The sequence below is a fragment of the Borostomias antarcticus genome (assembly GCF_949987555.1).
Source record: "Borostomias antarcticus genome assembly, chromosome: 33".
NCBI lineage: Eukaryota > Metazoa > Chordata > Actinopteri > Stomiiformes > Stomiidae > Borostomias > Borostomias antarcticus.
In genome coordinates this window covers 3,615,029-3,683,884 of record NC_140266.1, presented here as the reverse complement: position 1 = coordinate 3,683,884, position 68,856 = coordinate 3,615,029, and the positions used below count along the sequence as shown (strand labels likewise).

The 68,856-nt window shown below is 45.7% G+C and overlaps 10 protein-coding genes across 12 annotated transcripts in view; 5 read left to right on the top strand and 5 right to left on the bottom strand.

Annotated features, from left to right (window-relative positions):
* gnat1 (guanine nucleotide binding protein (G protein), alpha transducing activity polypeptide 1) overlaps positions 1–3,383 on the top strand; it is a gene marked incomplete at both ends in the record, with an annotated part of 4,256 nt that extends 873 nt beyond the window's left edge. The window contains 7 exons of the mRNA XM_084460589.1: positions 907–949; positions 1,076–1,217; positions 1,454–1,611; positions 1,996–2,124; positions 2,240–2,369; positions 2,631–2,784; positions 3,193–3,383. Coding sequence (XP_084316715.1) covers positions 907–949; positions 1,076–1,217; positions 1,454–1,611; positions 1,996–2,124; positions 2,240–2,369; positions 2,631–2,784; positions 3,193–3,383 — 947 coding nt within the window. The remainder of the gene's footprint in view (positions 1–906; positions 950–1,075; positions 1,218–1,453; positions 1,612–1,995; positions 2,125–2,239; positions 2,370–2,630; positions 2,785–3,192) is intronic.
* Positions 3,384–4,633: 1,250 nt separating this feature from the next.
* Positions 4,634–14,737, bottom strand: edem1 (ER degradation enhancer, mannosidase alpha-like 1). Of its 2 annotated transcripts, none has more exons than XM_084460573.1 (12): positions 14,158–14,737; positions 13,381–13,453; positions 12,960–13,063; positions 12,429–12,600; positions 11,874–12,057; positions 11,607–11,781; positions 10,316–10,436; positions 10,016–10,186; positions 9,225–9,298; positions 8,997–9,093; positions 8,299–8,478; positions 4,634–6,683 (listed from the first exon to the last, which is right to left on the bottom strand). In XM_084460573.1, the coding sequence occupies exons 1-12, from the start codon at positions 14,631–14,633 to the stop codon at positions 6,594–6,596; spliced, it is 1,917 nt and encodes a 638-aa protein (XP_084316699.1). In that variant the 5' UTR covers positions 14,634–14,737; the 3' UTR covers positions 4,634–6,593. The 2 variants fall into 2 exon arrangements, with proteins under 2 accessions (XP_084316699.1, XP_084316700.1); XM_084460574.1 differs by having other exon boundaries at positions 10,316–10,433.
* A 1,037-nt stretch (positions 14,738–15,774) lies between these two features.
* arl8ba (ADP-ribosylation factor-like 8Ba) lies at positions 15,775–22,313 on the bottom strand. Of its 2 annotated transcripts, XM_084460593.1 has the most exons (8): positions 22,144–22,313; positions 19,308–19,388; positions 19,016–19,089; positions 18,468–18,561; positions 18,189–18,256; positions 16,884–16,954; positions 16,594–16,681; positions 15,775–16,495 (listed from the first exon to the last, which is right to left on the bottom strand). In XM_084460593.1, the coding sequence occupies exons 1-7, from the start codon at positions 22,264–22,266 to the stop codon at positions 16,632–16,634; spliced, it is 561 nt and encodes a 186-aa protein (XP_084316719.1). In that variant the 5' UTR covers positions 22,267–22,313; the 3' UTR covers positions 15,775–16,495; positions 16,594–16,631. The 2 variants fall into 2 exon arrangements, with proteins under 2 accessions (XP_084316719.1, XP_084316718.1); XM_084460592.1 differs by having other exon boundaries at positions 15,775–16,681.
* A 15,745-nt stretch (positions 22,314–38,058) lies between these two features.
* ddi2 (DNA-damage inducible protein 2) lies at positions 38,059–43,208 on the top strand. The gene is made up of 10 exons (XM_084460582.1): positions 38,059–38,431; positions 39,153–39,282; positions 39,566–39,853; positions 40,300–40,426; positions 40,614–40,741; positions 41,168–41,296; positions 41,548–41,651; positions 41,827–42,022; positions 42,664–42,716; positions 43,074–43,208. The coding sequence occupies exons 1-9, from the start codon at positions 38,294–38,296 to the stop codon at positions 42,672–42,674; spliced, it is 1,251 nt and encodes a 416-aa protein (XP_084316708.1). The 5' UTR covers positions 38,059–38,293; the 3' UTR covers positions 42,675–42,716; positions 43,074–43,208.
* A 23-nt stretch (positions 43,209–43,231) lies between these two features.
* LOC311327505 (uncharacterized protein) lies at positions 43,232–46,420 on the top strand (the record flags this gene model as incomplete). The annotated part of the gene is made up of 1 exon (XM_084460572.1): positions 43,232–46,420. The coding sequence occupies one exon, from the start codon at positions 43,232–43,234 to the stop codon at positions 45,206–45,208; it is 1,977 nt and encodes a 658-aa protein (XP_084316698.1). The 3' UTR covers positions 45,209–46,420.
* Positions 46,421–47,521: 1,101 nt separating this feature from the next.
* Positions 47,522–49,891, top strand: LOC311327642 (rho guanine nucleotide exchange factor 19; the record flags this gene model as incomplete). The annotated part of the gene is made up of 7 exons (XM_084460728.1): positions 47,522–47,667; positions 47,861–47,950; positions 48,540–48,633; positions 48,765–48,925; positions 49,061–49,213; positions 49,306–49,435; positions 49,763–49,891. 7 exons carry the CDS (start codon positions 47,522–47,524, stop codon positions 49,889–49,891), a joined length of 903 nt encoding a protein of 300 aa, XP_084316854.1.
* A 2-nt stretch (positions 49,892–49,893) lies between these two features.
* On the top strand, positions 49,894–50,833 carry LOC311327522 (rho guanine nucleotide exchange factor 16-like). Its single transcript, XM_084460595.1, has 4 exons — positions 49,894–50,026; positions 50,142–50,338; positions 50,452–50,616; positions 50,736–50,833. Exons 1-4 carry the CDS (start codon positions 49,967–49,969, stop codon positions 50,782–50,784), a joined length of 471 nt encoding a protein of 156 aa, XP_084316721.1. The 5' UTR covers positions 49,894–49,966; the 3' UTR covers positions 50,785–50,833.
* Positions 50,834–51,107: 274 nt separating this feature from the next.
* Positions 51,108–52,649, bottom strand: cplane2 (ciliogenesis and planar polarity effector 2; the record flags this gene model as incomplete). Its single annotated transcript, XM_084460727.1, has 5 exons — positions 51,108–51,336; positions 51,460–51,596; positions 51,704–51,828; positions 51,990–52,142; positions 52,538–52,649. 5 exons carry the CDS (start codon positions 52,647–52,649, stop codon positions 51,108–51,110), a joined length of 756 nt encoding a protein of 251 aa, XP_084316853.1.
* A 692-nt stretch (positions 52,650–53,341) lies between these two features.
* LOC311327639 (heat shock protein beta-7-like) lies at positions 53,342–54,682 on the bottom strand (the record flags this gene model as incomplete). The annotated part of the gene is made up of 3 exons (XM_084460725.1): positions 53,342–53,494; positions 53,640–53,773; positions 54,637–54,682. The coding sequence occupies 3 exons, from the start codon at positions 54,680–54,682 to the stop codon at positions 53,342–53,344; spliced, it is 333 nt and encodes a 110-aa protein (XP_084316851.1).
* Positions 54,683–55,439: 757 nt separating this feature from the next.
* epha2a (eph receptor A2 a) lies at positions 55,440–68,304 on the bottom strand (the record flags this gene model as incomplete). The annotated part of the gene is made up of 17 exons (XM_084460561.1): positions 55,440–55,548; positions 56,009–56,164; positions 56,529–56,722; positions 56,996–57,145; positions 57,295–57,504; positions 57,821–57,882; positions 58,017–58,202; positions 58,312–58,437; positions 58,570–58,625; positions 59,144–59,246; positions 59,376–59,553; positions 59,870–59,997; positions 60,434–60,769; positions 60,937–61,092; positions 65,028–65,667; positions 67,114–67,181; positions 68,220–68,304. The coding sequence occupies 17 exons, from the start codon at positions 68,302–68,304 to the stop codon at positions 55,440–55,442; spliced, it is 2,943 nt and encodes a 980-aa protein (XP_084316687.1).
* Positions 68,305–68,856: the final 552 nt, after the last annotated feature.

Here is a 68,856-nt window from a genome sequence, read left to right as displayed (position 1 = left end):
TCCAGCCCTGCCCTCCCTCAGGCTTGTCTTGAACCCGGCTCTGCCCAATCCCCTGCTAATCCTATAAGACAACAACTGCCCCAGGACAGAGGGCTTAATGCATGGCCCATGGCCCGACCCAAAGACAAACCCATCAAAAGCCCAACTGACCAGAACATCCTTAAACACATTCCTTCAACACCTCACCTATATTTACGTGCTTAGATGAGAGAAAAGTCAAATTGTTGGTCAGGATTAAGAGACCAAGACGTATCTTGTTCCAAAAACGGAATAAATAAATCACTAATTATGTGTAAGATACCTCATGGTAGCCATACAGTGACCGACAGGTTCAAGTGATTATGAACAGGGAAATACATGCTTCCTCAGCGCTGTCAGAGGGAGAATTGTTTATGATATCAGGGATATCATGACCCTGACGCTCAATCAAACGGTTTCGGAGGGGGCACCCTGATTAGGGGGTAGGTAGGTGGTAGGTAGGTGACCTCAGGTCTCCAGGGACATCTATCAAATAGCCCCCCTCTAACTTTGTAGGTGGGGGGTGCGCCATATAATGATGTCCGAAGAGCAAAACCTCCTATCTGCATAATTGGGTATCCTTAAAAATAGCATTCTGCAAGAAAACACGTTTTTTTTTGTTTCTCAAAAAAGTGCATTTTTCAAATTCTGTAGATGTTTCAGCTTGTTGAACACTGCCTCTCAGTGGTCACACCTGGTACATGTAACCAATGAAACCACTTAACCCTAATCCTAACCACACTGTAAGCTGCCCCGAAATCCAACACCCCCATATCCAGAAAGAAGCTAAATGCAACGTATTCAGACACTGTTTTATAGCTGGATACTGATGGCTGCTTCTGCAGGTGGACTCCACATGACATTCCACTGTTGTCCTCTTTCACACAGGTGCTGGAGAATCAGGAAAAAGCACTATCGTCAAACAGATGAAGTGAGTAGTGTCTCCCACATCATACAGTAGTAGACCTAGGCTATCTATAGCATATTAGATCATGGATCATATAATGGACTAAATCGAATATACATTGAAAGGTGTCCATTTGTCTGCTCTGAACAGAATCATCCACAAAGATGGTTACTCACTTGAAGAGTGCCTGGAGTTCGTCGTCATCATCTACAGCAACACCCTGCAGTCCATCTTGGCCATTGTGAGGGCCATGACAACGCTCAACATCGGCTACGGGGACGCGGCCCAGCAGGTAGGCCTACGCCTCCTCTTCACAGGGGATCCTAGATGGAACTTACACATGTTCCCTGAGTCAGGCTATCTACTACACGCCTCCTCCCTGGCAGGATCAACACATGACAGATCGGCAAATTTACACAGATAGGCCTATCGGTGTATTTATAGAGCTGCTAGATCATCTACTATCTTCTCTGCCGGGCAAGGCCACGAGCTTATCCCAGATCTTGACCGATGTGTTTTTTTCTCCAGGATGATGGCAGGAAGCTGATGCATCTGGCAGACACCATAGAGGAAGGCAGCATGCCTAAAGAGCTCTCAGACATCATCATTCGTCTTTGGTTGGACAAGGGCATCCAGGTTTGCTTTGACAGGGCGTCGGAGTACCAACTCAACGACTCTGCAGGATAGTAGGTCATCTCCCGTTTTATTTGACACTCATATGGCTGTTTTACATTAAAAAAAAACTGAAATTTACAATGTACACATCAAAGTAAAAGCATTGTGCAAACATTATTTTATAGTCTTTCGTTTAAGAGTCTTGTTTAAAAAAAGGGATAGGCGATTTTCTGTTTCTTTTAGAAATGTTTGTTTCGTCTGGTCTGTCAGTTGGATATTTGGGCTCTAGGGCCAGTTCCAGAATGCTCTGTGCAAAGTCCCTACACAGTGTAGCTCTTCTGTCATGGAGAGTGGAGGCCTCAGAGCCTAATCGCTAAAGGTATTGTCTTTTTTTATAATCTCTCGCTCTATGCTCGTACACTGAAAACCTCTCTCTCTGCCTCTCTCTCTCGTAGCTATCTGAATGACTTGGAGAGGCTGGTGCAGCCTGGGTACGTCCCCACCGAGCAGGACGTGCTGCGATCAAGAGTGAAGACCACCGGTATCATCGAGACCACGTTCTCCTTCAAAGATCTGCACTTCAGGTGGGTCTTTAAACAGCACACCGGGGTGCCTGGATATGTGCCCGTTCGTAATGAACAGAACACTGTAAAAAGCTGCCATCTTAATCAAATCGGTCCCGGAATCTCCTGTCTGCAGGATGTTTGACGTAGGCGGCCAGAGGTCCGAGAGGAAAAAGTGGATCCATTGCTTTGAAGGTGTGACCTGCATCATCTTCATCGCTGCTCTGAGCGCCTACGACATGGTGCTGGTGGAGGATGATGAAGTGGTGAGATACAATATGATATACATGTCATTACTGTGCTGGTTTCCATTAAGTTAAAATCTTGGGGCTGGTCAAATTCTTCAAATGGTTTCTCCTAGAATGATGAGATGTTAACAGATATCACAGACATAGTGAGACTGTAGGCAGGAAATTACTCAGACATGATGATCCAGAGGTGTAGCTCATTTATAGTATGATGTTTTGTTCGATTCTCACAGTGTGTAAAAGAACATCTCTTTTTCTAATAATTTTCTCTTGGTTTAGAACCGAATGCATGAGAGTCTCCACTTGTTCAACAGTATCTGCAACCACCGCTACTTTGCGGCCACCTCCATTGTACTCTTCCTCAACAAGAAAGACGTCTTCCTCGAGAAAATCAAGAAGGCTCACCTCAGCATGTGCTTCCCTGACTATGACGGTGAGGTCACCATTTCACCTATGACACAAGCTGGCCTTCTCTTTTGAAAATGTACTCCAAAATACCTTATACAACGGTTAGTTCTGGTTCTTGATTCTGATTGGCTGGAAGCCGTGTTAAAATACTTTGTAACACACACCTGGGACCGCATATCATTCCATTTTCAGTATGAATGCGCCTCCCATTTGATCCAATGCATTGTAGTTGTTGTTGTTGCTTGGCAACCCATTAGTTAGGGGAACTATTTTGCTCCGCGGAATTGAGGGAATGATGCTTCGCGTCGTGCCTAACAACACCCCCTAGCTGTTATAAAATCACTATAACACACGGCCTCTCGTGGTTTATTGCTTAATTTCAAACCGTTTCTTTGAAACTTCCATTCTCCATAACTTGAATTCTTCCCTGTAGGCCCCAACACCTTTGAGGATGCTGGTACCTACATCAAAATGCAGTTCCTGGACCTCAACTTGCGACGAGACATCAAGGAGATCTACTCTCACTTGACCTGTGCCACAGACACAGAGAACGTCAAATTTGTGTTTGACGCCGTAACTGACATCATCATCAAAGAGAACCTCAAGGATTGTGGTCTCTTCTAAGAACCACACAAAATCGCCCGAGCAGGTAAGAAGGTTTTTATTCAAGCCAGGGTAACACACATTATTGTTTCTTTATTATGGTCAAAGCAATTGTGTAAATAGCTGTATCTTAGCTGTTTCTCTATCTCTTTTAGGGAATAGCCCTGACTCATCACTCCTAACCTTAAACTCCTAACCGTTTCTCTCTCTTTTAGGGAATAGCCCTGACTCATCACTCCTAACCTTCCTCATCACTCCTAACCTTCCTCCTTTCAACTCTGGGCATTCTCTCTTCAACCCAACTGGACATCCAACGAGGGCCAGGACAAGAACTTGTCTCTGTTAACTGCCATTCTGAAACAGACACATGCACACGTCCAAAAACAATCAAGGTCATTTGAGGCCAGATGATAATGACCTCAACAATGTGTAATCTGAGAGTAGGAGGGTATATCCTAGACAGATTTAAAGTTATTACATCCAGACATTCTGGAATAAAAATTCCTCTTCATTGCAGTGCTATGCAAACTGTAGTCGAGACATAGAAGCTTCTGTCTGCAAAAAGTGATACTTCTTCTCATACACAGTGAATGTAAATAGGTGTAAGGCAAATGCATCATGTGTGCTGCAGTAATTGGCCTATAAAGCCATGATGGTTCACCACCTGCATATGCACTTCAATTTCTGTTACAATATAAAGATCTGTTCATCTGCTAAAGTGGGTTGGATATGTAGACATCGCATACGTCATAGAACATTAAGTTGTTAAAACAGTAGTTAAAGAGTGAATTTGTAACATTGATGAAATTGTAACATAAGATACGTTAACTAGAAGCAACAGCTGGAGAAGATGTTCATGTCTCATTGAACCAGTTCTGATTGGAGAGTAGTTTGTGGAATGTGTAAAAGTCAGTATAACTCCTGTAATCATCTTCTCCACTGTTGAGTGACTGGTTACGATCCAGCGTTATTAAATCTGTAATCAACATGTAGACCTTTGAGCCATGAATTCTGTACAGAAATGGAAATGACCAGAGAAGTGAATTTACGATGATCATATTAAAGCTTCTGTAGAAAATAAACCACAATGAGGGTGGTTATTCCTTTTTTTCTGAGTTTTGAACCAATGCAACACAAATACTGTATATAGATATCACATAATGCATGTGAGTGAATGTGCGTGCAGGTGTGGGCATTCAAGTACTGTATCGTGTGTACATGTGTGAAGGACTTATTCAGCACCAGCACAATGCAAATTATATCATGTTCAGTACTTGGTATTTATTATTTCACTGAATATTTTGACAAAAAAAATGTTTTAACATAATGAGAAAACAATCATAAATCATGTTTTATGATCCCTAACAAAATTGCATCAGGCTGGCCCAGTCACTGGAGCCAGCAAGATGTCAAGATCGTTATTAATAATAGTAATTCACCCCAAAAAAGAAAAGTGACATTTGTCAATCCCTGAGTTTCCTCTTGACAATGATACACCATAAGCGAGGGAGGCGTTGCCTGAGGAGAAACATGTGGACTGGCTTCTGAACATACACAACAGCATGTTACAAAAAAAAACTAAGGGTGTCTATAGTCACTTGTATTAATTACAATATTTTCCCAACTAAGCAGCACTATCTGTGTAGACAACAGGTAACACATCTTCATAACTTACTGTAGAAATGCACAGTATCATTATTGTTCTACAAAGGTAAGACTCACACACCAACACCTGTATGGCTTTGTTCAAACAGTCCTGAATACCTTGTGTTTACAGAGAGAGTATGTGCCACTATTAGTGTAAACACCATCCATGCTAACGAGGAATGATGTCCATAATACCATACACTGTGGCCTGGGGGGGGGCGGGGGGGGGCATTTCCCAGCATTCACCCTGTCACCTGGGATCTCATTCCAAGTGAGCACTGCACAACATCAAGAGGTACCAAAAAAGCTCTCCTTGGCCACAGCACTGCATTTTGTTCAAGGCAACAAGATAGGACGCCATCGCTGACTGCTCCGTATCACAGCGTCATAGCAAGCCGACTCAAGCACAATTTAAGAGTCCGGCTAGCAAAAGGCCAAAGGCACTTTAAATGGTCCATGTAATTCTGAAAGTCTCACACTCTCATGGCACATAAAATCAATCAGGCACGCACGCGCACACACACACACACACACACACACACACACACACACACACACAAACGCACACACACACACACACACACGCACGTCTGCTGGGCGACTATACAGGAATATATACCACTGCAGCTCTGACAGGTGAACCTTTATACTCTTTGCCTACTATATCCAAATGGAATCGAATGTTCTAAAATTATAACTCACAAGCTGGAAGCATTTCAAGACGGAGGGCCTGCCAATGTGATATTTGATGGGAATGATCGGATCAGACAGTTGAGCTAAAGGCACAACCTAGAAGAGAGGCGTTGCACCCAAATATACACGCTGTTGGTGTTAAGCCCTTGAGTGATAAAACTAGATCAAGTCAAGAGGAAAATACACTACGGTGTGAGGCACCGGTCACTCCAGCGTCTACCACGCTTCGGACATTAGTGTGTGACTGGACCGCACTGTTCCCTCAGCACAATTGTTCATAGCTCAGCTGTATGTTCAGAATACGCTCGCACACACACATAGGCACACATGTACGCACACCCCAGGTGGTGAAGTAAGCAGTGCAGGTTTATGAGTAAACTCTACTGCCCTCTGCTGGTGCTCAATGGTAATGGTCTAAATTTCATGCTACTAAGACACATGGACACAGACGGACGGACGGACACATGTCATGTATGGAAGTGGCAGCACCGCTTAAAATGGATCCCAGTCTTATTCAAACCAAACCCAACACCCCAGTGATATTATTTGTGTACTCTTCCTCAACGAGAAAGATGTCTTCGTCGAGAAAATCAAGAAGGATCACCTCAGTATGTGCTTCCCTGACAGACAAGGATCAAAACACATCACAACATCTCATTCAATCATTTTGTTTTTGAATAGAAGATAAAGGTATGCATACTTTATATCAATACAGAGATTTTTTTTTTTTTAACTGCCATTTAAAAAGTGTTATTGAACGTTGGCGCTCTCCACCCTGGACAGCAGGGCAGATGGGGAGAGGACCGGGTCGGGTCACGGGATGACAGCTGATCCTCCTCGCTGAAGCCGGGCCTGAGGGAAAGTACCGAGGGTCCAGTGGTCTCCTCCGGCTCAGAACAGCCCCACCATGTGATCGATCTGTCTCATGTACACACTCTTCAGAGGCAGCGCGAAGCGTCTCTCCTCAGGGATCCGGTCACACTAGAGGTGAGCAAAGGGACAGCACGGTGTGATTCACAAGAGCGGTGAACAAACAAACAAACAACAACAAAATACAACCATAAAAAAATAAATAAAAAAAAAGCAGTAACAAGTGCACAGAGAACCTGTCGTCCCCCACCCATGATGCACGTCGTCAGCATGTGCCGTTGTTCAATGGGTAACTGGAGTGGGCTTTTCAAAAATAAGTAGTGAATTAAAATAGTTAATATAAAAAGAATCAAGCGAATTTAACTTTCTGTAGGACAAAAAAATGCAAAGAAAAGTCCATGCAATAAGATGGTATTGTAATCTACTGTTCCTTGAAGTGATAATGTTCTACTGTATTGATAATGTTCTACTGTGCTGCTGTATTAACAGATGCTATTGGCCTACAGATGCTACCGTCCCTAGCAGTATGCTATAATGTTGCTAGTAACCGATGCTTTTGTGCTTCTAATCCGCTGTTAACGTCAGACTTCTATTGTGTTTTTAAGCTTGCATCTCATTCCATTGTGTGACTCAGCCCCACAGGCTCCCCATCTAGTGACACGACTAACTAAATCATCATTATTTAATGCCAAATAAACAAAATCAAGGTTTCATAATCATCGGCACTCCTCATTTAGTACTAAGCGCAACCACCTCTGTCAAGGATAATAGCATGGAGTCTTTTCCTGTAATGTTTGGAGTCTTTTCCTGTAATGTTTGGAGTCTTTTCCTGTAATGTTTGGAGTCTTTTCCTGTCATGTTTGGAGTCTTTTCCTGTCATGTTTGGAGTCTTTTCCTGTAATGTTTGGAGTCTTTTCCTGTAATGTTTGTCAATGTTAAGGAACACATTTGGAGGGATTCTGGACCATTCCTCTAGGCAGATCCTTTCAAGTTCCTTCACATTCTTGGGTTTGAGCTCATCAACTGCCCTCTTCAACCCAGCCCACAGGTTCTCTGTTAGACTAAGGCCTGGCGACAGATGACCATTGCAGAACATTGATTTTGTTGTCAGGGAACGATTTCTGCGTGGATCCTGAGGTATCCTCTGAGTCATTGTCTTGTTGGAAAGTCCACCTCCGGCCAAATCCCAGCCTTCTGCTGGAGGCAGCTAGATTATCAGACTAAATTCCCTGATACTTAGTGGAATTCATTATGCCGTCAATCTTAACCAATGCCCCTGGACCTCTGGAATTAAAACAGCCCCAAAACATCACTGACTCACCAGCATATCTCACCGTGGGTATGAGGTGCCTTTCCTTGTATGCATCTCTGTTTTGATACCAAACATGCCGATGCTGTAGCTGACCAAAACATTCAATTTTAGGGTGTATTCACAGAGACACTAGTTAGTGTGCACCAAATGAGCTGAGTGTGCTTCGTTTAAGGCCTGTGTGAACACAGCAATCACACTCAGGTGCACGCCACGTTTGACCTAAAAAGGTTTTCCCGACGCTCTTGCACCCTGGTGTCCTTACGTTGCTCCTGTATATTTGTGACTGATGAACGCATGCGCAAACACATGCACGAACGCACACACTAACGTACGGGGGTCAAATGAATAATCCCAAACTTCTATGTCCTTGGGTGGGGGAGGCTGAGTGCCAGGATGTGGAGGGCGTGTCCTTACGTTGCTGGTGTTGCTGGGTGGCCAGCTGGGCGGGTCCTGGTCTTTCGGGGTCCTCTCTTCGCAGGGAGACAGGTCCCACTGCTTCTCCCGGAAGCGCTCGTCTATCGGCACTACGTGGCCCTCGGTAGTGAAGATGTACTTGTTCTCAGATTTGTGTAGTGGGTTGTCGTCGTCAAACAACTGCACGGAAAAGAGGACAGGGTTTATTCTTTTCAAATGTTGCACTCACTTGCTCACTCACTTGCTCCAGCACGCATGCGCACAGTGTGCTGGAGCAACGATTGCGCGCTGTGCGCATGCGTGCTGGAGCAAGTGAGGAAGCTATTTCATTTCGAAAGACGTTTCTAAAGATCATATTACAGAGGCATGTGAAAAACCACAACAGGCCTACGCTCTATGTAAGCACAACTAGCGATTCATAAAGACAGATTGATGAAAACAACCGTTTTGCGGCAGAAAATAGATTTTTAGAAACTGCATTCTAAGTGCCCCGACCACCGCCATTACATGGATATACTGGCTCGCGCTGGATTTTAAATTTCTTCTACATGCCTCCGAACTACACCAAAGTGATCTCGGTGAGTCAAACGTCTTATAATATGTCGTAAATAAGGTCCAGGTTGTCAAAAACGAGCATTGTCCTTTAAGAAAGCCCCGATGTGCGTTTTGACCCGCGAGGCACAGCGAGCGGTACGTACCAGGTAAAGATATTTACAGGTCTCGCTGAGGAAGAAGCTCTCCATGCGATCCTCTTTGGACTTATCCACCACATGGTGCAGGGTGGCATACCCACACCTGGGAATCAAAGACATTTCACTGTATGACTCTCAAAACAATTCAACAACAATTCTTGATCATGTTTGTATGACGTGATGCAACTATATTACTGCCTCGGGCATTGTACAGACCACAGACATCACTCCTACCTCACTTTGGCATTTTTCTCCAGACTCTCAAGGATTTCCATTCCAACGTGCAAATAGAAGGGATTCTTGGTCGCCTGTGAGGAGACAGAGAGAGAGTGTCTCACACGAAGTGCCTCGGTAACACTTTACAATAAGGGTACATTAATAAGCGTTAGTTAATGCATTATTAAGCATTAAGTAACGGTTAACTAATGTCTCAATTAACCATTTACTAATGTTATTTATGTTAACTAAGGTTAACTAACCTAACCCTAACCCTAACCTTAACTAATGTATTAATTAACATTAGTAACCTAACCTAGCCCTAAATAAGCATTAGTTAACAGTTAAAGGACAATGCTCAGAAGAAATTTAAAATCCAGCGCGAGCCAGTATATCCATGTAATGACGGTGGTCGGGGCACTGAGAATGCAGTTTCTAAAAATCTATTTTCTGACGCGAAACGGTTGTTTTCATCAATCTGTCTTTATGAGTCTTTTTTCGCGTCAGAAAATAGATTTTTAGAAACTGCATTCTCAGTGCCCCGACCACCGCCATTACATGGATATACTGGCTCGCGCTGGATTTTAAATTTCTTCTACATGCCTCCGAACTACACCAAAGTGATCTCGGTGAGTCAAACGTCTTATAATTTGTCGTAAATAAGGTCCAGGTTGTCAAAAACGAGCATTCTCCTTTAACTAATGTTTTTTGTGACCCTTATTGTAAAGTGTGACCAGTGCCTCTCAGTACTGTACAAGGCGCCGTGTTGGAGCCAGACGCCGGGCCCAGCGGAGGAGAGGTCGAGGTACCTGGTAGAGCAGGTAGGTGGACTCCACCAGCTCCGGCCTCAGAGGGTAGAAGAGGACGTCGGGAGCCTGCAGCTGCCAGTTGTACCTCTCGGGGAGCGCGCCGTAGCGCTTCCAGATGGCGTAGTAGAAGGCGTGCAGGCATATGGCGTTCTCCACATCGCCACTCAGCACCTGGACACAGAGACGACAGGGGTTGACCACGCCACGATCGGAGCGCGGCACCGAGACATCACACGGGGCGCCGCGTTACATATCGAAGACCTTGAACTGAGTGTTGCAGAGTCAGCCATTTTTTCCCACCTGGAGCCCCGGGAAGAAGGCTTGCAGCGAGTCGATCCAGGTGTTCATGATCTGTCCGTTGAACATGTTCACGTTGACGTAGAGCGGAGGGTCGCCTTCTCCCTCGTTACACGATTCCCTCCTGCACCAGAGCACAGGACAGCACCTTCTCACTCACAGGACAGCACCTTCTCACTCACAGGACAACACCTTCTCACTCACAGGACAGCACCTTCTCACTCACAGGACAACACCTTCTCACTCACAGGACAGCACCTTCTCTCTCACAGGACAGCACCTTCTCACTCACAGGACAGCACCTTCTCACTCACAGGACAACACCTTCTCACTCACAGGACAGCACCTTCTCACTCACAGGACAACACCTTCTCACTCACAGGACAGCACCTTCTCACTCACAGGACAACACCTCCTCACTCACAGGACAACACCTTCTCACTCACAGGACAACACCTTCTCACTCACAGGACAGCACCTTCTCACTCACAGGACAGCACCTTCTCACTCACACAGGACAGCACCTTCTCACTCACAGGACAACACCTTCTCTCTCACACAGGACAACACCTTCTCACTCACAGGACAACACCTTCTCACTCACAGGACAACACCTTCTCACTCACAGGACAGCACCTTCTCACTCACAGGACAGCACCTTCTCACTCACAGGACCACAGGACAGCACCTTCTCTCTCACAGGACAGCACCTTCTCACTCACACAGGAGCACAGGACAGCACCTTCTCACTCACAGGACAGCACCTTCTCACTCACAGGACAACACCTTCTCACTCACAGGACAGCACCTTCTCACTCACAGGACAGCACCTTCTCACTCACACAGGAGCACAGGACAGCACCTTCTCACTCACAGGACAGCACCTTCTCACTCACAGGACAACACCTTCTCACTCACACAGGAGCACAGGACAGCACCTTCTCACTCACAGGACAGCACCTTCTCACTCACAGGACAGCACCTTCTCACTCACAGGACAGCACCTTCTCACTCACGACACACTGCCAGCATAATGCATTATTAATGTTCACATGCTCCACACTGCGCATACACGCGCGCACGCACACACGCTCACAGACACAGACACACGCACGCATGCACACACACAAACACACAGACACAGACACGCGCACACACACACATGCACACATGCACACACGTACACACACACAGACACAGAGACACAGACACACATACATATGCACACATACACACGCACACACACACACACACACACACACACACACAAACATTTTCTGAGTGCTGAGCTCACCCTCGTCTCATGTGGTTCTGGATGCTCTCGTAAGCAGCTTGGAACATTCTGTAGTCCTCTTTCTCTCCAAACAAGATGTAGGACTTGAGCAGGTACTCGTAGAAGGAGTCCATCCCGGCCCCCAGGCCGCTCTGCTTGCCGACCCACTGGCCCGTTTGGATGTTCACCACATTCCCTGCGTCGGAGAGGTGGTCGAGGAGAGGTCGTATGGGCGAATGTACAAAAACGGCACGCAAAACACAAGATCAAACCGTCTCGCCTACTCACCCAGCAAACCGGTCTCGTTACTCCTCAGGCGCCACAGCGCTCGGACCGCTCGTCTGGCCACCCACTCGAACGTGGAGTCTCCGATCAGACGGCTCAGGATCCCGAACTCCACCAGCAGGGAGCCGGCCCCCGCCGTGCAGGTCTCGTTCACGCTGTCGGGCGGTACGCCGTTCTTCAGGTTCACCTGGGAGGAACGAAACAAACGATCAGGAAGGAGGCCGCCGCCGAGCAAAGCCGCAGACGCTCTGCTCCGAGCCTACACGGCTGAGCGTGATGGTTGAGTCGTTACGTCTACGTTACAGTCATTTAGCGGACGCTTTTATCCAAAGCGACTAACAATCGTTGCATTTAACGTAGGAAAAGCCGATGTACTACTACTTGCCAGAGCTCACAAGCGCATCTCCTTTCTAAAACAAGTGACTAAGAGCATAATCTAGTGCTGGAGGCAAAGTGCAAGAATAGCAATCAATCAGCAGATCAATAGGATTTGTATTTGAGTCGTCGCCCATTCCTCTGCCCAGTCCGGGGCAGCCTGCCTGCGGGGCAGTCTCTCACCCGGGGGTAGGGGATGCCCGTGATGGTGTTCTCAAAGGCAGGCAGGAGCCGGACGGCCAGGTCGTGGGCCAGGTGCAGCAGCTCGTTATCGTAGTCGTCCAGGCGCACGTTTCCAAACGGGTGCTTCGGGTCGGTCAGAAGAATGTGCGATGAGATCAGGCTTCCCAGGATCCTTGAGTGACAGCAGGGGGAGCGGGGAGTGAGCGGTGGCAGGGCTGTACCGATCTCTCTACTCCCACCACTAAAGCAGCCTAAACATTAACCCAGCTTCTGGAATGCAGACGTGCAACCTTTCCAAAACAGTTACACCACGCTGTCACCACATGCGTTGGGTGCGTTGGGGTGCGTTGGGGTCCTAACTAAGCAAGCTATGCAGCACTTAGCCTAAACATGGCATCAACAATTTTTTATTTTATGACCTAACATGGACATGAAACCACAACGCAGTAGGACAGCATGACACACTTAATTCTAGAATGGGGTGAAGAAAAACTGTTTTAGTGAAATGTTTGCGAAGAATGACATTTATACCTGATGTTTGCCTCAAACACTTGCACAGTAGAGTCTTTGTCAAAAGACACAGTAGCTATTACCAATTTAACAGCTCTGTGAAACTCAGAGACGTTGCCCAGCACCTAAAAGGAGAAAGATTATTTTACAAATAGAGTATTTTACTGATTCTGTCTGACACGTAATTATAATAGGCTTGGTGGTTGGTTTAGACTACTTTTTTCTGGTGCAGAGCACTTCTAGTCCATGACCACAACACAGACAAAGCAGAAAAACACATTCAGGGAGTGTTGAGCGTTGATGTTTCAACCCGCCTCTAACAACTATCCGTGATAAATTGATACCTGTTCTAACCATAGGCATTTGTATTATTTTGGAATCAATATGAATTGCCTTAATGTACACATATATAAAAGAAGACAAGAAACCGGAAAATTCTTACCAGTAAGGTGTCTAGGGTGTCAATGAGAGTCAGGGAATAATTTCCTAAGACGTCATTGATGTTGATGTTTGAGCTGAAATAATGAGAAAAGAACACAGGTCATTTTCAGAGGGTAAATGACAGACTAATGTAGGGAACTACTTTAAGATTTAACATCGACATTGATATGATGTAATTACTGTAGGGTATTGGTTGGATTAAATTATATTACACAAGTAAACATGATAATGAGACATTTTCAGTCATACTGTAGATAGGAAAGGTTTCAGGAAGGGATCTGAGGAATGTTGTAATGCTAGTTAGATAACTTGTTTCAAGGCAGCTTAAAAATGGCATTTGAAATTCTCAGACTTTAATGTGAAAACATAGCCTACGTGTACAGATCTTTACTGTCCATTGTTACCATGTGTTTGCAAGACATGCATGACAGAAAGAGGTCAACATTGGCCACATAAGACAGTAAGAGATGGCTCAGTCTACCAACCAAGACATCACACAGATGGGATGTGAACACATGTTATAGCCTAGATAGATAGCCACACAGATGAGATGTGAACAGATGTTATAGCCTAGATAGATAGCCACACAGATGAGATGTTAACACATGTTATAGCCTAGATAGATAGCCACACAGATGGGATGTGAACACATGTTATAGCCTAGATAGATAGCCACACAGATGGGATGTGAACACATGTTATAGCCTAGATAGATAGCCACACAGATGGGATGTGAACACATGTTATAGCCTAGGCCTGTGCCTTGTGAATGACTCACGGGTTGAGAACGTCAGGTCCCCTCCCTTCACAATCAATGGGATTCAGCTCATCCTCAGGAAAGGCATATTTCATGTAGTTGTCATATCCAAAGTAGAACATTTCTTTGGCCATATATTTCATCTTTGTCTTCAGATGGTCGGGGAAGGAGCTGTACCTCCTCGCATACTCGTCCCTGTGGCTCTCAAACAGGTTCAGGTAAGACCTCTTGGGTGAGTCCTCCACAACCGTGGGACAGGACTGTCGTGTGTCCCTAGTGTCCCTAGTGTCTCCATTACTATGTATTCGCTGTGACCAGGAAGTGGTCCTTGCCTCCCCGTCGTTCTCTTGAAACAGCTCGATTTTGTTCAAATTGAAATTAAAATTCAGGGGGAAGTTGAATCCCCAGCTCGGTTCCAACCCGAAGGCGAACCATAACAGACAGCTGAGAGTCAGTCTCAGCACGACCAGGCCAACTACTATTGACCTCCATTGCATCTTTGCCCAGGATCGGTCTTAAAAATCATAATTCACTTCCACAAACCTGAAAAAGACTGAAATATTCAGCTGTTGTGTTTTGCTTTCAAGCCACCGAGACTAGCTGATAACAAACACTCCTCTTCCTGTCAACAATCCAGCCCCGCCCCAGGGCTGAGGTGTGATTGGACGTTCAGTCAAGTCGTCATTAGAGAGATCTTGGCTGATTGGCTGAGAAAGATGCCAATCAGGTTCTTAGGTCTCGTCAGCAGAGCAATAGAACTTCTACGCCAATGGAAAAGAGACACAAGAAAATATCCTGGGTACAGAGTTGATTCAGTGGTGGACATGAGTAGCACTACCAATCCACAAAGTTGTTCCCTCCTTTCTGTCCCCAGAGTTAAAACAAAACATGGAGAAGCAGCATTCAGTTTTTATGCTCCACATATCTGGAAGAAACTTCCAGAAAACTTCAGGTCTGCTGCAACTCTTGGTTCTTTTAAAACAAGCCTGAAGACTTTTCTTTTTGCCACTGCTTTCTAAGAGGAGCTATGTTTATCAGTATACTGCACTGTGACTTGTATTCCTGTATTCTATTTGTCCTGCTTTTTGTTTAAATGTCTATAATGACTTGCTTTTTGTTTTAATGCTTTTAATTTGTCCTGCCTTTTGTTTTAAATGTCTATAATGTCTTGCTATTTGTTTTAATGCTTTTAATGTCTCATGTAAAGCACCTTGAATTGCCCTGTGGCTGAAATGTGCTATATAAATAAACTTGCCTTGCCTTTCTGAAAACTTGTTCGCTCCATTCCGTCGGCCCAATATTTGTCAGATGCATGTGGAACAAATAGTGAATTAGATGAGGACACCTAGAAATAAGACACTAAACGTGTTGTGAACTGTGTAAACACTAGCAGAAATAGAACTTATTGGTGGGGTGGTTTCTTTTTAATAATTTACTCGTCTTGCATAGCCCTACCATCTCTTAATTCAAATATCACATATATTTTCACTGCCAAAATTGACAAGACAGTCAGCTTGATCAAACTGTCCACGCGATGGATCTCAAATCTACAGTATGTAGGTGGGAATACAAACAACTGTAGTGTTTACATTAAAAAGCATGCCATTTTATTTATTGAATATAATGAGTGGTGTGTTGTGTTTTTTTCTTTTGCTCAGGTAGGCACACTTTCTATGCTGCTTTGCCTCAGAGGTGAGAGATATTGCACAAGGCACTTTGAATTCTGCCACTCTCTCTCTCTCTCTCAGCCAACAGACAGCATGTGGATATCATTCCACTGACGCTGATAATACCTTCACCTTCCAGTACATTCAAACTTTAAATAGAATCACATATTCATATACACTCACCTCAAAAATCTTACTAGCGTTATATTCGTACATACCTGCTTAACTACTTCATTGCTCTCTTTTCTAAAATGATAGAAATTTCCTTGAGATACATTTTGATTTGGCAAAAAAAAAAAAAAAAAGGCAATAGCCGTAAACGGTTGCAATCTCACATCTGAACATGACAAAAACAGGGGAAAAGTCCACTTGATTTACCCCTGACTTCCTACTGGACTATCTGGAGAACACTTCATGATTTAAGAACCCACGTCCCCGAGAGTGACTAAGCAGTCCATTCTGAGGGTGTGGTGCCAAACCATCTGACCCTACTAGTGTTATAGACAGCTGGGCCGTTGGGCAACTGGATAATGCCTGTTATTTAGCCTGGGATGGGAGACTGCAGACTAAGGTTCTCAGTTCTGAGGGCCGAAGCAGCGCTTCACAGGAGTTATAATGCCGATTCTGGAACTCTCATTGAGCAGTGGTTCATCGTTTAGTAGTGCATTACAGTAGAAGGTGGGGGAATCATGGGATAAAATAACGACAGGGCGACGCAAGCGGAACAACGCAGCGTGTGAGTTGGAGGGACAACTGTACATCATCACAGAGTGAACGGGGGCGTGGCGTGAGGGGAGGAGGGCGGGGGGGAGGAGCCATCCTGTGCTTTCAGCTTCTTCGAGACTTTGAGTGCTGGATGAGCCACTGCAGCGTGATGTCTGGAACGCAGGAGAGGCGTGGCGGGCGGGCGGGAACGCAGGAGAGGCGTGGCGGGCAGGCGGGAACGCAGGAGAGGCATGGCGGGTGGGCGGGGACACAGCAGAGACAGAAGGTGAGTGTGTGAAATACAGACCGACGATGGGTCAGACATCAACACAGACTTCCACCACCGACAACAACAACTCTATACCGCTTACTCACCTATGTTGTCTTTCTCTTTGCAGGAAATAGAATAGCAGCAAATCTCTCTGTCTTGAATAGCTGCCAGGTTCCTGCAGAAGGAAAGAAAGGCGTAAAACAAGTTTGCAACCCTTCAAGCCAGTGGGAAGGTAGGCCAGTGGGAAGGTAGGCCAGTGGGAAGGTAGGCCAGATGGAAGGCAGGCCAGTGGGAAGGCAGCCCAGTGGGAAGGTAGGCCAGTGGGAAGGTAGGCCAGTGGGAAGGTAGGCCAGTGGGAAGGTAGGCCAGTGGGAAGGTAGGCCAGTGGGAAGGTAGGCCAGTGGGAAGGTAGGCCAGTGGGAAGGTAGGCCAGTGGGAAGGTAGGCCAGTGGGACGGTAGGCCAGTGGCTGGAGGACCGTCAGACCAGTGGCAGAGCCATTTGACAAGGTGGGAACTTGACCGGTGTCTGGACGGTTGCTGGGTGAGCTCCCATCGATAATTGCTTACCAGTGCCTTTGAGCAAAGCCCTTAACCACAACACAAGTTTCTAACATGCAGGGGTGCTGCTCATGCTAGTTGACCCTGTGCTTAACTCAACCATGGAGGACGAAGCCATGGGGGGGGGGGGGGGGGGGGGATAGAATAGGAGAAGTGACATCAAGTGATTAAAATGAAATAAAAATGAAGTGAGTATTCTGGCGCTGCCAAGGAGAACTTCCTGTAGCACATCTCCATTGCTGTGGCAAGTATGTGCTCCATGATGCAGATTTTATACAAAGATGAGGGAAGATCTATACTCTAGCCAGCAGAGGGCGCTGGTTACTTTGAAAAAGAAAACACAAAAAGCAGTACTATTCACCATACAGAAAGAAAAAAGTATATTAACAATATCAGAGAGGGATAGAGTGCTTATTAAACGTACATGTAAATTAACACGGAGCTGAATGATTTCAACTTTACTGCCACCGCACAACAAAAGACAAAAATAGCACTTCAGGGTAAGGAAATAAGTGTTAAGTGAATTCCCTCATCCTCATTAATGAGTGTATCCATTCACAACTAAATAGCTAGTAAAGTCACAGCGTAAATGAAAGCCTTATGTCTTAACATTTGTGGGAAGAGTGTAACAGACTGAATCAAAAGGGCTTGTAACTGGTTTCGCTAAGTCAAAACAATTGTTGACGATGATATAAGAGTATGATGGTTTCCAGAAATATCATTACATTACCATCACATGAGAACAATTTGATATGATAGTCTTATGACTGTGACACAGTAGAAGGACTCTGAGTCAGTTGGGTTCTGGTCAACGGTCGGACAGTTTCCCCGTAATATCACTCATACTCACATTTTTTCTATGAGCTGTTTCTCGTCTAGTGCACTGGGGAGATCCCTTTTGTTACCAAGCACCAAAACCTGAAAAATTGATAGTTTACATATTAGTTTAGATATCTTATTAGCAGAGGATGGCCCAAAGTATTTATATCCACTCTTCCATTTTCCCATGGATTTCAAAGCATAGACTGATGTGAAAGCCCACAATAAGCAAATGCTTCTTGCATGTAGATCAGTATCAGGGGAAAAAGGTGCATAAAAAAGAGCAAAATAAGTTCCATCAAGCACTCACAGGAATTCCTTGCAACTGAGGTTTGTCTAATAAATTATGCAGCTCATTTCTGGACGCCTCCACTTTCTCCCGATCTGCTGCGTCCACCATATATCTACAGAGCAGACGGGACAAAATTCATTTCCACAAAGTCATAAGAATGTACCCATGCTGACAAGAGACACATAAAAGGCTCCTGGGTGCAAAAGTAGAAAATGTATTTACTTGTATACTGTGTAAAAAAGGTGACAAAAGTGACAAAAAGTAACTGAAAAGCACTGGCGATGGCCTCGGACTGAAACGCTAAAAAAAAAAAAAGTTTGTGGGCTTTCTCTTATCATCTCGGACTATTATACTGGTCTCTCGCACCCGGGCCACTCATTGGTAGCCTTGAGTCAAGAGCATTTCTGCATTTTTTTTACAGAATCGTCAAAAGCCATTTCAGCGCTCCTGAACCAAATGATAGACTGACCATATCCCTGCACAACAATTAGCTACCATCTCCACCTCTTCCACGGCTATTCCATGTGGCCAGGATGTGACTCAGCTCTGATCAGTACTGTACGTACACGATGGCGTTGACTCCCCGACAGTAGCGCTCCCACATGCTCCTGAACCTTGGCTGCCCTCCTATATCCCAGATCTGAAAATTAGAAGCAGAGTATTAAGTATTAAGGTGTGAGTGTGTGTGTGTGTGTGTGTGTGTGTGTGTGTGTGTGTGTGTGTGTGTGTGTGTGTGTGTGTGTGTGTGTGTGTGTGTGTGTGGTGTGTGTGTGTGTGCTACTGCAGCAGGCCCAGGCATTAGATACTGCCATGATATGACATAAATCTATACACACATACCCTAATAATAACATTTACCTTGATGGTGACGTTTCCTTTGGTGACTTTCCTCATGTTGAATCCAACTGTAGGAATCATGTCTTCACTAAACTGCCCAGACTGAAACACAGGAGAAAATACAAATCAACAACAAAACATCAACACCTGATAGATAGTTGCCCAGTTCTGATTTTACAGCCGGGGGCGTCTGTGGCTCAGGAGGTCGAGCAGTCGTCCAATGATCGTAGGGTCAGCGGTTCAAATCCCGGCTCCTCCTGTCCACATGTTGAAGTGTCCTTGGGCAAGACACTGATATTGTAGCTACCTGATACCTGTATCTTATCAGGATTACTCACAATGATCACACTTTGTTGCAGGGTTCATGGGCAGGCCTTAAATGTTACAATTTAACAATACACTTCAAGTTACAGTCTACCAAAGAGTTTTTACAGCATTTTCCATCAAACTTAAATGTATTTTAGGAAATGCTTGAAGGACAGTTAGCGCTTTCATGCTTGTGAAGTTGAATTTAGCGGGTCTAGTATAAAAGCCAGGGTACTCATAGTTGAATTTAGAGGGTCTAGTATAAAAGCCAGGGTACTCATAGTTGAATTTAGAGGGTCTAGTATAAAAGCCAGGGTACTAGGGTCTAGCCACAACTACCCACAGGCTCGCTGTCTTAAGCTGGAACCGTGGAGGAGATTATAGCAGTAAAAATGCATTACATTTAATGCTAAAGAAATCATTTACAAAAGATTGACGGCCTCCATGCACAGGGAAACAGGCCTGTACTACAGTAGTCCGAGGGGCAGATGTGGCTCAGAAGGTAGAGTAGGTCTAAAGTGTCCTTGGGCAAGACACTGAACCCCAAATTGCTCCCAATGAGCAGGTTAGCACCTTGCATGGCAGCTACCGCCACTGGTGTGTGAATGTGTGTGTGAATGGGTGAATGAGAGGCCATTGTAAGGCGCTTTGGATAAAAGCGCTATATAAGTGCAGTCCATTTAGCCTACCATTTACTAGTAGTTTCACACAAGCAGTTAAACCCAAAGGCTTTTCAGGGGTCACGGCCACTATAGGAAAAATGTCTGGCATGCACACAAACCTGAGATTTAAAGAAGTGGACATAGAACATGGGAAACAGGTGGGCTGGGGGTCGGGGGAGGAAATGTACCCTAACAAAGCAAGGCAAAGTGATTCTTCAATTTAATTAAAAGACAGTTGGACTGAACTCAGTTCAAACTTGCCCTCTGTGCTCTTTCCCCTTTTCTTAAAGCCGAACTCCCTGTGTGGTACGGCGATATGCTACACATTGTCTGGTGCACATGACTAGATGAGTCACCTGACCTAAGTGGGAGTGTAGACTGAGGTCTCATGACTAAAGCCTGTCTGAGCAGCACTACCCCCATCCTGCCCATTCTCTCTCAGACATGACAATCACTAGGAACTTCAACATCAGGGACATTGATCTTGTTTTCAAAACAAACACTTGACTTGTTGTTGAGGATTAGAGTTGCAAAATTCCGGGAATATTCACATACTCCAATTCAACTTGTGTTGCTTATGTACATTGCTTGCCATGCTGAAATAATAATAAACTGTTTACTACTACTACTTCCAAATTAAATAATTAACATAAGAATTCATGGGAATAAACTAGAAATGTATGGGAATCAAGTGGAATCAATTTTGTTTTCCAGTTAATTCCTGCTAACTGCCATTAATTCCCATTAATTCCTGTTAATTGCCTTTAATTCCCATTAATTCCTGTTAATTGCCATGGGAAGTTTGTGAATATTCCCAGAATTTTGCAACCCTACTGAGGATAGTTAATGGATGAGCATGCAGCTCTAAAGAGATGGGACTTGGGTCACGAATTACTTTCAACTAGCAAGCCAAGATAATGTTTCTGTTGGACGGCAAATTGCTTTGCTGCTGTGCTGTTAATTCACAGAAGCAACAAACAAGCTGTGCCACTGTGCTCAGCCTGGCCCAACCGGACAGAAACACTAAAATAGTCTAGGCCTACTGCTGAGAAATATAAATTGTAACGCTGAGTGGTGAAAAACAGATTGCACAATAGACCATGATCGGTGAGCGAATACAACTATGATAAAGAGCAGCTAGACGGTGTGGACAGACACCAGGTTTGAGCCACAGGGAGGAAACATCATCATAAGACAACACGAGTGCCTCTGCATTGTGATTCACTGTGTATATAACAGGGCAGGGGAGTTGTGAGGATCCCAGTTCTACAGCAGAACACACCAAGAACCAGGTTCTGCACTAACACACCAAGAACCAGTTATTGCACTAACACTAGTACGGCTTGGCCAGTAGGGGGAGCTCCTCATGTGACAAGAGCATTGATGTGATGCAACTTAGGAGATAAAAGCAAGCATATAGACTGGGCATACGATCACAACTATAAGGCCCTGACCATTCCCGTTGATCAAAACATAGACTGGAGATTGATGATCTGATCTTGAAGCAGTCTTGGAATGATCACAACACTAAAGCTGTGTTCCAGGTGGAGCTACGGGTACCCAATGTGGACAAACAGCATCAATGATGTCCAATAAAGTGACCCAGCCCTGAACCAGCACCCCAAACTCTTCTACCAGTCGTGTTTATCAAGTAATCCCTATCATCACTGACTGGGAGACTTGTTAATTTAGCTAGCTAGCTTAGCTAGTGCTAGCTAGCTGTCATCATGCGCATGCGCAGTGGTCAGCGGTTAGCATCGTTAGCTGGATGGGGAGACGGGGTCTGTTAGCAAACTAGGTGTTAAAACATCCTGAAACCAGTTAAGCAAATTAACCAGTTAGTTCACTAGCAAAGCAAACTTTAGATGGAAAACTAGTAGAAAACTTACAGCGATCACATTCACAAATGTGGTTTTCCCCGAGTACTGAAGTCCAACAAGGGTCAACTCCATCTCCTCTTTCCAGAACAGGGACTTGAACCAGTCTAAGAGCCGGTTTATGAGGGCCAGCATCTTGAGGTTGAGGAGTTTAACTCAACTTCGTCCTCAATGTTGTTGTGTCTTGTTTCCCACCAGAGTGAAGGGGAAGTGCGTCAGGTTGCTGTCACATGACTTTATGTCTCTCAAGCGCCCCCTAGAGGAAACTCGCAGAATCGCACCCTTCCCAAGGCAAGGCAAGTTTTTTTATATAGCACATTTCAGCCACAGGGCAATAGGCTCTGTGCACCAGCTCCACTACTTCCTGAAAGTCACTTGGCATCTTTATTTCCTGTCCTATATGATTGGATTAAGTGATTAATCAGGTGTGCGGCAGACCCAGCGCACACCTGATTAATCACTTAATCCAATCATATAGGACAGGAAATAAAGCTGCCAAGTGACTTTCAGGAAGTAGTGGAGCTGGTGCACAGAGCCTATTCAAAGTGCTTTACATGAGACATTAAAAGCATTAAAACAAAAAAGCAAGACATTATAGACATTTAAAACAAAAGGCAGGACAAATTAAAAGCATTAAAACAAAAAGCAAGTCATTATAGACATTTAAACAAAAAGCAGGACAAATAAGAATACAGGAATAAAAGTTACAGTGCAGTATAGTGATAAACATAGCTCCGAAGACTAACTTAGACTTCCCAAGACTAACTTACATTGCTAAAGGCAAACGGAAAGACTTTGTTCAACTTTGGGAAGCATACATGAACATCATAAAGGCTGGTAATATAGGATTTGTTTGAGGAAGTTATGTGCAAGGGAGAGTCCCTTTTTTATTATTTTTATTATTATTATTAGTATTATTTTTTTTTCTATTTTATTGAATATTGATGCAAGCTGTGTGTGTGTATGTCAATGTTTTGTTGGTGTAATGTTATAAAAGGAAAAATGTTAATAAACATATTGTGGGGAAAAAAAATCGCACCCTTCCCTTTCACTCCACAGCATCTGTGTAGCCTTTAGCCTACCTGCAAATTGGAAAGAAATCATACTACCACCACGTTATTTTCTGAAATTTTATTGATGAACTCCACATATTCCATTAGCCTTTTTTTTATTTTTTTATTTAACCTTTATTTATACAGGTAAAAAAAACACGTTGAGTTCAGAGGACTCATTTTCAAGTGTGACCTGTTCACAATCATTCAGCACCTCTTTTTAAAAGGTCACTGCTCATGTGTAAAAGTATGTTATCAAATCAAGTTATTCACAAAACACATTTTGCATGCAACAGTAATAAAAAATAATATACTGTATAATATCTGAGTAAAACTATATCAAACATAAGTAAAACACTAAGTTTGCTGTCAAGCAGTAATGTACACAGGACATTTGTCATGATTGCATCTGAAAATGGTGTTTATATACAAAGAGATGTGTTCAATAAGAAGACAGAAGAAGATAATAGAAGATCCTCATGTTTATCAGAGCAATGAGTCATATTTATACTATCAAGCATCGCAGTCTGTGGTCCTTCAGTAGTATTTGGTTTGAGAAAGGCTTACAGACCTACATCAGGTATGTGGTAGGATTGCAACATGAGATACAATTTAATCTTCAATTGAATTTAAACTGTGCTGTTGCTAAAGAGAAGGAGTCAGCCATTTGGTCAGATAGACGTCCACAATAACCAGGTATCAAATGGTTGGGTCTTGTTCCAGGGAAAGCAGACTATGGCTGGAACTGGACTTTAGTGTCGGCCTGCTGGACGAGGTGGTGTCCAGTCTCCTCCTTCGACAGCAGGCAGTCACACGTCTCTGGAGAAGCTACTGAGATGATGGCAGCAGGATGCTCCACTGGGAGGAAGAGCGATGTAAACAGTCAGAGTGTTTCCCTCACTGATAGAACCCTCACAGTCAAGCTACTTTTAGTTATAAATTGGTAATGCACTCACATATTCTAATGAAACATGGTAAATGGACTGCACTTATATAGCGCTTTTATCCAAAGCGCTTTACAATGGCCTCTCATTCACCCATTCACACACACATTCACACACCAATGGCGGCAGCTGCCATGCAAGGTGCTAACCTGCTCATTGGGAGCAATTTGGGGTTCAGTGTCTTGCTCAAGGACACTACGACATGTGAACAGGAGGCGGGATTCGAACCGCAGACCCTACAATCATTGGACGACCCGCTCTACCAACTGAGCCACAGCCGCCCCACATGATGACATTTAAATCAGTAAGGTGGTACTCACTGGCTTTGTGTCTTCTCTGGCGGACTCTTTTGATGCAGGCTTGGGAGATGAACGTCAGGAGGACAAAGCCAAACAGGCAGAATGTGCTGGTCAGTGCCACCTGGATGATACTGACATCCTTGTCATTGTCCCCTTGGGCTGATGGACAACCAAGTAATTAATCAAACAATCAAACCAGTGCATTATGCTATCTTTCATTTTAGATGGTAATCAACATACCATGTACATGGCATACTGAGTTGTGGCTCCTGTTCCCAGGAAATCTCACCGCAAGACCAATGTCACTACATCTGTTGATCAGAGGTCATATTATTTGGTGCCACCTGAGAAACAACGACATAGAAAAGATGCCTCTGCTCTTGTCTAAATGTGTCTTACTTTGTTAGCAGCTTGCAGGCTCCCTCCCCTGTGTCAGAGTATGTGCTATTGTGGCACGGGACACATTCATAGGCATATTCCCTGACACCTGCAATTGAGAAACGCGTTGGGTAGTTCACTGTGATACTGTGAGCGAGTTTCTCTTCACAACCTGAGTCCAGCGTACCTTTTCTTTTCATCTCTTCCCCCTTTCGACATTTTCTTTCCGTCTGACACTTTGAGCAGACGTGGTTGGAGCACAAGAAGCCGGCGCGGCATGAACACTGAGTGTTTGTGGTGAGGGTGCATTTCCTTTCATCATCTGCATCAGCCCAAAGAAAGAAGACAAGTAAGATTTCAAGTAATCACAAGTGATAACAAGCTAGTAATGAGCTAATATTGGTAAACACAGATAACATGCCGATGACAACATACTGTAGGCCTACTGTATAAAATTGAATCAATATTTCATAGCAGCATGCATTTCAGTTTCATGTTGCAGTTTCTTATAATGCACGTCACTTTGTGTTAAGACTGTACATTTTTGCATAGCCTTTTATGTGTCTAGGCCTACAACCATTAAATGTGGTTGCATCCAATGAAATGTATTCACCCTTCATCAATTTAATTTTCAATGTTCAATTTCCACATTTTAAGACAAAATGTTTCCCAGGTGTAGTGAGGATGGAAACCTATTCTTTTTCAAATATTGCATAATGATATTTTGTATTTGTGTCCATGTAACAATGGCCATATAACATTTTGTGTCCATGTAACAATGGCCATATAACATTTTGTGTCCATGTAACAATGGCCATATAAAATTTTTGCATCTTTTATAATCCTTACCTTGTTCACATTTGCGACATGGCTGACATTCCTGTAGCTGTTCAGGATGTTCAGAGTAGTATCCCTCTAGGCAGTCAGAGCAGACAGTGCTCTGGTCCTCTGTGCAGAACGCCTTCACATATTGTCCTATGAACCAAGACAGTAGTGGACACCATAAATAAATAGCCTAGAGAATCTCTGTTAGCTTGTTTGCAGGCTATTATATTCCCTTTAAAGGTAGAGTAAGTGTTATTCACATCATCAACAATGTACAACAAAAACGTGATTTGTGGTTTGAATAATAAGTTATGTCATTCCATAAATTATGACAATTCTTACCTGGAGGACAAACATCGCAACATATTTCATTTTTCTCAAACTGCTTATCGTTGCAATTTGCTGCAAAACCAATACTCCAAACTGGCAAAAGACAAATAAGTGGCAGGTAAAGATGCAGATGGTTCATTGTTTTCAGTGTGGTCTCCTGTCTCCCAGAGAAGCTTTTATGCAGTTAGCATCATGACGCTACGTGCGTCTCTGTGGTTAGAGTGTTGCACTGTATGTAGCAAGAGCTTTCTTAAAAGCTCTCAGTGAGGAACCGAAAGAAACCATGTGAGATGGTGTCAAAACCAGCAGAATGTGTTACTATACTCGCACACTTGCACTCATTCAACTGGTAAACATGATATTGTAGCTACCTGATACCTGTATCTGTATAATCAAGATTACTCTCAACCATCACACTTTGTTGCAGGGTTCATGGGCCTTAAATGTTACAATTTAACAATACACTTCAAGTTACAGTCTACCAAAGAGTTTTTACAGCATTTTCCATCAAACTTAAATGTATTTTAGGAAAATGCTTGAAGGACAGTTACAGCGCTTTCATGCTTGTGAAGTTGAATTTAGCGGGTCTAGTATAAAAGCCAGGGTACTCATAGTTGAATTTAGCGGGTCTAGTATAAAAGCCAGGGTACTCATAGTTGAATTTAGCGGGTCTAGTATAAAAGCCAGGGTACTAGGGTCTAGCCACAACTACCCACAGGTTGGCTGTCATAAGGTTTAACCGTGGAGGAGATTATAGAAGTAAAAATTCTTTACATTTAATGCTAGGTCTAAAGTGTCCTTGGGCAAGACACTGAACCCCAAATTGCTCCCAATGAGCAGGTTAGCACCTTGCATGGCAGCTACCGCCATTGGTGTGTGAATGTGTGTGTGAATGGGTGAATGAGAGGCCATTGTAAAGAGCTTTGGATAAAAGCGTTATATAAATCCAGTCCATTTACCATTTAGTCATAGAAAAGTACCTCCTCATTACTAAGAATATCTCTTGGGACAACTGACCTTTTTGTCTGTAGTACCTTAATCTCATGAGTTATACAATTATACAGAAAGATCAGAGCTGCAGACTATTGTCTCTTTCAGATACGCCTATGCTGTTCTCTGTATGAAACCAATACTGCTAGTGTGATACATTGTAAAAACAAGCTGTTTAATAAATAAGAATGCACTTTATTTGAAGTGCCTTCGAAAACACACAAGGACATTCTACTAAAAATATATGACGTAAGAATAACAGAACAGTCTAAAATAAGTGAGAAGAAACCATTAAGTGAAGAAACCATTAAGTGCACTAAAAGATACCGTGCAGGTCACCTGGGGTACATAGTTATGAGTGGCAAGCCTGTGAATAGGTCATCTTGAGTTTTGAAAGATTGAATAGATGAACAGTTTCTAATGTGAGATGGGAGGGCATTCCATGTTTGATCTCTTCTGTTCACATCTGTTAGATCACGAGCTCTGAGGGGTAAGACCATCTTCTACACCGACTCAAACATTCCTGGGACTCCCCTAACCACCAGAACATCGTGTGTAAGCCACTTAACACTGTCCATTTACCTCTCTCATTTACTTTCTCTCATAGACACACACACACACACACACACACACACACACAATATGAGCACGCCTCATATCCTGCGTCTACTCTTTCGAGACCACCCACTCATACTGTTACTGTGACTATGAGCTACTGAAGTACGTCACGCCTCCCCTCGCCTCCTCTCCATGTCGTCAGCTGCAGAGCAGAAAGCAGGTGGTTGTTGTGGTGACTTAAATGTCGCTGCTTTCATGCCTGCAAAATTGAATTTCCCCTCAGGGCCTGGGTGCACACAAGCCAGGGTGCACACAACTACCCACAGGTTAGCCGTCATAAGGTTTAACTGCCGATGAGATTACAGCAGTAAAAATGGACTGCATTTAACAAATGCTAAAGAAATACATATTGTTTATAAAATATGTATGCCATCCATGCACAGGGAAACTATGGCATGTAGCCTAGTGTAGTCATGGAAAAGACCTGCTCCTCATTAGTAAGGAATGAACTGATGACCGGATCCTTTTTCCGGTATTAATTTAATTTTATGAGTTAAACAGTTAAACAGAAAGATCAGAGCTGCATATTGTTGTCACTTCCAGACAAAATATGTATTACTGTATTTTGATACATGTAGATGCTTTTCTCTATACAGAAAACAACCTGCACAAAAATAATTATATGCTGTCAACTGTGTTGCTTTAAAACATTGCTTTTCTCTAGCCTATAGAACAAAACTTCCGTAACATGTCTTGCTAGCAAATAAAGTCTTCTCAAAAATGTCTATCTGCAATTTGGATTAATTTTGCAAATAAAAATACTCAGTCATAATATCAGGAAGAAACTTTAGGAGCATTCTGGTGCTTGTAAACTGTGACCTTTTGGGGGCAAAAAGATGACCCGTAATGAAAGAGAACTTTTTAGTTGTAGTAAGGCGTGAATGTTTCCTTGAAAGATACTGCTTATTGGACCTCAGTGATTTCCTTTGACTTCATGACAAAAACACCCAATGCTGACAAAAACAAGCATTCGCAGAATAGGTTTCAGCTGCAGTGTTTCTGAGAAAGCTCCTTGTGGTTACAGTATGTAGAAGGCAGCAACCTCAGGCCTACGGTAAGTGGTAAAAGTGTAGCCTGGGGCTGATTTGCTTTAGGCCTACCCATAAAACTACGCTACGTTTGGTATGTCCATGTTTCATTAATTCGTATAACGACTATAGCGAGACTAGGCTGCTCGATTCGGCATTGACAGGATAGCAGCTTACTCTAGAACGGAAACCAAGCGAATAGAAACAGGAGCCTGGTGATGTGAGTATAGTAAAAGTGAAATGCTTAGAAGGCTGGAAGAATAGCCACCATGGGCATCAACTCCTGTGGGGGGGGGGGGGTAACAACCAAGCCCCCAGGATCAGCTTGGCGCATTGAAGCCACCATGAGGCCAAGCTCGGTATTGCAAGTCACGTGATGGCATGCGGCCCAAAAGCCTTATCTCCAATGATTAGTGGATTATAATAGATAGGGCTAGACAAGGAAAACAAAATGTTTCTGGGTATCATTCAGCATCAGAGACCAATCTAATAAATATAAACTTCTCACTCAAAAAAAATTCTGATTTTCACGGTGGGCGCGCGTTCACAGAGTCCTGCGAACTCGGCGGAAAACACGTCACCATAGGAAGACCCGCCCTACTCTGCTTTTGATTGGATAGTTTAAGGGAATTAATATTTAATGACGTTGGCCAACTTTTGCCTATACCGTAGCTCCATGCTTTTAGCAAACAATCTGCTATATAAATGATGAAAAGTTTGATAAGAGAGCTGAGTATTAGCAAAAGCAAGGATAATGATTATATCAGTGTACAATGAGCTATGATGGAGAAGAATTACAATATTAATTTGATTTTCAATATTAATCATTTTAGGCCCCCATTATCGTGTTTAGCCTACATCTTTAGGTCACTGATTCTCACTCCCCTCATATCTTTGGTTTGCAAAGTCAGAGAAACTTCATATTTAGGGTTCTTACATGTTTAGGTTACTAGATAGTATTCCTAAAAGCACATGCTTGTAGTTACAACGGGCGACATTTGGCAGGGGGAGTGAGAATCTGCCAAGCAGGCTGGCAGAATCTCACTCCCCTGAAACCTAGGTGTCATACTTGACTCAGATCTTAATTTCGAAAACCACATCAAGAATATTACAAAGACATCTTTTTACCACTTAAGGAACATTGCCAAGGTGCAACCGTTTCTCTCTCAGGCTGACACCGAAAGACTAATGCATGCTTTCATCACAAGCAGGCTGGACTAGTGCAATGCTCTACTATCAGGCCTACCAAAGAAAGCAATTTCTAAGCTACAAATGATACAGAATGCTGCAGCACGAGTCCTCACTAAGACTAGATGGAGGGCACACATCACACCAGTCTTAAAATCACTACACTGGTTACCTGTCAACTCTAGAATAGACTTTAAAATACTATTACTAGTTTATACATTTCTCCATAGTCACGCACCTGTATACATTTCAGACATGCTTGTCAGGGACATGCCCAACAGACCACTCAGATCCTCAGGTACTGAACTCCTAACAGTTCCAAAAGCCAGGACCAAGAGACACGGTGAGGCAGCTTTTAGTTTCTATGCCCCCAACCTCTGGAACACCCTGCCGGAGTGCCTAAGAAGGGCCGAAACAATGGAGGTCTTCAAGCAAGATCTCAAGATGTACCTTTTCGGCCTAGCCTACAATCACTAGCCAGGACCTTGATACACAGAAAGGCAGCCTCCAACCTACCTGTGAATCCTCTGTATGTATATCGAGATGTGTACATAAGCTGGTTGCCCTGAAACAGGCATGTTCTGTTCTAATATCTGTGTTGCTTCTATGGCTCAGTGTGCTACTAACCGTTTTCTGCCTCCCCTCTCCCTAGTGCCTCTCTCTCCCTCCTACCTTCTAACCAGGTCCAGTGGATGCCCCACTATCCCCCGCAGACCACCCTGAGTCCGATAGATACCCCCGTGTCAGCTGTGGATGTCGTAGTATTTAGTTAACACACACACGTACACACAGACATACATCAGTCCACATCTGGCTTAGGCCTGGTCCTGGGCCCAGTCCCCCTTCCCCTCACCCTAACCCGGGTCCATATCCTTTTCCTACCCCTACCCTACCCCCGACCCCTGCCTCTACCTGGGCCCAGGCACATTCACGCACACACAGACATACACCAGTGTTTGCCATGTCTCTCCTATGTTTTTAGCCTCTCTTACTCTGAAAATGTAATTTAATGTAATTTATTGCTTTATAAATGTTCTTCACTTTTTGTGATGAGCTGCTAGGCTACTCTTGTGACGTTCTGGTCTTTATTGAGTGGTAGAAACTGTATTTAAACACTCATTTTGTCAGGAGAAGAGCGCAGACCTATGCCGACGAGCTGCAGTGAGAACAAGCGAATGCGCGTTCACCCGCTAGGGGAGTAGGATTCTGCGGGGAGGGAGAATTCGGCACAACACCGTCTCCAGTTTATATTATACCTCCATGGTAACAACAGAAAACAGGTTTTTCGAGATTCAAGATTATTTTATTTATCACATGTAATGTAGGCTATGGTGTACAGTCACAATGAAATGTTGCTCAAAGATATGCTCATTACAGATAAACTCCAATACTCAATTTACAAATTACACATTAACAAATTACACAAGAGGTATCTACTGCAAGTATTGGTTGAAGTTAATTTAACTCCCTGATTATCGATGGTGACTAAGATAGAACCCAAATGAAGGTATCAAACTGTAATTCTTTTAGGTTTAGATTTTCATACCTAAATAAACTTCAACATCCCAGTTTACCTTCCGTATAGGTTGTGAGAATACAGTAGGCTAATGGAACCAGTGTTTTGTTTCCAAAAGTCTGACAAGTGTAGGGGAAATTTTGAGTTAATTAACTTGAATAATAACAGAACATCTATTTGACTGTGGAAACCTCCATCTCTCATGGAAAAAAATAAGCAGGCTTAAATCCACCATAGGGGGAAAACCCCTATAGGCTCTGTGAACCCTTATATTCTCAGTTTCACCCCAAAAACTGAATTGACGTCACATGAGCATAACATGGGAAAGGCTTCATTTCAAAATGTATTCATAACCAAAAACAGAAGCAGACACACTCATTTTCCAACAGTTTTGCAGATATACCGTGTATAATATTCTCAAATGGATTCCACAGAACATAATGCAGGTCAAATGTTGACCATATTTTAGAGTAGGAAATCTCTAGAGATATCTCTACACTGTCAGTATAATCTGTACTTAATTGTTTGGTGTTACTTAGTCAAACAGTATTCAGAGTAATGGGGGAATAATATTTCATTCATATTCAACTCCACACTGCACAATACAAATATATGATGTAAGATCTGTGCATGTGATCTATGTATTTGTTTATCATGGCTCTCCTGAGCCTGATTTCACCAGAGAAGACAGACTGCTGTCACCACTTTCCTCCACTGGACTCCGACACATCGAGTCCTTAGCTGAAGACAAATAACGAGTCAGAATACATGTGGACAGTATACACATAAATTCAAATGTAACATAATGTTTACCTATCCAACACCTATTTTACATATAAGAGTGCAGTCTAATTCATAATCATTAAAGGGGCCACATACTTGCTTTTAGCTCTGGCCTCTTTTTCATGCAATGAGTGACAGCAAATATGAAGGTCACAATAATCAGTAGCAGCAGAGGAATTCCAATGATAAGGGGTATTATTCCTGGGGGATAGAACACATGTTTATTAATGACTTGGGCCAGACAAGGCTTTACAGTACAGAATGTAAGGTCTACTGTAATGGTGCATTTGTTTGTGGTCGGAGGTGACAAGTCCCAAGTAGCAAAATACCTACCTCCGACCTGTGTGCATTCGAGCTATATACCATTATATCACAGTTACCTAGTTATATCTATATACCATTATATCACAGTTACCTAGTTATATCTATATACCATTATATCACAGTTACCTAGTTATATCTATATACCATTATATCACAGTTACCTAGTTATATCTATATACCATTATATCACAGTTACCTAGTTATATCTATATACCATTATATCACAGTTACCTAGTTATATCTAGTGCATTGGAGCAACTGGGGGCTGAGAAACATATCCGAATTTGCGACGAGGAAGTGTGAGTCCATGCGGTGTTTTATTTAATAATTCCTAGTAGCAAATCGCAATTTGCCACCTCCCAGTTATAAACGAACCTAGATGTGATGTCACAGAGACAGTAGCATAATAACATTTACCGTCTCTATTTGAGCCGCCAAGACCTTCGGTCTGCTTTGGAGAGTGAGAGGGTCGTCCACGGTCCAGGGTCCGGGTGGTGGAACTTGTGATCTGGGTGGAGGGGGAGGGAGAGGCAGGAGTGGACCTCGGGGTTTGGGTCCTGTCCGACTCATCATTACAGATCACATCAGACGTCTTATTGCCATTCACTTTAACTCCACTGTTCTTACATCTGGAACACAACGGAACATTGCCAGTAAGTGCACTGTCAGTGCATTAACAGAGATCAGAATCACCAGTGGAAAACATTGATCATACACATAGTAGAAAGGCTTATTGAATCTACATACTCTTGCCATTTTGTACAAGGGGTGTTTATTTCTGCTGTAAAGTATCCGTCCTGGCATTCACTGCATGACTGTCGTGCAGCAGGTCCTAAAATAAAGAGTTTGGGCTGAATCATTGTTCACAGATTGATTACACTCATGGAAAAAAAGAGTGCTTTATAGAACTCTGTAATTCAAGACCCCTCTGTAAAAGATCCCAGATAGAACCCCTTTCAGATTTGTAATTTTCCAAAGAGATCCTTTTTCAGGTCATAAATAACAATTTAGGGCTCTAACAGCACCTTGAAGGGACCTCAAAAATGGTTCTATCTGGAACCTTTTCTCAGATGGTTCTTCAACTGTTACAAATCGTTGTGTATATTTTAAAAAGTAACCACATGTATGCGCTCCACATTTACAGTAGGTACCTGTCAGCCCTGATCCCAGGTCACACATGCAGACATCACTCTTGACTCTCTTCTTCACAAATCCTGGCAGACATTCGCATCTTGTGTCGCTAGTCGTGGAGCATTTGGACACCTCCTTACTATACCTCTCTAGAAAAAGTGAATTGTGTGCTCAGTCCAAAATACAAAACATACCACACATTTTCATAAGACTTAATTGCACTCAACATCATATATGAACACCATTATGGAGAAAAAAAAACAGCCAGTCTCTCAGAAAGACAACATGTATAAACTATACTCGATAGCAAGTAATGACTTACCCTCTTTACAGTGGGTGCAATCTCGACAGTCCTGGGTGTCATTAGGTTTATCCTGGTAATACCCTTCAGAGCAGGGTTCACATGTTGGGTTTTTGTCCCTTCTCTCTTGCTTTATCCTTTTACCTACAAAATTCAGTGTACAATGAAATTGCAATTATTATTAGTGGTTAGATATTTCAATTATTAATCATAGTCAATCAAAGTCATATTTGAGGTACCCATCTGGATAATGCTCTTTAGGCAGAGTATCATCATTCATACTTTACCTTCAGGGCATTTAAAATCAGCAGCCACAAAAGATGCCAGTCCATGAATGGTGAAAGCGCAGATGAGTGTGATGACTGCCTTCATTCTGAATAGAAGCATGGTGAGATGAGGGAGAGGAGAGCCCCGGAGAAGAGCTCCACTGAGATGAGGGAGAGAAGAGCCCCAGAGAAGAGCTCCACTGAGATGAGGGAGACGGCCCCCGAGAAGAGCCCCAGAGCCCCAGAGAAGAGCTCCACTGAGATGAGGGAGACAGCCCCAGAGAAGAGCCCCAGAGAAGAGCTCCACTGAGATGAGAGAGACAGCTCCAGAGAAGAGCGCCAGAGCCCCAGAGAAGAGCTCCACTGAGATGAGGGAGACGGCCCCAGAGAAGAGCACCAGAGCTCCAGAGAAGAGCTCCACTGCTGTATGTGCCCGGTGACAAAAAGGGTTCTGAAAAAACCCCAGCTTGGGTGACAGATTTAAGCAGTTCATTTCCTCCACCACGTGCTCAGAGCTGATGAATCACTCCACCACACGCCCTCTATCCTGAGGTTTCTGCAGACTGCGTCAATGACTTTGATCTAATAAGTGTCAAAATCAAAGTTGTTTTATTTGTCACATACTACATCATACAGGTACAACTAGTTGTGAAATGTTCTTCTGTTAGCTCTTAGATCGTGCGCACATTAAGCAATGTCTGCGCTGTCCATAAGTGAGCCTGTATATATATATATATATATATATCACAGGTTATTCCAGTAGGACTGGTGATGATTGTTTTCTTTAGACATTGTTTTTTTTTTTCCATTTGTGTTTGTGAAATCTCTGCTGTCTGATGATTAAATTCCAGAATATAGGCTCACACGTTATTGATATTAAAGGGATATCCGATTGAAAGTTACTTCATTTTATAACGGGGGAAAAAATCGGATAAAATATTCTTCAGAAAAACCACCTTTGTTCCATATCACTTCCATGTCACAAAATCCTCCATTCTGAGCCATCTGGTTTCATGACAACCACACAAGAAACGCTCAGATCTGCCTTACTGAAATATAATTTGTGTTAAGTTCTATTTGATCAATTTCAGAGATATCGGTAAAGTCACTAATGATTCATTTTAAAGCTAGATACTTGATTAAAATACTATTACAACTGTAAAACTCACTACTGATACTTATATTTTTTGTTTTTTTCTAATTTGAAATGTGATACGTGGAGCATCTAAAGTGGCACTATAAAGAGATATGAGTGCTTCTGTGAGGGAGCACATGGGTTTAACGGAAATAATCGGGCAAAGTTCAGACTATGCCTTGGGTTTTCATAGGTTAGGGATGGGAAACAGCCTACATGTATTATTTAATCTGCAAGATACAACCACGCACTTGCCATTTCCTGTAGGAAGAGAAAGCGTTCAGCATATAGATGTTTATCATAACATTTTTTGCACCCAAAATGTTACATGCGTGTTTCATTTCTTTCCTTTTATTAAAGGACATGGCCAACATTTTGGGAAATACGCTTGTTTTCCATCTTCCCTAGGGTTAGACAAGCAGTATGAAGCATTTCCAATTCTGTGCGTGCAATATGGAGTGGTGAGACCTGGACCGATTAGCCTAGCTTAGCGGCATTCACTGGTACCAGGTTAGGCCGATTAGCCTACTTTCCAAATGTCACGAAATAACCCCCCAAAACAACTCCAAAACTATTCTGTTTAGAGGTTTTAATGTGTGTATTTACCACGTTGAGTGATCACAATTTTTCATTAAACCTTTTTGTTTTCTAAGCAGAAATACTACTATTTTTTTTATTACCAGGCGTAGGGATTACACACATCACTCCAAATGCGTAGCATTGTGACTAGCTAGGTATCGAGGTAAATAAACCTGCGTTCCAACGAGCGAAGTGGATATCATCAGCTCGCACATAGTTAGATGCTACAATAGACTAGCTTGTATCTAGATACACCGTCAATAACTTTATAAATATGGTTCAGTGTGTTGTAAAGAGCTGTAATAACAGGCAGTCGAGGCCAGGGTATCACAGGTCGTTTAATTCTCATAAAAGGTTTTTGGGGGATAAGAGGCCTCTGGAGCTGAGGAGGGAGAAGCTTGCACCCATACTGGGTGAGGTTGCAGGGGTGTGGGGAAGATAACATTGCAAAACAAGCACTTCGGGGTTGTTGGACGTTCTCCAGGTTTCAGCAGAATGGGTTTGGGTGGTGAATTGATGATAGAGTTTGTGCATATGGCAGACGCTGAGTGGTCGGTCAAGCTGGTTTTAAATGAAGACAATAGTTTTATTCTGTTACGATTCTGCAGAGTCGGACTCTAGCACAGGAAGTGAATCCGGGCAGAGTGAGTCAGATGTGGACGAGGTCGATAGGTTATACAGTGAAAAAGGAAGTGACATAGTTTCAGGATGAAGAGGACAGGGAAGTGATGTCACACAGGAAGAATTTGTAGTTTTAACAGACTGATCTATGAGAACGAACTACAAAGTTAGAACAAGAGTCAAGTAGGAAAACAGAACACTTTGGTGAGACTTGAATTTCATTCACAATTTACCAGGTCCACCCCTGTCAGCTGTATCACCCCTTGGATGTTCCCTGACGTGAAGGTAGACATGAGCATTCTGGACAGGAAGTGTGGGTGGCAACAGAATGAAGTGGGTGTTCGGACGGACACATACTTGGACTCTGGGCTTTTCCACTTAGGTTAAGGTCTACACTGATGGCTCTAAAGACGCACAGCAGAGGGGTGGTTGGGGTAGTGGCAGTGGGGGCAGTGGGGGTGTTTATTCCGGATTTTTAAGTGCATTTGTCCAAGCGCCTTTCTGACCATTTATCTGTGTACGTGGTGGAACTGGTGGTGGCCATACTTGGGTTACAGTGGGTGGAGGTCCGTCCAGACAGGCTGGTGGTTTGTACAGACCCCAGAGCAGTGTTGGATAGTGTGTGGTCAACACACACTGTCAGGGAGGACCTACTCATAGATTTGTTTCACTGTTTGCTCAGACTTCACAAGGGTGGGGTGGATGCAGGGGTGAAAACTTTTTGGCTCACGGTGAGTCACCTGCAAAGGGGACTGTAGATGAAAAAATCTACCGGCCAAGTATATATTTTTTTCAGATAGCCTTCTGAAATCTAGTCGCCAATTGGAAATTTTACCTGCATTTGGCCGGTGGCAGGTGTTAATTTTCAGCCCTGGGTGGATGTACAGTTCTACTGGGTTCCCGCACACAAAGGTGTTAGGGGGAATCAATGTGCCGATACACTGGCGAAAGGGGCAGGAAGTCACTGTGCCAGTTCCACTGGGGCAGGGTGAGGGGAAGACACTGATGAGGAGAAAGGGACTTGAGATCTGGCAGCAAAGGGAGCGCTTATTTCAATGTCCAACGGTCTGTAGCAACAAAGAACTGTAAGCTACTGTCGGGTCTCGGAGGGAGGAAATAGCGTTGACGCGTCTCAGGCTGAACCACACAGGACTGGGTAGCACTTGATGTTGGGTCAGAGGGGGAGAGGTGTGTGGGCTGTGGTGTGGAGGAAAACGTCGCACACATTCTGTCACACTGCACCATGTTTGAGGAAGCAAGGAAGCGTTAGAATGAAGGATTAGGATTCAAGGAAGGATTAGAATCAGTGAGGCAGGACGAGGGTGGAGTCCGAGGGGGTTATTGGGAACTGAGGGTGGCAGGAAGGCAGTTTTCACATTCTTGGGGTGACACAGGGGCTCATGAAACACATATAGGATCTATGTGACATGATCTTGCACACTACTTTCTTGGGTGACACACGGTTGTGGGGCAGACTGTAGTCTGTGAGCACTAGGATGATGACATGATGATGCACACTCTTGTGCAGTAGGTGGCGGTATGCACCTTTAAGCTTTTTGAGATCCACCATTAAAACCCAGAGAGAAGAAGATCCAGCAGTGGCTCTGTCGAAATACGACAGCATTTCGATGGCATGTCTGTCATTTGACGTCTCACTATGTCATGTTAACTAGTTTCTGAGTGTTATTAACTGACATTTTTGTTGTCTCAACTACACTGGACATCAGCAGCTTCCCAGAAAGCTCCCTTTAGTAAGGAGTGAGACAAGAAAGCACCAAGTTAGCCAGCTAGCACATTCTCTAGCACAGTTAGCTTAGCTCCAGGTGTAGCTAGCTGTCCTGCCCGAGAAGAGCAATGCTGGTGACCGTGTTCTGCGCACCAAGGGACGGCCCAGAAACCACATTTGCCCTCGATGTGTCTCCAGACCTCGAACTAAGAGACTTCGTGGCTCTTTGTGAACTAGAATCAGGAATCCCGGCTGGAGAAATAGAGGTGAAACAAAAGATGCGAGCTAGCAAGGGGTGGCTAGTGGCTAGCATGGCTAGTTAGCATGCTACTGGCTAGCCTGGCTAGTTAGCATGCTACTGGCTAGCCTGGCTAGTTAGCTAGCTACAAATGCTAATGCTAGCTAGCTATGACTACTATGACTCTGTCCTGCTTTTTGTTTATGTCCTGCTTTTTGTTTATGTCCTGCTTTTTGTTTATGTCCTGCTTTTTGTTTAAATGTCTATAATGACTTGCTTTTTTGTTTTAATGCTTTTAATTTGTCCTGCCTTTTGTTTTAAATGTCTATAATGTCTTGCTTTTTGTTTTAATGCTTTTAATGTCTCATGTAAAGCACCTTGAATTGCCCTGTGGCTGAAATGTGCTATATAAATAAACTTGCCTTGCCTTACTAGCTTGTTAGTTATTCGGGGGTTTAAAGCTTTCAACAGTACCAGTCTTCATGACTGGAGAACCATTGTTGAATCATTGGGAGAATCTTGTTTTTTGCCTTGTTTTGTGTTAATAGTTAATGTACTGTTAAAAGCTCTGATTGATTGATTTTATTTATTTTTAAGACAGGGACAAGGTACAGTAGACATTTACCCTATAAAAATAGGGAGAGATGCACTGTACAAGGTTATACTTTCTAACAGTAGTACTGTTTGTCTCACTGATGACTGTGGCTAGCCATATTTGTTAAGTCATGTAACCATCTTTTTTTTTCTAGATATTATATATAGAGCAGCCTCTGAAAGACCCAACACGTGCCTTGGGGACGTATGGTTTGAAGGATGGGGATGTAGTGGTTCTCAGACAGGCAGACAGACGGCCTCCACCAGCTCAACCAACCTTCCCAGGTTCAAGTCTATGTTTGCTCATATCTGCCCTTTGTCACTTCTTATCCATTTTTCTCTGTTGATGACAGAAAGCTGAAGATGACATCGCTATCATACTTGATTTAATTTGGGCTATGCTAACTAGTGCCCTTTCCTTAGGGCAGAATGTTCATAGCACTCTATCATGCACTCTAAATTTGCTATGGTACTACCCTAAAGTAAGGGGCCACTTTGTCTGATGAAGGTAGAAACCAACCTCCTCTGTCTTTGCTACCCTCCCTGTCCCCTCTTCTCGATCCATTAGGACTTCCACGCATTGACTTCAGTTCCATTGCAGTCCCTGGTACCTCCTTTTCTTCCAGTCAACGTCCCGCCACAAGGCAACAACCGCAGCAGAACCCAAACCCGCAGCAGCAGCAGCGCTCTCCACCCCCTCCTGCACCCCCAACTCTGCGTGGCTCTGCTTCCTCTCCCCAGGGACTGGATGACCCCGCCTTGCTCCAGCAGATGCTACTGGCCAACCCTCACGAGCTGTCGCTCCTCAAAGAACGCAACCCGCCACTGGCAGAGGCCCTGCTGAGCGGAGACTTGGGTGAGGGGAAAGTGTGCTTAGATCGTCTCTTATCTATGACGGATGTGTCGTCCTGTACTTGACATGTCTCGACTAGGGCTGGGTTTCAAAACTCGATTCATCCATCCTGAATCGATTCATGAATCCCAAAATCGATCTTTTATTTAATGAATGAATGAATAAATGAAGGAATGGATAGTTCATTAATTCATTCAATGATTCATTTATTCATTCATTTTTGGAAATCAGTATCGATACCCAGCCCTAGTATTGATGTGTTGCATAACTTGGCAGTCATGTAATTAAGGTTACAGCAAAAAAAAAAATCTGGTTTTAGTAACACAAACCGAATCGATATTGAATCGAATCGAATGGTGATAATCGATTCTGAACCTTGTGAATAGGAATCGAATCGATTCTTGAAATTGGAATCGATACCCAGCCCTAGTCTTGACTGTCTCTTTCAGAGCGCTTCACTAAAGTGCTGTCGGAGCAGCAGCAGGACCGGTCCCGGAGAGAACAGGAGAGGATCAGACTTCTGACTGCAGACCCATTTGACTTGGAGGCCCAGGCTAAGATAGAGGAGGATATCAGGTAATCACTAACACGGAAGACAACCTGAGGGGTCTGGCTATGAATCAGAGGCAGGCTGGGGTATCTAGGATCACTTAAATAAACAAATCCGTTTAATCTGCCATGTTTGAAGTAAACATATGACGTCTACCATTACCTCATGCGACATCTGCACACCGTGTCACATGGTCACGTCTTTGTGCTCCAGGCAGCACAATGTTGAGGAAAACATGACCATTGCGATGGAGGAGGCGCCAGAGAGCTTTGGACAGGTGGTCATGCTCTACATCAACTGCAAAGTCAACGGGCACCCTGTCAAGGCTTTTGTCGACTCAGGTAACCTCATATACTTGTTGTTGCTCTGTGGAAATCCACAGCGCCGATTGCTCCATAATTTCGAGTCGAGTGCAAAGCCCTTAAGTTGCTGTCTGGTCAGTATGTGTTGAATGTGTCCTTGGTTGTGTAAGCGTCACTTCGGTATGCTGGGCTGCCATATTTTAACATCCATCTAACCCGTGTGTGTAAACTGCCACTGCTCCACCCTGACCTGTTTCACACACATCTCATGCATCCGCACCGCACCCACCTTTTTCTCACATCCTTCTTAACCTACCTTTCCGTTATATTACTTTCCTGTGTGCCCGTTTGTCATATCTGCCTTTTGCTGACACAATTTCTCATATCTGGCTGCATGTACGATCTGCATGTCCTGTTTGTTCTCGCCGTCCTGTCCCCTCCCCTCACTCCCTTCTGCTCTTTCAGGCGCGCAGATGACAATCATGAGCCAGGCGTGTGCCGAGCGCTGTAACATCATGCGTCTGGTCGACCGCCGCTGGGCGGGTATCGCCAAAGGCGTGGGCACCCAGAAGATCATTGGTCGAGTCCACCTGGGTATGTAGGCGGCTCGTTCGCCTTCAAATATCAACAGATTTCAATCGCCGTTAAATCGCTTCCTGCCTGTTCGAGACGATCGTTATAGCGGAAAAAAAACATAGCGCAGAAAATTAGCGTTTGCGATGCTGTAATCTCAAACGTGTATGGTGACCCGGTGACCCGTGGGTGCCTACGCCAGAGCATCCCAACGCCTGGGTCGGACCAGATGGTGTCTAAACGCTGAGGTGCTTTCTGCTTGACTTCTCCAGCTCAGGTCCAGATAGAGGGGGACTTCCTGCCTTGCTCCTTTTCAATCCTAGAGGACCAGCCCATGGACATGCTGCTGGGACTGGACATGCTTAAGAGACATCAGGTAGAACCCTGTCCAACCGGAGCCCGCTGTGCTCTTAAACTACACCGTCGCACGTTCAAGGGTTGAAAACATCCCTTTGAGATGTGAAAAGTGCCTTTACAAACCCCCCTTTATAAGTGCGTGTGCGTGTGTGTGTGTGTGTGTGTGTGTGTGTGTGTGTGTTTTTTCCCCTCAGTGTTCCATTGACTTGAAGAAGAGCTCGCTCCTGATTGGCACGACGGGCACGGAGACGCGCTTCCTGCCCGAGGCGGAGCTGCCGGAGTGCGCCCGGCTGGCGTACGGGCCGGAAGGGCGCGAGGACGTCCGTCCTGAAGAAGAGATGGCAGACAGAGAGCTGGCCGAGGCTCTTCAGAGATCTGTACAGGAGAGCGGTAAGGAGGGCCGGGGCTCCCGGGGGACGGAGGGTCCCTCTTTTTCGGCTCAGACTCCTGAGCGAGAAAGTCCACTTGCATGCGCCCAGTTTTAGCTTCTTACGTTTGAGCCCTGTTTCTGCAGTCATCTGCATTCTCGGTCTCGTGATCACCTCATGTCATCACCTCAGCAAAACAGTTTTCAGGAGCCAATGAGGTAGTGAGACCCGACCTCGTCACCAGGCAAGGTTACATCATACTGTACATAACTGATAAACAAGCCTTCCGGCTCTACTTAAGTTACACTTCTGAGAAAATAACACTGCTGACTACTAATGACTACTACACTAGTCATTACTAAATAAATGTTAAAATAAAATGATTTATTATTTTATGTGATTTGGTTATACAGCTCGTCTTTTTTTTAGAGTAGCAAAATCCCTTTTGAGTTCAGTGTAGCTGCCTGAGGTTCGGGTGACAGGACACGTGATCCTACCGTGACCCCCACGAGGTCACGGTTCTCTCGGCCGACGGGACTCTTCACCGCTACGTGTGAAAAGGTTGACAAGTGTGGCGCATGCTTGTGTTGTGCGTGTGCGAGTGGGTGTTAACTCTCTGCGTCCTCTTGCATGACGTGTGGTGTGTGCCCTAACCCTGAGCAGGACAGCACTGATGCATTTGGAGAGAGACAGCTGGAGAGGGCCCTACCAACCAGGTACTGCACATCTACAGATCCAGATAGCTAGGTCCATCGCCATTTTATCCTTTGTTTATGCTTTGATATTTCGTTGCTGGGTATATTCTTTTCTGCTCGTTGGAAAAAATAAGACGGTCGGTAACGCAATAAATCCACTAAACTACTTTGATGGTTCATATTTTTCTTTTTTCAAAATAAGAGAATGCAGTCGGTAAGGCATCTCGGAATTTCAACATCGTATTTCATTTCAGCTGGCATGGACAGAAAACGCATGGTTTTTTGCGAGATGCGCGTGGTTTTTGCGAGGCGTGTTCCATCGCGGGTTTCCGATGTCATAAACGTGTTTAATTCTCTGATGTATTTCTACTTTGCTAGACATTGCAGACGGCCAAACTACCTCACCGGACTCCCCACCATTCCTAACGCCCAGACCCCTCAGACAAACGGCTGCATCGACATCATCCTCCTCCCCCTCGAACCCGGGTCACCCCCGGAGCCTGGCCCTGGACCGCTCCAAGTCTGCCCCCGCCTCCATGCAGCAGGCCCCGACGCCAGGGCGGAGCTTCAGCCAGCCTGGCTTCCAGGAAGTCCATAGTCCCTCATCGCCAGCCCAGGAAACGGCTCCTACAGCCCCACAGGCCCCTCTCCTATCCCCAACTAACCCCACCCTAGACCCTCTCCTATCCCCAACTAACCCCACCCTGGACCCTCTCCTATCCCCAACTAACCCCACCCTAGACCCTCTCCTATCCCCAACTAACCCCACCCTGGACCCTCTCCTATCCCTAACTAACCCCACCCTGGACCCTCTCCTATCCCCAACTAACCCCACCCTGGACCCTCTCCTATCCCTAACTAACCCCACCCTGGACCCTCTCCTATCCCCAACTAACCCCACCCTGGACCCTCTCCTATCCCTAACTAACACCACCCTGGCCCCTCTCCTATCCCCAACTAACCCCACCCTGGACCCTCTCCTATCCCCAACTAACCCCACCCTGGACCCTCTCCTATCCCCAACTAACCCCACCCTGGGCCCTCTCCTATCCCCAACTAACCCCACCCTGGACCCTCTCCTATCCCCAACTAACCCCACCCTGGACCCTCTCCTATCCCCAACTAACCCCACCCTGGACCCTCTCCTATCCCCAACTAACCCCACCCTGGACCCTCTCCTATCCCCAACTAACCCCACCCTGGACCCTCTCCTATCCCCAACTAACCCCACCCTGGACCCTCTCCTATCCCCAACTAACCCCACCCTGGACCCTCTCCTATCCCCAACTAACCCCACCCTGGACCCTCTCCTATCCCCAACTAACCCCACCCTGGACCCTCTCCTATCCCCAACTAACCCCACCCTGGCCCCTCCACCCACTCCCTCAGCTACCGACCTGTGGTCCACGTGCACCCCTTCTGCGGCTGCGACCGGCCCCTCCCCCCCAGCCGGTCCAGAGGGCTGGGTACCCGCGGCCACGCAGACGGCCGCCAGCTCTGATTGGACGGCGGACGTGTCCCCCACGCAGCCCATGGAGGAGGGGGAGGAGGAGGCGGAGCCTTGTCCGAGCGCGCCGGAGCGGCGCGCCGCAGAGGCGGAAGGCGGCGCCGAGTCTCCCGACCGATCCCGGGGAGCCGAGAGGGACCAGCCGGAGGGCGAGCGCGGCGCCGGCTCCGACAGCAGCATCCCCTCCCTGGCCGCCGCCCTGCGGGAGCTCCACGAGCTGCTGGTGTCCAGCAGCCACGCCCACTCCAGGGACCGCAGCGCCACCCGCTCCCCCTTGCAACCCTCCAGACCGGACGCCGACGGACTAGACGACAACCTCCCCGCAGCGGAGCGCCGTGACCGGGGCACCTTAACCGCCGAGAGCCCCCATCCTCCTCCTCCTCCTCCTCCCCCCTCTACAGCCATCACTGCTGGTGCTGAACTGAGCGATGCCAAAGCCAACCATGATGCTGAACCTGCCCGGGCGTCGCCAGGGTGTCTTGTGCCTGGCTCCTCTGGCCGGGAGGAGAGCCTGGGGCGCGAGGTGAAGGGCCAGGGGCAGCAGCGGTGCTCGGACGTGGACAGATACCAGGGACTGGGGGAGACCAGGAAAGGCGGAGGCAGCGTGCCCGGGTCCGAGCTTTCCTCTCCTCCCCAAGGGGATCCGGAGTTCAGGGAGCCCCCAGAGGGGCGGCAGGGGAGGGGCGTGGCGGACGGAAGAGCATCTGGGGCCGAACCCCCAGACGACACTCTCGGTCTACAGCCTGAGCCCGAGTCACTGGCCCCAGAAGAGGACTCTGGCATCTCTACGACCTCTAACCCTCAGGTTCCCCAGGCCGCGTCTCCCGTCCCTCTGTCCTCTGCTCCGCACGCCCCAGCGGAACGCTTCCCACACGAGCACCTCCAGAGGATCCAGGCGGCCGGTTTCTCCGCCCGCGAGGCGGCCGACGCGCTGGAACAGGCCCAGGGGTGCGTGGAGCTGGCGCTGCTCGCCCTGCTGGCCCGGAACATCACTGTGCCCACCTGAGAAGCCCCGCCCTCTCTCCACACCCGTCTTATCGATGTACCTTCGTCTCGATCTCGATGCTAATCTCAGACACTGGTTCTCTCAGTCGCGGGGAGAGGGGGGGAAAGTTGTGTCGGTGTCTCACAGACCAATAAACAAACAAACGAAAAAACAACTGTTTGTTTCCTGGGTTTGGCAGATGGGAGGTGTTTGCATGCAGCTGCTGTTGGTGTCTCAGAAGACACTCATGGGTTTTAGAGATTAGGTTTGGTAAGTTAAATGTCTTGTTTTTACATCTTCTCCCCGTATTCTTAAACATCCTTATACATTTGATTCTAAACACATTTTATCGCCCATTTTATTTGAAGGTCCCGAGTGAGTAGGAGACGGCCGATTCAGATTCTTTTATGAGGTAGAACTTGTTCCGCTGAGTTGGACTATAACAGGTATGGCCATGCATCTCTAAAATGTCCTCTCATATGCACATATGAGTACTATATTCTTTGTTAAACAAATTCCAATTGCTTGATTTTAACTCAATTCTACAAATAAAGCCAATTAAGCCGAGGTCAAACACTATTCACTGTGGAAACTGCTGCGTTTGAGAAAGTATTGCCAAGTCCTGATGTGTCCTTTTCTTGAAATGTGGTCGGGCGTGACGCATCCTCTGTCATGCAATTGTTGCAAATCCTTGGGAATCTGATGGATGTTTTCATGTTTGATAACCTGTATGATAATCAGATCAGAAAAAAACCAGACGTTTTTAGATGATTGCTTAATTTCTTTCTGTTATTAAATGTTTGCACAGAGAAACAGTGATATTCAGAATTGACGAGAATATCTGATATGAAAGCAAAGCATTGATAATATTTGTGAAGGTGAGCCAGAGAGGATTATGAGGTTGTCTTCTATGTGATGTCCGAGCCACATGTTTGCAACATCTTTGAAAATCTGATCTCATGTGGTGTAGGCCTGTAGTTTATAGGGCATTCAATAGTTATTGTACACACCGAATTCTACGTGTCGTTTTCTTCATATACAGTATATCTTGTCAATAACTCAAGCATCCGTCTTTAATTGTTAGCCTCTGGTGAACCCTACCCAATCCAGCTGTCAGAACAATTTTGGCATTCATTCATATACTCATTTTAATTGTATTATCTTTGTCATATACCAACAGCAGGCAGGTTGAATTATTTACTTTTATCTTGTACTCAATTTAAACTTGCTAATAAAGAAGAACTGGACAGCTGTACTCTGTTTGATATTCCCATGGTGATAAAGGTGGTGATTAAACTGTCTTGCGGATCTTAAACATAGTTTAGGGGAAGAATTCAGAGCTAATGTCCGGACACTGCAGTGAGGTTTTAGATTCAGTTGGGATTCAGTTCTGAAGCTGCACAGCTGCGTGTGATCGGTGTGTGAGGTAAGGCAGCAGGCTGTGCTCATCCAGATGAAACCAATAGTATCCTGGACTTTCGTTGAAGCGACTTCATCCATGGTTTTAGAGGCCAATTAGTATTTATGATCAGCTGGTCGTATGGTCTTCAAACTTAATATCTATAAAAATGCATCTTTTTAATCAATCGCTCTGAACGTCAGGTGTGCTTATGTCATCTTCTGTCATCCAGCAGGTATAGATGGGTAAGTAGCTACTTTATTGATCGCTGGGGGAACTTGCACAAAGGTGTGTGTGTGTGTGTGTGTGTGCTCAGCATGACTGGAGGGTCCTGGATTGACACTGTAAACATAGTGGTAATGTCTTTGATCAATGTTTTGCTTCATCGTTTCTCATCACGTAGTTAACGTCCTTTGATTCTGTCATTGACCTGTGACCCCTGTGGAACCCCATGGATCATGGAACCCAGCTTTGTGATCTGGAGTGTGATGGTTAAGTTGTTTATAATTTAACCAACACTCCCTATAGGAATGTTTGCAGATAGGAGATGATCATGTCAGACCACAATCTTCTCTATTTTGGGTTTGAGGGTAATCTCCATAATCTCTTTCTCTGTTATCAGGGTCAGAGGAGTTTGATTTTATTACCTGAAGAATGTCCTCTGTTCAAACTGAGTGGTGTCGGTAATGTGTCACTCTTTGGTTGGTCACAGATAGTAATGTGGGTGTATCTTTAGTGGTATATTTGTTAGGGTCCGGGGGACAGACCTCACTTTTCAGAGAAGGCTTTCACAGACGATGCCGATGTCCTGCTTGTAATCCGTTCTCCCTTTGCAGAGGAGAAGAATAAAACTCATGCTGATGGAGGAACAAGCATAAATCTTTCTTCTTTTTTTTTCTTTGAGTTTTATTATAACAATATCCACGACGAGAGCCATGGATGAGGATGATAGGAGCCTCAGTGAGATGCTTATGGAGCAGATGGCACCAGCTATTGAGACACTGGAGCAACCCTCTCATCCTCCATTACAGGGCCCCAGCAGTGCAGCGATGACTGGAAACACTGAGGAGAGGGGGGACGAGTATCCAAACCAAACGGAAGACCTTTTGGGGTATAATCTACAGCTTTACAAGGCTATAATGTGCAAATGTGTGTTTTAAATGCCTATGTGGATATGTAATAATAGCAACTATCCCTTGCCTCATGTTTAGTGCTCCAGGAGGCATAGCCTCAGCTCTCAGGGCTGTGGCCCTTTTTAACACGTGGGATCTTAGCGGAACACACTTGCCGGAGCCCAAGCTGCTCTCTGTTGCCGGGCAGAACGAGAGGGACACCTCGGGCTCGTCACCGGATGAAGGAGAAGGGTAGGACACGAGAGAGCTGAGGGGTCTGATTCAAGTCTCCTTGATATTTCACCGCTTTCGCATACTACTGTATGTAAATCGTGAAATGTCGTGGGTCTTAAGAGAGTCGTATCGCTGCGAAGAAATCCCATTGCACCAATTAATTGACCTTAATTATCTTCTCCCCAGGGCGTTTGATCTTTCTGAGGATGTGCCCGAGTTGTCATTTGCTTCCAAGTTCACTCATGTGTGTAAGTGTGCACCTTAAGCTTTTTGTTTCCTATCTTATTCCTCGTGCCTCATACCTATTTATTTCTGCCCCACCCGTTTAAGGCAGTCTACACCCCTAAGTGGCGTCATGCCTGCCTTGCTACTTTTTCTTGTTAGATGGCTTTATCTAACTCTAGCCTTTTGCTTCTTCCTCAGTCCCTCTGTACCAGGACTACCTGCAGTCTGTTAAAGCCGGCCTGCAACGGATGAAACAGTGCGGTGCGCCTGAGCTAGCGCCGTCCCAGAGTCTGCCTGCTCTGCGGACCCTACCTGGTCTGTGGACCATACCTAGCCCGTGCTCCAGTCCAGAGGCTGCCTCGCCTCCCCCGCTCTCCCCCAGGGTGACCCCGTGTACCCTCTGGCAGGACCTGGCTGAGGTGAAGGAGCGTGGCCTGCTCACCTCACTGACCCTCAAAGACATTCGCCTACAGGAGGTGGGTGGGCTTCATACCCATTTCTACTCAGGCCATTTTCATCCCAGATGCTTATTCGGCGCTATTGTCATATCAAGATATGCGTTTTCACAAATCAAATGTAACAATATGAAATGTTTTATTCTCCGAAGGCCATATTTGAGATGATAGCTTCTGAGGCGTCGTACCTGAAGAGCCTAGATGTTGTCATCAATCACTTCTTTGCATCAAAGATGTTGAGACAGACGCTGTCTCAGACGGAGCATCACATTCTATTCTTGAACCTCTGCCATATTCGGGCAGCTAGTGAGAGGTAAGGTAATATCGTATTGTTCATTTGTGTTTGTATTGGCTTCAGGTTGATGGCGCTTTTAATAATGAATTTATTTATCTAGCACACTTTAAAATGCAGGACAAATCTCAAGGTGCTTTGTTTTGGTGTCCCTAGGTTTCTGCGGGACCTTGAAGTTCGCCTAGGGGAGAATGTGATTCTATCCCAGGTTGGGGACATCATACTGCGCCACTGCCCCGCGTTCCGGTCCCTCTACGTGACATACATGATCAACATGAGGTTCCAGGAGGCACTCATCAGTCGACTGCTGTCAGTCTCTGCTAGAATCTTTTTTTGTTCTCAGTGTTTAGTCCGTTTAATTTTTCCACACGGTTTAATCCTCCGTCTTTGACCTGCTTTAGGCAGGACAACAGAAGGTTTTTGCGGGCGGTGACCAAACTGGAGAGGGATCCGGTGTGTGAGAGACAGAGCTTGAAGTCCTTCCTGGTCCTCCCGTTCCAGAGAATCACTCGTCTGAGGATGATGATGGAGGTGGGGCCTCAGGAGACCGCTATCCATTAACCTGACATGGTAGCCAGGTCTTCCTAGTTCTGATTTGTTGTACTACATTTCCATTCCCTGTTTAACCCTTTTAATACGACCACGTCACCGGCAACATTTAAAAAATATCTAACAAATATTTAATAATATAAAAAAAAATATCTAACAAATCTAAAAAATTCCTCACTCCAACACTTGCTGAAAGCTGAGAAACTGCGCTTTCTAGTATTATAGGGAAAATCCAATTAATATTCGAAATGTTGTCACTTTATTTTCAGGGTTAAAAGGGTTAAAACAAACTTTGAATTCCTATTTCAGAGCATCTTGAGGCTGCTTGACCAAGACTCTGAGTCAGCCCTGTGTCTCAAAGAAGCTAGTGAGGCCATTCACACGGTAGGGGTTGCTTCTAAACCACTGGGAATATCCCTTCAGTTTTCAAACGTATAACCTGTCATTTTTTCACTTCCCGTTCATGCCTGCCGAGTCCAGATCGTGTCAGAATGTGACGAGGGAGCCCGGCAGATGAAACAGATCGAGGAACTGGTCTACCTGGAAAAACTGGTGGATTTTGGAAATGTTAAGGTCATTGTTTTTTTTTTTTCTCTTGATACTCTGGTGACATGTATGTACTGCTGGGAGTGATGATCAAAGTTGAATCTCATCCTTCTCATCACATCTCTCTCTCTCTCCTCACCAGTCAATCCCTTTGATCATGAGTAGCCGTTTTCTAGTGCGCGAGGGTCCTGTGAGACAACTGTCCATGGAAGACCTCCATCCCAGGACATGTACCTCCCCTTTCATGGACGTCTACAAGTTTTCCAGGACATGTACCCCCACCTTCATGGACATTTACCTCCATCTCTTCAATGATCTGTTGCTCATCTCTGTGAAAAAGTATTATTCTGCAAACATCCAGACAACCACTACACAGCATGCTTGCAAGCGCTTGTCTTTGAGCGTTGCCTACCATGTTTATTGCTCATCCACATTCTCTCTGCTCTTCTCAGGGACCTGCGTTTCACTGTGCTGGACTACGCCGTGTTCCCCACCCACGTGCACATCGAGTCCCTAAAAACAGAAGCCTCTCGTCTGCCCCCAGAATCCTTCCTGCTGCGCCTCTCCCAGAACCAGACTGGCCACGCCAGCGTCCTCATACTCACCCCACACACGAGGTAAGAGAATCACACAACTGGCTTATAGCGCCACCTGGAGCCTATAACGAGTCACGACTACTGTGGAGGTAATGTGTAGTGTTTTGTCTAATTTGTGCGTCCTAAATGTGTCTTTGAAGGTCGGAACAAGACGCATGGATGAACGTCCTCTCTCCTTCCAGAAAGTAGATGGCTCCTGTGATGCTTAGATGACCGATTGTAACAAATAACATCAGAGACTTTTAATTTTAATTTCGCCTAATAAAGAAACTTTTTTTTGCCTTTTGAGTAGAATGCATCAATTTAGTTGATTCAATGTTTATTTGAGGAAATCACCATAACTAAAATAACCTTAAAGTATCATTATCACACAGTATAAAGGGCTCGATTAAGAACCATTGTATGTGCCATCAAAACCAGCGTTTTGAAAGAGTTCATCCGAGGGACCCGTATCCGTCGGTGGCCGGTACTGGAGGGCAGTAGGACATGAAATGACATGTTTCAGTCCCCCTTCAGCTGGCGCTCCCCGTCACCTCTGGCTGTGTTGGGAGGGTGACGGTCCTGCTGGCCGCCACACAGTCCTGGCGCCACAGATGCTCGGCCAGGCAGTTGAGGAGGGGCGCTACCTCACCCAGCCCATCGCTCACCTCTCCTCCCACACAGAACACAGGCAACCCCCACACCTCCCGGAACCTGCTGACCTCTCTCTCCGTCACATCCGTGTGCATGAAGAGGTCAAATCTGAGCTCACTGTAAAGGAAAAATGATGATTGATGATTGGTGTCTAGGCTATCGATCGAGCGATCCATAAGGCTTTTCACACCACCTGAAACACAGACAATCATAAAATAGGTGCAAGGATACTTGGTGCCGACTACTACTTTTATAACTCTGTCAGAGGGTTCAGACCCCCTGGCGATCTGGTTGGATAGGTCATCAAACGAGGCCCGGTCCGTGAAAGAGAAGAGGAAGAGGATGGCGTCCACTTGCTCCTTACAGGACTGTAACCAAGGAGGCCGGAAACAAAAAGACATTAAACATTCCAATGCACTGTATGATTTATTATTCGTATCATGTTTGTTTTTATTCGCTGTGTGGAGGTGCATACCGGAAGCAGGTGGTCAAATCTTCGCAAAGCGTTGTCTCCACAGTCCCAGAGCTGCAGGTGGAAGAAGAGCACACGTCCATTCTCTCTCAGCTTCACAGGCCAGTACACCACTGTAGTCTCAATGCCTGCAAGAAAAACGGTGATTCTCAAACCAAGCCAAGTAACGACACCAGTTCAAAAAGTTCCCAGTTTTGCATCCCTCCCAGTCCCAGACAACAAATGTGTTCATTTTAAGAATATCCAATTATCCAATTAGTATGTCACTTGTGCTTAAAGGTCTTCCTACCTGTAGTTTCATAGTGCATATTGGGAATGTTCAGTCCAGCCAGACGTGCAGCAAGAGCGGTCTTTCCCACTCCACTCTTCCCTAAGAGTAAGACCTTGTAGTGGACAGTGTCCACGGCCACATGAGGAGGCATCACCGGAGCCTCTAAAAGACCTGAAACACAATTATTGTGAACAAGCGCCAAGGCAAGGCAAGTTTATTTATATAGCACATTTCAGCCACAGGGCAATTCAAGGTGCTTTACATGAGACATTAAAAGCATTAAAACAAAAAGCAAGACATTATAGACATTTAAAACAAAAGGCAGGACAAATTAAAAGCATTAAAACAAAAAGCAAGTCATTATAGACATTTAAACAAAAAGCAGGACAAATAGAATACAGGAATAAAAGTTACAGTGCAGTATACTGATAAACATAGCTCCTCTTAGAAAGCAGTGGCAAAAAGAAAAGTCAAGCGACAAGCACGACGATTAAGATTATGATATTTCAAAGTAATGTAACACACAACTAGTCACAATAGTCTAAACAACAGAAATGGTCCTATACCGAAGTGTCTGCGCCTTTTCTTGTGCAGGATCCGAGTGAAGAAGTCTTTGCTCTCGGAGCAGCGATGCCAGTCTGCTACTACAATCGAGCCAGGATCCAAGATTTGGGCCATATTTATGCCATAAAATAACTAAGACGTTTGGCCACAGAAGAAATGTGACTCTATACCTCCATGATGTGATGAGAGGCACACTTGTCTCTTCCGTAAACAAGTGGATAAGTTCCTTGACAACCAGTTCAGACTTCCGCATTCTTTTCACAATAAAAGTCATCTGCTGCAAATAGTTAGGCTATAATTTAAAGGACCCTTTTTCCCGTTCTTGTGCAAATACATGTGGGTCTGTGATGGCCCTAATAACACACAATGTGAAATAATCATGCCTGTTTTTGTGGGCATCCAAATTCAGAAGACATGTGATTCGACAAACCATTCATTTTTTGGACTCATCAGAATTAAAGTCCCCCATCTGGAGAAAAAAAAAAAAGTTGAAAAAATGCATAAACCTCCTAAAAGCAGGAGCTCATTGCATTTAAAGATAAAGACACACAAACATCCTGTCTAGAACAGGACTGAAAAAGAGAGGTGCTATTAGAGGCATGATAGAATGCATAATCAGAGTGGCCTTTTCAGCAAAAAATATTCAAAGACATGTTTTGGGGACCCCAGAGACCTATAACTTGTTTAATAAGGGACCTTTAATAGTATTACGGAATAACACAACAATACATGAGTAAATGAAATAAATTAAGTTAAAGAAATTGATTTTAAGTTGAGAATTTAATTCAGTTTCAATAAAACAAAAGCTAATCATTCGATCCTGATCTCGGAGCCCTGCGTGCTTTCACGGTCAGAGCCCCACTGCGCCCCAGCGACGATGTCACGGTCATGGGGTCCACGTCTGTTGGAAACTGGTATTTGTGGGCAAAATTGTTTATGACTGTGCCATCCTTTGCGAACTGAGGACATAGAGAGAAGAAGGCAAAAAGCAGAAACGGTGGTTATAAACCCGGCTTAGAGTGAGACGTTGAGAAGGATATATAAAGCTTTGATTACAAATAAAGCTTTGATTGATTGATTGATATATGACTCTGAACAACTCACCTTCTCTGCATGGACCGATATGAGATTGTTTGAAGTTGTGATCACTACATCCTCCGGAGAAAACTCACTCACATCCACTGTGAACTGATACATGTCTCCCATGGTCCGGATCTTCCCAGTAGGATGACAGGGACCTGGTTGTAAAAGTCATTTAACACTGTCAACCCTGAGTGATCTGACTACAGCTAGTCTCCACACCACTAGGCTAGCCTTTACCTTTAGACGACAGATAAAGATAAGATTAACTTTAATAATCCCCAGAGAGAGAATACACAAAATAGAGAGTATATCTAAGTAAGTATATAATGTACAGATCTCTGAAAGTATATCTCTTAGACAATAGCTCTTACAAAAATCATATCTGTAATTCTGACTGACCTGTGAGTGTGTTCTCTTGATCACCAGTTTTAAATGTAGAAGATTTCAACTCTCCAGGGAGGATTCCGTGGCCTTTGTCCATACAGGCTTCGGTATATCAGAGATGCCGGAGTGGAATTTCACTATTTACTGTATTTAAAAAGTCCCATTAATTTTCTATAAGTGTCCCTCTGTGCCTTCCGTTTAGAATCTCTGTCTCTAGTATCAGCCTCCTCGTCTCGTCTCCCTGACATGTCTTTTATATCGTGAGCTTGACGGCGTTTTGGCCAGTGTGTGAGAGAGGGTGCGTAATTGTTTTGCAGGATAATCGTGTGCTATATTTATCAGGAGGATGAGAGAGTGTGACAATTGCTGTCATTCCCAACACTGCTAAACTCATACATCTGTCCATGTTCAGTCTGTCATGCAAAATACTCTTGTAACATTACATTTGCTTAAGACCAATTCATTAGTTCCAGTTAAAAAGCAAACGGAATAATTAACAACAGGGGGAGATCAGGCACATCAGACTATGATTCAGTTGGGATGAGGTCCACAGTTGTGCGTAGATGGGACATTCCTAGCTACCATGGTAACTACTTACTAATGCACACATCACATCCCCTCCCTGGCCTCTCACCAGCTGGAAAGTACATGTCAAAGATCAGAGCTATCTGTGACTGCATTCAGAAACACGGATTTTATTGGAAAAGAACAGTACGTTAAAAACAGATCAGTGGCTTAACAAAATAAATATAAAATAAAATAAATATTAAATAATAATGTAAAAAGAGCCGCTGCAAGACTACTTGTAGACAAACAAATTACTTATTAACAAGACATATGTTAAAGGTAGGCTATATGAGGTGGATTGTAGACAGACAAAATAAAAAATACAACGGAGTAAAGTAACTCAAAAAGGAGTGAACTGATCTTTTGCCCTGAGCACAATATCATTGGAAAATTATATATATACATCAGTTATTGCAAAACCTCAAAGAAGGATCCAGAAACTCCTGGTGGAATGGTAGATCCTAGAGCTTGAGCTTCTTGTTTTTAAGACTTCCAGTTGAGAGGGAAATACAAAGCAGTTGTCTCAGGTCTCATTTCTCCTTTTAAAGGCTGTTTCCCATCTGTCATCACATGTCCTTGGCCGATAATATAAAACTTTACATATTATACATTATTCTTCTCTTATTCAAATGTTCAGTGTCTCTTTTCTTGAAGTACTTCAGAGTTTATAAAGTCAGTCTTTTCCGAGAGGCTTGGGGCAAGGTCCACTTCACTCACGCCCCACATTAAGTCTGGGCGAAATAGCTCAGTCATGGTTCGGCCGTGGCTCTCGACCATATTCACCCCCGCTCATTCCTTGCTCCTTATTCAGTGTGTCTGTGAAATGGTGCGGTCAGTGCAATCTGATTCTGGGGCGTCTCATGTCGGGGGTCACACTGCAAACCCGCTGAGTGTGCTGGTCTGGTCCTTTAGGCCCAGGATGCTGTAGGCGATTCTCTTCATGTGACCCGGCAACCGCACTCCGAGATTCCTGATGTCCCTGAGGGAGAGAAAGAGGGACTGTTAAGACCTTTGCATTATTGTGCGATTGTCTTCATATTAGGTCCTACACTCGCATAACTTCATAAACAAAGAGCCGACCAAGAGTCGATACAACGGCACGTAAGGAACTTTAATGAACCCCCCCCCTACGAACAGACGATCTAGTGACACATGCCAAGTCAACTATGGGACCTTGTTGAAAACCAAGAGCACAAGCGTTGTAGAGGGCGTGGCAGTGAGAGCATGAGGAGAATGGTAACGGGGTGTAATGCAGATGAGCGTGTAGCATTCCTACATTCACAAATACCGGATAACAAATGTCCAAGAGAGATCTGAATACTCTCTCTGTGTGTTCCCCCCCCCACCCCCCCGAAGGGCATTGAGCCAAGAAAGCTAATGTGGTGTAACTGCATTGCGTCGCATCTGTGCCATGTGTCTGTCCGCATGTGTGCACTTACTCAGGCCTCATGGCGAGCACCTGCTCCATGCTGGTGATTCCTGCGCAGGCGAAGCTCTCCCCGTACTGGCTCATCTTGATGGACTCCAGCCACTCGGACACCGACCTGAAGGTGGTGCCGTCACAGCCGCTGGTGCTGGGCAGCCGGATGGACACGCTGTGGGGGGGTGGGGGGGGGCGGGCGCCAGGGAAGAACACAACTCATTAATCACCAACTCTCATATGCACATTGGGGAACCATTGCATTGCATAGCTCATATCTCAATAACTCAATATCATCATTAGTAATGGGAGGCTGATGCAATAGAGGACCATGTTGGAAACAAGTGTCTTAAGTATGCTTTTATCATGCTATCCTCTGGGATGTACTGTTTCTTTGTACTTTTACCCAATAAATCAATCAATCAATCAATATAAACAAATCTGAATCATATCTTGCTCGAGCAGAATGTGCTTTGAGCTTATATTAAGCTTTCAAACTTTCAAAAGCTAGTACAAGTACTGGCTCATTGTCTTCATACCGTGGATCAAAGTCAGCTATGGTTTTCAGCGACTCTGGACTTCGGAGAAGTTTGTCCAGGATGTTGACGATGTCGGGGAAACGGGGCCTCTTGGAGCGGTCCTGCAGCCAGCACTGCAGCATCAGCTGGTACACCGTCGACGGGCAGTCCATGGGGGCGGGCAGCCGGAACGCTTCGTTAATGGCCTTCATCACCTGAGGGGGAGATGGATGCCGAGCTCAGACCGTGTTCCCAAATGGACTTTTCATGCTCACTGTTGTTCTACGCTGATAAAACACTGTTGGTGCTCTGTGTGAAGAGGTCTGTGGGAACTGTTCGCACTGCGAGACCCCCGAGCAATACTTTTAAGACCACCCGCCAAGGATAAACACTCAAAGTCAACACAGTGTAGAAGTTGTGTTTACCTAAATCTAGCGCGCTCACGCATACAGACGAGGAGAGACGGGGATTTGACAGATGAAGTGTACCTCGTGGTTGCTCATGTCCCAGTAGGGCCGTTCTCCGAAAGCCATGACCTCCCACATGACGATACCAAAGCTCCACACATCACTGGCCGAGGTGAACTTCCTGTAGGCGATGGCCTCTGGCGCCGTCCATCGAATGGGGATTTTCCCTCCCTGACAGAACAACATTAACAAGTCACGTTAACAGGGCTGGAGGCAGGAGACACACAAAGGACATGTTTGTCATTGGGGGTTCGGCGGGAACAGCTTAAGACCCCATTAGTACCATTATATTTATACACATAGTGTGTTGTGCGACTCACGCTGGTGGTGTAAGTGCCCTCGGGGTCGTCCTCCAGCACGCGGGACAGGCCAAAGTCAGACACCTTACACTCCAGGTTGCCGTTGACCAGAACATTCCGCGCGGCCAGGTCGCGGTGGACGTAGTTCATGTCCGAGAGGTACTTCATGCCCGCAGCGATTCCGCGCAGCATACCCACCAGCTGGTACGACGAGATCTCGCCGTCATGGTCCTAGTTGAGATGTCAAAAGCCGGTATTAATATGTATGCTTTCAATGTGTTTAAACTAAACTTCCGAGGGCGCCCCGGTAGCTCACTGGGTAAGGCGCGCACCATATGAAGGCTAGTCCTTCACGCGGCGGACCCGGGTTCGATTCCAGGCTCGGGTCCTGTGCCGCATGTCTTCCCCTCTCTGTCTCCCACATTTCCTGTCTCTCTCAAACTGTCCTATAACATTAAAGCTGAAAATCCCTAAAAAACATATCTTTAAACTAAACTTCCACCTATTCATTCGTTCATCTATTACCAAATACAGGAAGAGGACCTACCCTTAGATAGTTATCCAGAGCGCCATTCTCCATGTACTCAGTGACGATCATGGCGTGCTTGACTGAAGAGTAAGATAAGAAGTGATAAATCAGTAGCGGAAAGGGGAGAGGCTTCCGGATCAGGTCAATAAATAACCGACCGCGCCGCTAGAAGGCGGATGAGTCAGTCGGTGTGTGTCAGAGAACAGCCGCTCACATTTGGTGACGACTCCCTCCAGACGGATGATGTTCTGGTGTGAGAACTGCCCCATGATGCTGGCTTCACTCAGGAAGTCCTGCCGCTGCTTCTCTGTGTAGCCCGGCTTCAGGGTCTTGATGGCCACCGCCACCTCCTCCCTCCCTGGAGGTTTCAGGACCCCCCAGAACACCTCCCCAAACTCTCCTGAGACACACACACACAGAGATATTAACACCAACACATTCACACTCTTCTGCAAACAAGGAACAAGATGACATTTTACCGGCAACTTCAACCATCAATCGCACCGCACCTGCTCCGATGACCTTCTGTTTGGTGATGTGATTGGGATGAATCTCGCTGGCGAACTTCAGGACGGCTACGTTGGGGTCCTCGTACATATGCGGGTCGACGTAGGTCTTCAGCGGCTTCAGTTGATCTGAGGAAGAACCCTGGCGGTTAAGGACACTGACACGTTCTCAGGGGGCGGAAGTCTACGGTAATAGAAGGCTGATCTGGCGCCATGTGAGGGCGCTTGGTGTTCAGGGTGTATGAGGGTGGCGGTTCTCACCTGCGCTGGAGAAGTAGGGGTCCTCAGAACCTCCTCTGCCACGGGACGCCAGTCTCCTGTGAGGAAGATCACATGCAGCCGGATACATCAGTAAGAGCAGAGCAGACACTTCCAGAGGGTAAACTGGCCATTACGGCTAAGCCCTCTTTGAGATGGCGAGGGATAGTATCCTCACTAACTTATCATTATGTGTCACTAGCATAAGTGGTATTTGTACCCAGCATTTATTGGACAGACGGAAGGCTGTAGCCATGATGAAGGCGAGAACATTGAGGAAAATAGCAAGGTCCTCTAGCCTATAGGAAAGGACCTGTTCTTCCTTAGGATCACGCCCACACCCCTTTAACACTGAAATAGTTATTTATTTTACTTTACATGTTTCATTTATTTATTATTATTATTATTATTATTATTAATATGATTATGTATACTTTGCTTTTCTGCTTCTTTTGTATTCAGTACTTTTTTATGTCACTCTGCCGCTGTAACACCCGAACCCCCCCCCCCCCCCCTCCCCCGGGAATTAATAAAGTGTTCATATGTTTTCTGATCTTATAAACTGTGTTTTTCTAACCGTCTGTGCAGCAGGAGAACAACCACAACGATGAGCAGCATGGCTCCTCCCCCGACGACGGCTCCCATGACAACTGTGGAGTTGCTCTGGATCTGAGACTCCGCTGAAAGACCACAACAACAACAAACAACAACAACAACCTGTTAGATTACGGCAATTCAGCACGCTGGCAGACAGAAATCAACACGCGCTACGTGTTCCGTCTTGTCTGTGGTTCTACGGTGGTACTTACGCAGGGACAGCGTGTGGAACTCGTGCTCCGTGCTGTAGCTGCCGGGGTTCCCCTCCGGACTCAGGGCCTGGACCCGGAACATGTAAGCGGTTCCAGGTGAGAGGTCACCGATCTGAACCGAACTCTTCTCCAGAACCAGCACCGTGTACGTGGTGACATCACGCTCGCTGTCATCCTCCTGCGTGGATGAGAGAGAGAGAGAGAGAGAGAGAGAGAGAGAGATACTGAGAGGAAGTTCATAGACAGTGTGAGAAAGGGAGCGGGAGAGAGAGAGAGAGAGAGAGAGAGAGAGGGAGGGAGAGAGAGAGAGAGAGAGGGAGGGGAGGGAGAGAGAGAGAGAGAGAGAGAGAGAGAGAGAGAGAGAGAGAGGGAGGGAGGGAGGGGGAGAGGGAGAGGTAGAGAGGGAGAGAGAGAGAGAGAGAGAGAGAGGGAGAGAGAGAGAGAGGGAGGGAGAGAGGGAGGGAGGGAGGGGAGGTTGTACTCGTCTCTCTTACCTTCCTGCGGTACATGAGTTCGTAGCGGTGGTTGATGTGGGCGGGAGATCGGCGCGCCGGGGCCCAGGACAGAGACAGACTGGTGGGGCCGCGCTCATCCAGGTGGATGCTCGTCACCCTGGGGGGGTCTGACGGAGACAGGCGGCGGACAAACAGAGCGTGGGTGAATAACGGTGGGAAATCCCACAACCGGCTTCCACTGTTAAATGGTAAATGGTAAATGGACTGCACTTAATTAGCGCTTTTCCACCTTAGCGGCACTCAAAGCGCTTTACAATGGCCTCTCATTCACCCATTCACACACACATTCACACACCAATGGCGGTAGCTGCCATGCAAGGTGCTAACCTGCTCATTGGGAGCAATTTGGGGTTAGGCGTCTTTCTCAAGGACACTTCGACATGTGGACAGTCGGAGCTGGGATTCGAACCGCCGACCCTTCGATCATTGAACGACCCGCTCTACCAACTGAGCTACAGCCGACCCCTCAACATACTGTTGCGCGCCAGGCAACGAGCAGAACGTCAACACACAAGCCTGGCGGCGCCGATCCGGGACCCTCACCCGTGTAGCGCAGCGCGGCGGTGATGGAGGTGCTGCGCGCCCCCTGGCTGGCGTACTGGGACACCCCGCTGTGCGCCTCCACCGTGAAGGTGTAGTTGAGGTGGGGCTCCAGGCCGCCCACCGTCACCACGGCGTCCCGCAGGCCGGCGGTGCCGGGCTCGAAGCGGATCTTCTCCCCGCAGGGGACGCACAGGGGCCCGGCGCAGCGCTCGCACGCCACGCTGTAGCTGATGTCGCCGCGGCCCCCGGTCACGCGCGGGGGCGTCCAGGAGAGCTGCAGGTGGCCGTCCAGCGACAGGGTGGTGGAGGACAGGTCACGGGGGGCGCTGGGAGGAGCTGAGGCGGGCGGAGGGGGAGGGGGGGGCATTAGTGGAGCTGTTAACATCTCAGAACACTGACATCAGCATTCATAATGGCAAAGAGGCGGAGTTAAGTATAACACTGCGGGGTCAAGCCTCGTCCGGGAGCGTAGGCTTGTGATTGACGGGGGGGGCGTGGCTCACCGGAGCAGGCGGACGAGGGCGGGTCGGAGGCGGAGCGGTAGAAGCCGTCGGCGCACGGACAAAGGAGGGCGCCGGGGGGGGAGGCCTTGGTGTTCTCGGGACAAACCTCGCACCACTCGTTGGACACAGCTGGTTTGAAGGAGCCTTGGGTGCAAGCTGCAAGAGACGAACGGGTTATCAGTCATAACACACACACACAGAAACGTATTCATTCGCACAGAGGATGGAATGAGAGATAGGGTTTCTGCAATCAAACTCGCTCGTTATCTCCATCGCTGCCCTGAGGGTTGGCAGGAAACTCTCTCCGCTGCGGTTAACCAGTAAACACAGGCTTTGTATTTGAAGGAATGGGATTTTCCTGACGATTCGCCTCCACTTGTTTCATTGCCTCTGGTCTTATTCTCATGTGCCAATGACTGACAGTCAACCGGATGACACTATGAGATTACATCCAGTAGGTACTAATCACTCAACCCTCCCCTGTTGAGCTACAGAATCAAATATTTGGCAGCATACGGGTGTTTTTGTATAAAGAAACGGCCCCGATAACACCTCACACTGTTGAGGCTTTTCAAGTGACCTTTGAGGATTTCCAGAAAAAAAAACACACCCTTCCAGGGCACGCAGGGTTAATGAATGTATGTGTTGGACAGAAACCAGGATGCCAGACGTGCTGGTCTGAAGTTTAACCTCCTTCCTTCCTTCCTCTCTTCCTGTCACGGGTGGCGAATGACAACATACTAGGATGGGGTCGGGAGAGAGGAAGTGTGGAGGAAGGAGAGCTGCCGGTGGGGGAGGCCATGTTGACGGAGCCCGAATCCACATAGTATGAGAGGGATGAGCGAGAGGGTCTGTTTACTTCACAAACACGGGAGAACGGGTCTTTTGAGACGCCTCGTCTCCGTCCACTCTCCTGTGTCTCCCCGAGAGACCGGGTTCCACTGACCGGGGGAGAGGAGAACCAGGACCTGCCTGTTCCTTAACCACCGTGACAGATGAACCTCCGCGCTACAACTATCCCCACAATAGAAGAATGGGAGAGAGTCTGAGTTTGAGTGGAGGGGATTTAAATGAAAAGACGGAGAGATGGGGGATGGGTTAAGGTCCTAAGTGCCAACAGAAGTTCTCCTTGGGGAGTGAGTCGGGGAGTGTGGGGGTGTATAGAGGTCTTCTCGCATAAGAAAAGGGGGCCTGTCTATTTCATCTTGAGCTGGGGCAGCAGGACCTCTGTCACGTACCAACCCCCCCCCCACAGTCCCATTCATCTATTGTTGCTGAGATCGGACAGAGTGGTGCCATAAATATGTTGCATTTAATCATTAGAACTTTATAACGGTGGCATGTGTGCAGCATATATCAATGTCACGAGTTTGATTTCTGTTAGAAAAGCCCGCAGATGTTTGAATTCCTATGAGAATTTGGCTGACATCTTTGACAGATGTGTTATTACATGTGATTATTACACACAATTTTCCCCGGCCTGTTCGTGAATCGCTGCGTTGTGTTAAGCGTTCTATTTTGCGAATGCGTAAAATCACATGAATGTTTCGTTATCATCACTCATTACTCACGTCTCGTTAAGAGTTTGAAATACAGCCTCCCATTGTCCACAGAGTGCTTTCCTGATTCAAGACTCTTATGAATGGACTTATGTGCGCTCCAATGCATCGGTTAATTAAATGTGTTTTCTGCCCTTTGTGTAGGCCCATTGTTCTAACGAGTAGGAACATGGATTAGGGAGCTCGTTGCGTGCGTTAACGACCGGATGAAAGAACGGAGAGGGGTAAAGCAGGGGATGCTATTAGCTAACAGCTGGCCTGTGGGTCTACTAATCCTCTTGACTAAATTACACTCCACACCACTCCGGCTCAGACGCCACGTATCTAACAAACCTCATCCACCAACTGTCCACCGGCCCTCCTACCACACACAGGCAAACCTGCTTATTTGTGTCACTCTGCATTCCTCACTAGCTCTTTTGTTCACAGAACATTTGGTCCCGGGGTGAAATCTTATACATCCTGGTCTCCAGACGGAGACATGTTTCTGCTGAGCAGAGAGAGAGAGAGAGAGTTGTGATATGATGTATGTAGCCTCATTCAATAAGAGATATATGTCTTTGAATAATAAATTCAAGTGATAATCAACTGTGCATGTCTGTAAAGGAAGGCTGTCCAGTTATTTTTTCTTCTTTTGGCTTCATTCAGAGAGCTGAGCCTCTAAGGATTCAGGGTAGCTACATAACATATGGTAAATGGTAAATGGACTGCACTTATATAGCGCTTTTCTCACCCCTAAGGGACAAAGCGCTTTACAATGGCCTCTCGTTCACCCATTCACACACCAATGGCCGAAGCTGCCATGCAAGGCGCCAACCTGCTCATTGGGAGCAATTTTGGGGTTAGGTGTCTTGCTCAAGGACACTTCGACATGTGGACAGTCGGAGCTGGGATTCGAACCACTGACCCTTCGATCACTGAACGACCCACTCTACCACTGAGCCACAGCCGCCCCTGACATAATAGTTATAATAGACATAATAGTTATGTGTCTTTACAAAGGTGGCAAAACATGCTTCCTGTATCCTGATAACAAGGTCATCTTGAGGTGTTCGGAATCTGACAGTTTCTGCCCTTTCATATTTTCCCTTTTCCCCTCCAGGCCTTCCCTACAGGCTTCCGTTTCAGGTGCACAATTCTTCCTCCGCCAACGGCCAGGGACTTCTGGAACATTCCGGGGCTTTCCTCCCCTCCCTGTCGGAGACCGTCAAGCCTTTTGATGTGTCTTTTTCCCGACTCGAGAGAGAGACAGTGTTTCAACACTGGGATTATGTGAAATGGTCGTTCTGAGGCAGCGAGCGGTGTGTCACGCCTGCGAGCTGTCTGAGGTATGACCTGTTTACCCGGCCTCGGTGGAGCCACAGCCACAGAGTCCAGCTTTGATCTAAATCTCCCACCGAAGGTGACCGGGATGACTGGCCTCTCAACGAGGGAGGCTGTAGTCACCGACCGCAGGCTGACTCAGAATACCCCGAGATAGGCGTGTCGGAAACATCCCTGTAATCTTCGGAAGCCGCAGCCATGGTTACGAACGCACACAAACAGCTGTGCGGAGGAGACGCGGCGCTCAGGTAGCCTCCCGCCGGCGTGTTCACACGGCCCCCCCTCAGCCAATCAGACACCCTGGGTGACGTGAGGGCCAAAGAATTCCTTTCAGAAATCCCCACAGACATGTTCCTCCTCCCTCGTCTCTCCTTCCCTCTCTCCTCCCACACTTCCTCCAGAGAGTTCAACACCACACCCAGGAATACCAAGGGCTTCTACACAAACAATGTGAACACTGTACCCGTGTATCTTACTGTACACAGAGCAGAAAGTCTTATCAATTGATTAATGTGTTACTCCTAGATTTAAAATCCCCTTACAGCCCCCGTTAACCCCACCACACCCCCTCTTCAAAATCAGGTGTCTGATGGTTTCGTTTCTACATATTTTTTCACTTCTACATATTTTTTTAAAAGTACATTCCAACTAGGAAACATCATCCTCCTACTTCCTGATAGCAGGTTTCTTCTACCCAACCCACCCCACACCCCCATGACAATCCTGTCCACATACAACAATGTCCCCACCCCCATGACTATTCTGTCCATGTACAACAATGTCCCCACCCCATTCTGAGTCACAGGAGACGAGACAGCGGAAGCAATGTAGTGGCCAACAGGTGAGATCATTCATTAACAGACCTAGTTCATGTCATAACATCTATAAATCCGGTAACCAGTAAACAAGTTCTCTGACGATACTGTATACAGAGAAACTAAATCTAAACAAGACCAGCGTCTCCTGTCCCGTCCCTCATCCTGCTTTACCGGACCTACATCGCAAAGAAAAATGCGCTGCAAATTTTTTTGCGAGGTGTTTCAAATCACTGACGAAAACTACAATTAACATTCCTGTGCACTCAATTCTCAAACCTCGCCAGACTAGTGGTTTGGCTGTATGCCTTTCTAAATACAGCTGCCACAAACTGCCAATACAACTGCCCCGATTTCAGCCAACACAACAGAGAGGGGGGGGTGGGTACCTTACCTTGGCAGGAGTCCCCAATGGCTTCATAGCCCGCGCGACATTGACACTGGCCCACGGGTACCACCCACTCGCCCTCAGCGGTGCAGTAGATGCGCGGGGTGGCCTGGCTGACTGCGTTCTCCACACACGCGCCCTCCACCTCTCTCAGGGCGTCGGCCACCGTCTCCGGGAAGTGTGCCAGGCTCTGGACCGTGGCCGGACACATCTTGTAGTACACCCTCACGGAGGTAAGCGCCACGCACGCCCCCATGTCCTGGAAGGCCAGGTAGAACCCTTTCTTAGACAGGGGCCCCACCGTCTTGGTCTCCAGGTTGATCTTCAGAGCGCCGCGGCCCCGCGTGATCTCGTCCGGCGCGATGGTGGCCACCTTGCGGAACTGGCCTTTGCGGAAGTTGGTGCCCACGTCGGCATCGGCCTCGGAGAGGTAGAGGTTGAACGTCTCTTTGCAGGCCAGCGAGGCGCCGTCGAAGGTGTTGCAGTCCCGCACCACGAAGCCGAGCTCCACGGAGACGCGCGTGGCCCCTGGGCGCCGCTGGATGAACGTGGTGCGGAGCCAGTTGTCCTGGTCCCCAGCGTCGATGTTACACACGCTGTAGGTGTATAGGAGGGAGCTGTTCACCACCGTCTGGACTATCTCCCACTGCAACACAGAGGGGGACAGAGGGAGGGTCAGAACAGAGGGTAAGGGTCACTGTCACCAAGGCCCAATAATCAAAGGAGGAAGACCAGGCTTTCCCAGAACCAGAGCCGGGCCGAGAGGCTTTGTTCTTGTTCGGGACCAGTTGCCTTTTTTTATTGTTGACACAACTCTTTGCATGCAGAGTGAGAAGCCCATAAAGCTGCACTGCTACTTTTTTCCACACATCGGGAGGGGAGTCGGTCTGGACATGTGCTGCGCTCACAACGTGTGTGGTTTCCATGTGGCCCCTCGTGTGAGAGACAGACATAACTCCCGAACAACCACGATTGTGGAATACCAACTAACAATAAACCAGGCAACCGACCGACATTAAGCCGTTAAATGGGTTTTATAAGCTCATGGCAAAGACATCCCAGCGATATTGGCTGTAATTATGTCCCTTTTAAAACAAGGAAGAGATGGAAATGCTTGCCTGGTAGGAACATTTAAAAGCCTCCATTAATTCAACGAGGGGCTTTTAGAAGAATAGCCGTCAATGAATTCATTTAACACCTCAGCTGGTTTCAATACATGCATTTTTTCACTGGGCCTCACATAGATTCTGAACCTAAAATGGAGTTAAGAAAAAAGACAGTGGGGTGTAAAAAACTATAAAGACAGTGGGGGTGTTGAGTTCTACTCAACAGTCAAACGTTCCCCCTATTCTAAATTTAGGGAAGTTGGGTGAGAATGGACATCATAAGCCTGGGGGATATCCTATGAAGTACAATGAGAATGGCTCGGTCTGTAAACGTAACTGTAAAGCCGTCAGAGCCCTGGAACTGACCACGTCCTGCTGCTTATTTTAGTTAGGTGGCCACAAAACTATAGATAGAGGTTCTCCCACACAACCAGACTCCCCTCCTTTCTCCTCTGCTCACGTCTTCTGTTCCACCATGGCTGCCTGGATCATCTTAGGTTTATATCTCAACTCTATAACAACAAATCTACAGCAAGGTTTTTGTGGACTGTGTAGGAATGATAACAACCTGTTGGAAATTCGTATTTTGAAAACACACTCCTGTCCTGTGGATTCAAATGCTGCTCAAACCCTCACACTGTAATGATATCCATAGTTTCGTTATGAAAGGGTTGTTTTTGAAACCAGAGCAGAGCAGCATTGCCAGAAACGTCTTTGCCTGCCACTCATTCCATCCTTCCCAGAAAGCTATTCTGACGGAACGAGCGAGCAGAAAGAATGCCTTCTAAACTCGCCCTCAGCAGCACACGCAAACTGTGGATCTCTCCATATTCTGCCCTTCCAAATGTGACTTTCAATCCACACTGTGATAGGTCCACATCTACATTCCACACAATTGTTTGTGTGACTGCGAGAAAAAGATATCCTGGGTACAAATCAGCTGGACTGGAATTCGTACAATTTCTCAGTGAGGTAAAAATACTCACCCCTTCCTCATAAGGCCAAGTCAACCAGCCCAGCTCCCCTCCCGACTCCTTCATATCCAACAGCACTTCTGCAGAGAGAAACACATACCAGATATTAACATTTACAATTAGGGTCAATACATTGTAATGACAGATCTGAGAGGAATAACAGACTCCACCTGGCCAGGACTTTGAAGCCTAGAGTTTTATAAGGGACACATGTCTCGCCTTGACAGTTAAATCAAGTGTGTCCGTTTGAGTTACCATTTCATTGACCATGTCCACCGTGTTCAGGACTGTGTCTAATGTTGGCTGTGAAAAGCGGGGGTTTCAAAAGCACAGATACGTAAAAGCTCTGCATCAAATACAGATCAAATGTAACCAGGCCTAGATGGATTAGAAACCCACGCAATGTCCACACTGGGTACAATATCACAGTCTCTCACCCTCATGCCCACTCAAATGTACAGTAGGTCCTGCTATTTACTGTAAGGTGTGGGGGCCAGTAGCCTACAGCTGTCCTGCTCAATTGCTGAATTAAGGGCAGAGCCTTATTATTAGACTACCTTAAATACTACCTTACATATTTTTGAGTGTCTTATTATTATAAGAGTACCTTTAAATGTTACTTATAGTTAATGTCAGACCTTTGTAAACTTGGAATTCAGAAAACATGCTGGTAACATAACTGCTAGCGGAAACATAACGTTAGCCTAATTCAAATGTATAGATGTTCTGCATTCAATATACATAGGCTAATCTTAATGAATGAATAAATGATGGGTCAATGGATGGATTAATTAATGTTATTCAGAATGTTATGCTGATGTTCAGTATAAAATATAATTCTTTAGACTAGAGATTATGTAATAGAATACCATCAGAATCACATAAAACCATCACCATCAGAAACGATTGATTTGAACTGTGGAAAATGACTCAGACTTGTCATAGCAAAGCAAAGAACAAAACAACTTACAAAAGTAAGTCAAACTTCTAAAGCAGATGTAGCATATTATCATACATTTAAAAAAACATATAGTTTCTAAGAAAGTGCACTCACAACTCGAAGCCATGTGGGCTACAAACGATATCATTAAAATGATAACAAAACATAGTCTACTTACGTTCTTTTGATTGGTGACTAATAAATACATGGTTAATAAATATGTACAAAAACAAGGAATAAAAATTAACACGACGGGAATCCATTTTCTTTTCTTTCAACTCTAAACTATCCGTCTCAGACGTGTTAACTCAACTTCTGTGCGAACACTACTCTGCTTCTCTGCTTCTCTGTTTCCACCGAAAGTCCATTGAGAAACAGGTGGCGTCATGGGCTCCGCCTGGAATGCGGGACTAGTCCATATATGGTATCCAGGAGGGGTGGGGTCAAGTCCCTCGTATGCAGGAGGGGTGGGGTCGAGTCCCTCTGACTACCTCCCACATGGTCAGACTGTACCTGCTCCAAGCGGATGTGTATTCAGTGTATGGTGCTGTAAAATAAAGCATTGTTGCCCTTTGTGGACATGAGCACACGGAATGTTTTTGAACTTTTATCTCTTTAAATGTAGTGTGTTAACCCAGCAATATACTCGTATGAACATATTTGCAACAAAAAACAACAATATAAAGAACATTCCGACTATGTTGGAGGAAACAGTGAAATGCAACAGAAGCATCCATGGACACATGCTCAAGATATTTGAAGAACACAAAGAACTTATCTGAAGAGCATAAGAACTTAATAAAGTTATATATATT

What these genes read in the sequence shown, in the direction of transcription:
- ddi2 (XM_084460582.1), top strand. Translation starts at nt 38,294, where the DNA reads ATGCTGGTGACCGTGTTCTGCGCACCAAGGGACGGCCCAGAAACCACA. An exon ending in TCCCGGCTGGAGAAATAGAG is followed by an intron (nt 38,432 to 39,152) that starts GTGAAACAAAAG and finishes TTTTTTTTCTAG; the next exon opens with ATATTATATATAGAGCAGCC. An exon ending in AGCTCAACCAACCTTCCCAG is followed by an intron (nt 39,283 to 39,565) that starts GTTCAAGTCTAT and finishes TCGATCCATTAG; the next exon opens with GACTTCCACGCATTGACTTC.
- arl8ba (XM_084460592.1), bottom strand. Translation starts at nt 22,266, where the DNA reads ATGCTGGCCCTCATAAACCGGCTCTTAGACTGGTTCAAGTCCCTGTTC. An exon ending in AAGGAAACGTCACCATCAAG is followed by an intron (nt 19,090 to 19,307) that starts GTAAATGTTATT and finishes TCTAATTTTCAG; the next exon opens with ATCTGGGATATAGGAGGGCA. An exon ending in CGGGGAGTCAACGCCATCGT is followed by an intron (nt 18,562 to 19,015) that starts GTACGTACAGTA and finishes TCTGCTCTGTAG; the next exon opens with ATATATGGTGGACGCAGCAG.
- edem1 (XM_084460573.1), bottom strand. Translation starts at nt 14,633, where the DNA reads ATGCAATGGAGGTCAATAGTAGTTGGCCTGGTCGTGCTGAGACTGACT. An exon ending in ACACCCTAGACACCTTACTG is followed by an intron (nt 13,064 to 13,380) that starts GTAAGAATTTTC and finishes TTCTCCTTTTAG; the next exon opens with GTGCTGGGCAACGTCTCTGA. An exon ending in CCACCTACCTGCTCTACCAG is followed by an intron (nt 9,299 to 10,015) that starts GTACCTCGACCT and finishes GTCTCCTCACAG; the next exon opens with GCGACCAAGAATCCCTTCTA.
- LOC311327522 (XM_084460595.1), top strand. Translation starts at nt 49,967, where the DNA reads ATGAAACAGATCGAGGAACTGGTCTACCTGGAAAAACTGGTGGATTTT. An exon ending in TGGATTTTGGAAATGTTAAG is followed by an intron (nt 50,027 to 50,141) that starts GTCATTGTTTTT and finishes TCTCCTCACCAG; the next exon opens with TCAATCCCTTTGATCATGAG. An exon ending in ATACTCACCCCACACACGAG is followed by an intron (nt 50,617 to 50,735) that starts GTAAGAGAATCA and finishes GTGTCTTTGAAG; the next exon opens with GTCGGAACAAGACGCATGGA.